This window comes from Loxodonta africana, chromosome 14 (assembly GCF_030014295.1).
Source record: "Loxodonta africana isolate mLoxAfr1 chromosome 14, mLoxAfr1.hap2, whole genome shotgun sequence".
Classification (NCBI taxonomy): domain Eukaryota; kingdom Metazoa; phylum Chordata; class Mammalia; order Proboscidea; family Elephantidae; genus Loxodonta; species Loxodonta africana.
In genome coordinates, this window is record NC_087355.1 from 60,253,440 (window position 1) to 60,325,528 (window position 72,089).

The following is a 72,089-nucleotide window of genomic DNA, read 5'->3' on the forward strand; positions in this document are numbered from 1 at the left end:
GAAACAACACCTCAGAATGCAGGATAGAATTCTGCAAGACCAACAACTTCTTCACTGCAAATACTTTTTTCAGCTTAAATGGTGACTATACATGTGGACCTCCCCTGATAGAATACACAGGAATCAAATTGATGACATCTGTGGAAAGAGGCAATGGAGAAGCTCAACATCATCAGTCAGAACAAGGCTAAGGGCCAACTGCAGAACAGACCATCAATTGTTCATAAGCTAGTTCAAGTTGAAACTTGAACTTAGAACAAGTCCATAAGAGCCAAAATATGACTTCAAGTATATCCCACCTGAATTTAGAGACCATCTCAGGAATATGTTTGACATATTGAACACTAATGACTGTAGATCAGATGAGTTGTGGAATGACATCAAGGGCCTCATATGTGAAGAAAGCAAGACATCATTAAAAAACAGGAAAGAAAGGAAAGACCAAAAGGTAAGTCCAAAGAGACTCTGAAACTTGCTCTTGAATGTTGAGTAACTAAAGCAAAAAGAAGAAATGAAGTAAAAGAGCTGAACGGGTGATTTCAAAGTGTGGCTCAAGAAGACAAAGTAAAGTATTATAATCACATGTGCAAAGACCTGGAGTTAGAAAATCAAAAGGGAAGAACATGCTCAGCATTTCTCGAGCTGAAAGAACTGAAGAAAAAATTCAAGCCTAGAATTGCAATACTGAAGGATCCTATGGGCAAGATACCGAACGTCACAGGAAGCATCATAAGAAGATGGAAGGAATACACAGTCACTGTACCAAAAAGAGTTGGTAGACATTAAACCATTTCAAGAGGTAGCATATGATCAAGAAGTGATGGTTCTGAAGGAAGAAGTCCAAGCTGCACTGAAGACATTGATGAAAAACGAGGTTCCTGGAATTGGTATAATATCAACTGAGATGTTTCAACAAAGGTATGCAGTGCTGAAAGTGCTCACTTGTCTTTGCCTAGAAATTGGAAGACAGCTACCTGCAAATGGACTGGAAAAGATTCATATTTATGCCTATTCCAAAGAAAGGTGATCCAATTGAATGCAGAAATTATCAAACAATATCATTAATATCCCATGCTAGTTTAATTATGCTGAAGATCATTTAAAAGCATTTGCAACACTGCATCGACAGGGAACTGCCAGAAATTCCATCCAGATCCAGAAGAAGACATGGAATGAGGAATATCATTGCTGATGTCATGTGGATCCTGGCTCAAAGAAGAGAATACCAGAAAAATGTTTACCTGTTTTTTATTGACTATACAAAGGCATTTGACTGTGTGGATCATAACAAATTATGAAAAACATTGTAATTCCAGAACACTTAATTGTGCTCATAAGGAACCTGTACATAGATCAAGAGGCAGTTGTTCAAACAGAACAAAGGGATAATGAGTGGTTTAAAGTCAGGAAAAATGTGCATCAAGGTTGTATCCTTTCACCATACTTATTTGATCTGTATGCCGAGCAAAAAATCCGATAATCTGGACTATATAAAGAGGGACATGGCATCAGGATTGGAAGAAGACTCATTAACAACTTGCATCGCAACATTGCTTGCTGAAAGTGAAGAGGACTTGAAGCACTTACTAATGAAGATCAAAGACCGCAGCCTTCAGTATGGATTATACCTCAACATAAAGAAAACAAAAATCCTCACAACTGGACCAATGAGCAACATCATGATAAACGGAGAAAAGACTGAAGTTGTCAAGGATTTCATTTTACTTGGATTCATAATCAACACCCATGGAAGCAGCAGTCAAGAAATCAAAGGATGCATTGCATTGGGCAAATTTTCTGCAAAAGATTTCTTTAAAGTGTTAAAAAGCAAAGATGTCACCTTGAATACTAAGGTTTGCCTGAATCAAGCCATGGAGTTCTCAATGGCCTCATATGGACATGAAAACTAGGAAATGAATAAGGAAGACTGAAGAATTGAGGCCTTTGAATTATGATATTGGCTGATAATATTGAATACACCATGGACTGCCAAAAGAACAAACAAATCTGTCTTGGAAGAAGTACAGTCAAAACGCTCCTTAGAAGCAAGGATGGCAAGACTTCATCTCACATATTTGGGACATGTTATCAGGGGAGATCAGTCCCTGGAGAAGGAGCTCATGCTTGGTAAAGTAGAGGGTCAGTGAAAAAGAGGAAGACCTTCAATGAGATGGATTGACCCAGTGGCCACAACAACGGGCTCAAGTACAACAATGATTGTGAGGATGGCGCAGGACCAGGCAGCTTTTTTTCCATTGTATACTGGGTCACAATGAGTTGGAACCAACTTGACAGCACTTAGCAACAACAACAATGTCTCCTGAGGGCCAAAATTGTCCCTGGATGAAAACCACGGTCTATGGCCTTATCAGTTATTGTGAGAACTTTGATTTCTTCTGGAAATGAAACAGTAAATCCTTAGGGGTTTTGGGCAGCAGAACAGCAGAATCTTACTAACGTTTTAAAATGATCAGTCTAGCTGCAGTGTTGATGAGAGAAAAGACTACAGTAAGCAGATTAGTGTTTAGGTAAGGAATAATGTTGACTTGTATCAGCACGATAGTAAGGGCAGTGGGGAGAAGCGTTCACATGTTAAGCGTACGTTGAAGGTGATGTGAACAGGAGGTACGGATTCAGTGTGAGGTGTGAGAGAAACAAGTCAAAGATGCCTCTAAGTCTTTTGGAGTTGAGATGGAAAGTGTGTAGGTGGAATACATTTGAAATAGAATATATTCGAACATATTAAATTTTTTGAGATGTCTATTAGACATTTAAATAGATAATGTTAGAAAGATAGTTAGGCATACAAGACTGAAATTCAGTGGCAAGGTCTGGGCTAGAGATAAAAATTTGAGAGTAATCAGCATGAATTAATTAATTAGTTAATTAAGGCATTATTTAAAGTAATGAGACTGGATTAACTTCCCAAGAGAGTGAATATAGATGATAAAGAGAAGCAAGCTAAGGAGCCAGCTCTAGTCTAGTTTGAGGGCGGCTGGAATAGGATAGTACAGTAGAGACAGGATCCTGGGTGGAGTATGAGTACAATAGATAAAATTTTAGGAAATATTAAGTTCTATAGAGATCAGGCTAATGATAGTGCTTGGTCCTCAGGACCACCCTGTGATATAAGCAGAGCGATTACTATTATGTGTATTTTATAGGAGAAAAACTGAAATTGAGGGATTTACTTAGTTGAATCTCACAGGGATTAAGTAGCAGAAGTGGGATCAGAAACTACATTTCCACACTTCCACCCTGGTTCTCCAAGTAATTGCCTTGTGAGGTTTGTTCAGCCCTACCTTGCTGACATCCTTAGAAACCTTTCATTCCGCCATTCTAGCCTGAGGACTACATCAAAGCTGTGCAGGTAGACTTCATAGCAATAATAGCCACATGACATTTTACTCTCTAATGAGAGAAGGTAAAGACTAACATGAAATTCTCTTAAGTTAACTAGTCTATTTTCCTTTCAGGGCAAGTTTTATTGTCTTAGCAAGCATGAATATCCCAATTTTCTTGACTATTTCTTCCTACCATTGAATATCCCTTAGACTTAAAAACTTTCTTGATACTCAAATTAAATATTTTCTTGATTGTAATTTATTTTGGTCTTTATGAATAGTATCATTTCCAGGTTCTAATAATTTTTACCTGCATAAGTGCCTAGATACTGGACTAAGAGTTGGAAAACTTCAATCAGAATAAAAAATAATGTTTTATACCAGTGTTCAAGTTCTTTTTGCATGCTACAGTATGACTGATTTTAAAAAGGAAAAACCTAAAAATCAGAGCTATTGTGTCATGTTTTGGTTGAGTAAAGATATTCTTAAATTTGATAGCGGCTATTTGTTGTTGTTAGCAAAACAAAATGCTTTCTGATCCTGTGCCATCCCTATAACAGGTTGCTGAACAGACTGTTGTGATCCATAGGGCTAGTTACAATTCACTTAAACAATTACATCTGCCTCTGTGCTAAGAAATGGATATCATACAAACTGGAAATTCCAGCACCTTATCAATGTTCGTGGCCATGAAATTAGGAACTCAATCACACCAATCTTTTGTACCACATTCCATCCTTTCTCAATCTTTTTGATTTGGATTCAAATCTCTCACATCTGGTTTTTCCTCACCAAGTACTGAACCAGTGGCACCCAAACCTGGTTGCACTCAAGACCTATTCCTTCAGATTATATGAGGTTGGGGCCCAGAAGCCTACATACTTAACAAATTCAGGGTGTCAGCTCCAGGGGAAGGCTTTCTCTCTCTGTCAGCTCTGGAGGCATGTCCTTGTCATCAGTCTTCCTTTAGTCTGGTAGCTTCACCCTGAATTTGGACTTGTAGCCTACTAGATAGTGAGAGAATAAATTTCTCCTTTTTAAAGCCATCCACTTGTGGCATTTCTGTTACAGCAGCACTAGGTGACCAAGACAGATACAATTTGTTTCCGTCTCAAAGAAAAGACGACCCTAAACAGTACTTTATTGCTCTGTAAGGTATTAACTAGTTTTTGCATAGATTGGCAAATTCATTTCAGCATTCCTGAGAATTATATTGGTGCATCACGGAAACCCTGGTGGCATAGTGGTTAAGAGCTATGGCTGCTAACCAAAAAGGTCGGCAGTTCAAATCCACCAGACGCTCCTTGGAAACCATATGGGGCACCTCTACTCTGTCTTATAGGGTCGCTATGAGTCGGAATCAACTCAATGGCAATGGGCTTGGTTTTTGGTTTGGGAGCATCACAGCACAGAAACCTCAGGTCCAAGGACATGCTCCGCTCCCCTGTGGCTTTCTTTGTGGTATGAGGTTCCCAACTCTCTACGTCCTTCCCTTTCCTTTTTATTTTTTGAGAGATAAAAGGTAGTGCAGGCTACACCCGAGGGAAACTCCATTTACATTAGATCAAGAATGAGACCTCCATAAGGGTGTTACAATCCCACCCTAATCCTCTTTAATGTAAATTACAATTACAAAATGTAAGACAACCACACAATGCTGAAATTGTGAAGCAGCCAAATTGATACACACATTTTTTGGGGGGACATAATTCAATCCATGACAGTATCTTTACCAGAAAAGTATTAATTTGCATTTTTATGGGCAAGAATCATGCGTTACTATCAGTTTTCTGCCATTCACTTCTGCTTCTGCAGAGCTGCACAATGACTTTGTCAATAGAAGGACTATCAAAGGAGAACACCCCCATGGACCCAGATAATTCCTGTAGAATCCACTAGACAATGTCCAGAATTTCACTGAAAAGACACCCAGCAATTTCTTTTGCTCATTTCCTGTTTTAACAGTTTTTTTCTAACCACCCTTTCAGACAATGACAGATGTTGTTTGTACTCAACTCACTTTTAGCATCTGTTCCAATATGTCACCTGGGACCACTCTTTATGTCTAAGGTAAAATTGATGGGAATTTCCTAACTTGTCTATGATTACCATATGATTTTTAGCTTTTAAAAATGTTACCAATTTTCTGTAAACACTTGTTTCTATTAAATTCATTCCTCATATCCTTAAGAGTGTTCTATAATTACAAACTATCCTATAGGTTACATACAGCATCTTCCTGGATTTCTGCAAATGTCCCCAATATTTCTGAGTGGCACATAACTTCAAATTAAACATCAACATTGCTCATCCTTAAAAGGTAGTTTGACAGTTCACCAGTAGGCTACCTTCACTGGCTACTTACACTACATTAACTTCTGGCTTACACTACCTTTATTCCTCCACTTGCCTCCTTACTCTTCCTTCTTTCTTCTTCCTCTAGGGTTGATTTTTAAATGCTGTTTTTTTTTTTTTTTTTTAAATCTACCTTTGTATAGTCAAAACCATCAATATGCTTAGTGGACAAAAGAGGCTACCATTTAATTTTAAAGAAGGAGAGTGTTTCTCATAGTTTTTTCTTCCATCCATTTAATAGCACCCCATGGATATCTGGGAACTTTTCATGTGATCTTTGGTCAGGTTTCTTAAATAATATTCCTTTCTATACCTAAAATTTTATTCCTTTATATACCACTACTCATCTGTCAATTTGTTGTACTGTGGTGGCTTGCATATTGCTGTGATACTGGAAGCTATGCCACAGGTATTTCAAATACCAACAAGGTCACTCATGGTGGGCAGGTTTCAGCAGAGCTTCCAGACTAAGCCAGACTAGGAAGAAGGACCTGGCAGTCTACTTCTAAAAAAGTGGCCAGCTAAAACTTTATGAATAGCAGTGGAACACTGACTGATATGGTGCCTGAAGATGCGACCCTTGGTTTGAAAGGCACTAAAATGGGACTGGGGAAGAGCAAGTAGAATCTACCTTAATGATGTGAATGGAGTAAAGCTTTCAGGGCTTACATTTGCTGATATGACACAAATCAAAATGAGAACAGCTGAGAACATCCATTAACAATCAGAACATGAAATGCATCAAGTATGAATCTAGGAAAATTGAAAGTCTTCAAAAATAAAATAGAATGCATAAAGATCGACATCCTAGGCATTAGTGAGCTGAAATGGACTGGTATTAGCCATTTTGAATTGAACTGTCATATGGTCTGCTAGACCAGGCATGACAACTTGAAGAAGCATTCCTCATCAAAAACAACATTTGAAGATCTATCCTGAAGTATAATGTTGTCAGTGAAAGGATAATATCCATACACCTACAAGGAAGACCAGTCAACACAACTATTACTCAAATTTACATACCAACCGCTCTTGACAAAGATGAAGAAACTGAAGATTTTTACCAACTTCTGCAGTCTGAAACTGACCACACATGGAATCAAGATGCATTGATAATTACTGGTGATTAGAATGCAAAAGTTGGAAACAAAGAAAAAGGATCATCAGTTGGCAAATATGGCCTTGGTGAAAGAAATAACGAGAGATTGAATGATAGAATTTTGCAAGACCAATGACTTCTTCATTGCAAATACCTTTTTTCTACAATGGAAATGACAACTATTCACATGGACTTTGCCTAATGGAATACGCAGAAATCAAATTGACTAATGTCCACAAAGATACGACGGAGCAGCTCAATATTATCAGTCAGAACAAGGCCAAGGGCTGACTATAGAACAGACCATCAATTGCTTATATGTAAATTCAAGCTGAAGGTGAAGAAAATGAAAACAAGTTCATGAGAGCTAAGTAAAACCTTGAGTATATCCAATCTGAATTTAGAGACCAACTCAAGAATATATTTAACACATTGAACACTAACGAACAAAGACCAGATGAGCTATGGAATGTCATCAAGGGCATCATACATGAAAAGCAAAAGGCCATTAAAAAGACAGGAAAGAAAAAAAAAAAAAAAAGACCAAAATAGATCTCAGAAGAGATTCTGAAACTTGCTTTTGAATGTAGAGTAGCTAAAGTGAGAGGACGAGATGATGAAGTAAAAGACCTAAACGGAAGATCTCAAAGGCCATCTCAAGAAAACAAAGTATTATAATGAAATGTGCCAAGGCCTGGAGTTAGAAAACCAGAAGGAAAGAACACACTTGGCATTTTTCAAGCTGAAAAAACTGAAGGAAAAATTCAAGCTTTGAGTTACAATATTGGAGAATTCTAGGGGCAAATGGTTGAATGATGTAGGAAGCATCAAAAGAAGATGGAAGGACTATACAGAGTCACTGTACCTGAAAGAATTGGTTGATGTTCAACCATTTCGAGAGGTAGCATATGATCAAGAAACGATGGTATTGAAGAAAAAAGTCCAAGCTGCACTGAAAGCACTGTTGAAAAACAAGTCTCCAAGAATTGACAGAATGCCACTTGAGATGTTTCAACAAACAGATGCAGTCCTGGAGGTGCTCACTCCTCTATGCCAAGAACTATGGAAGACAACTATTTGGCCAACCGACTGGAAGAGATCCATGTTTGTGCCCATTTCAGAGAAAGGTGATCCAACAGGAAGTGGAAATAATCAAACAATATCACTAATATCACACACAAGAAAAATTTTGCTGAAGATAATGCAAAATGTTTGCAACAGTACATCAACAGAAAATCGCCAGAAATTCAGGCTGGATTCAGACGAGGATGTGGAACCAGGGATATCATTGCTGATGTCAGATGGACAGAATAACAGAAAAATGTTTACCTGTGTTTTATAGACTATGCATAGGCATTTGACTGTGGATCATAACAAATTATGGATACCATTGCAAAGAATAGGAATTTCAGAACACTTAATTATGTTCATGAGGAACCTATACACAGACCAAGAGGTGGTCATGTGAATAGAACAAAAATAAACTGCATGGTTTAAAATCAGGAAAGGTGTGAATCAGGGTTGTGTCCTTTCACCATACTTATTCAATCTGTATGTTGACAAAATAACCCAAGAAGCTGAACTATATGAAGAAGAACACAGCATCAGGATTGGAGGAAGACTCGCTAACAACCTGTGACATACAGATGACTCAATCTTGCTGGCTGAAAGCAAAGAGGACTTGAAGCACTTACTAATGAAGATCAAAGACTGCAGTCTTCAGTATAGGTTATAGCTCAACATAAAGAAAACACGATTTCTCACAACCGGCCCAATCAGTAACATCAGGATAAATGGAGAAAATATTGAATTTGTTGAGGATTTCATTTTACTTGGATCCATAATCAATGCCCATAGAAGCAGCAGTCAAGAAATAAAAAGATACGTTTCATTGGGAAAATCTGCTAGAAAAGATCTCTTTAAAGTGTTCCAAAGCAAAGATGTCAATTTAAGAACTAAGGTGTGCCTGACTCAAACCATGGTATTTTCAATTGCTTCATATGTATGCGAAAGCCAAAGGTCAGGAAGACTGAAGAACTTATGCATTTGAATTATCGTGTTGGCGAAGATTGTCGAACATACCATAGACTTGCAGAAGAACAAACAAATCTGTCTTAGAAGAAATACAGCCAGAATGCTACTTTAGAGGCAAGGATGGTGGGACTTCCTCTCATGTACATTGGACATATTCTCAGGAGGGATGAGTCCCTGGAGAAGGACATCATGGTTGGTAGAAAAAAGAGGAAGAACTGCAAGAGATGGATTGACACAGTGGCTGCAAAAATGGGCTCAAGCATTGCAGCAATTGTGAGGATGGAGCAGGACTTGACAGTTTCATTCTGTTGTATATAGTGTTGCTATGAGTTGGAACCAACTCGATGGCACCTAACAACAGTAACATATACCTTAGCATCCCTAAGAGTCAAAATAGACTGAATGGCTGTGAGTTTTATATATCCATATATAAAGAAACCCTGGTGGTGTAGTGGTGAAGTCCTACAGCTGCTAACCAAAGGGTTGGCAGTTCGAATCTTCCAGGTGTTCCTTGAAAACTCTATGGGGCAGTTCTATTCTGTCCTATAGGGTCGCTATGAGTTGGAATCAACTTGACAGCACTGGGTTTGGTTTTTGGTTTTATGTGTGTGTGTATATATATACATATATATACTTACCTTAGATATTTGATCTGTCTGCTGCTACAATCCTGACTTTCAAGATATAAAATCCAAACCTCCCTAAAAGTTAGCAATGTATTTCTATATAAGGGAAGTGATTGGGGTCTTAGGAACAAGTCTGTCTTGGAAAGAAGATCAAGCAGGTGGTCTAGTCTGGGCAGTTGGTCCTTTTGGAAACCATACTCAATTCTATACTAAACTACAAAGATGGTTATTCCTTAAGATCCAAGTAAAAAGCATCATGGCTTTAGTTTTAGATCAAAACCAAAAAAACCAACCGGCTGCCATTGGGTCAATTCCGACGAAAGTTCTGGGGTAGAACTTCCCATAGGATTTACAAGGCTGTAAATCTTTATGGAAGCAGACTGATACATCTTTCTTCCACAGAGAAGCTGGTAGGTTCCAACCTTTTGATTAGCAGCCAAGTGCTTTAACCACTGCGCCACAAGGGCTTCTCAGACACAATATAACTTCCCTTAAAAGTGAATACAGGAGATCCTTGCTGTGCTTCGTAATCCAGAATTTCAAAAATGATTCTGCAAGCAGAAACTGTGCAAAGCAATCTCAGTAATCAGTGGGGGGACGGGGGGAGACCATGATTTTTCCATGACCTTTAAAGGTATTTCTTACATTAAACCTCTCTTACTGTCAGTTATAAGGAGCCCTGGTGGTGCAATGATTAAAATGCTCTGATGCAAACCAAAAGCTGGGTGGCTCAATGTCATCAGCCTTTCTGTGGTAGAAAGATGTGACAGTCTGCTTTTGTAAAGATTACAGCTTGGAAACCCTATGGGGGCAGTTCTACACTGTCCTATAGGGTCTCTCGCTATGATTTACAATTGACTCCACGGCAGTGGCTTTGGTTTTTGGTTTTGGGGTATCTTGTGTCTAGAAGCCCTGGTGGCAAAGTGAGTAAGGTACTCAGTTGCTAACCAAAAGGTCAGTTGTTCGAACGGACCAGCCTCTCCGCTAGAGAAAAATATGGCAGTCTGCTTCTGTGAAGATTACAGCCTTGGAGATCCTATGGGTCAGTTTGACTCATAAGATTACAGTCAAAATGTTGGACTGGCATGCAGTCATCTGAAAACTTAAGTAGATCTGGAAGATCCACATTTAGGTGGGTCACTGTCATGGCTGGTAAGTTGGTGCTGGCTGTTGACAAGAGGTCTCAGTTCCTCACTACACTGGCCTCTCCATAAGGCTGCTTGAATCTCCTCACAACGTGGTGACTGTCTTCTCTCAGAGCAAGTGCTTTAAGAGAGAGCAAAGAGGAAGCATCAATATCTTCTATGACTTACCCATGAAACTCATACACCATCGATTCTTGCAATATTCTACTGGCTAGCCAGGTCAACCTATTCAATGTGGGTGACTATCCAAGGGTGAGAGTCATTTGTGGACATCTGAGATGCTGGCTACTGCAGATACCCGGCCTAATCTGGGTGAATAGGGAGTGATTGAGGAAGATAGGGGTCACTGTGAGTCAAAACCAACTTGATGGTACCTAACAACAGGGAAAAAAAATTTAGTGTTGGAAATAAGATTCAGATCATAGAAAATAAAAAATGTTAGAAGAAATAATGAATTTTATGGCTTTAGTTATTTTAATAAATTATTTGGTTTGATTATGTAGACAACTTTACTGACTCTGGAATATAGGCACTGAAATGATCAAAAAACCTTTGCTTAGAAACTGCATGGTTGACCGAAAGCTGCATATAGAAATTTTATGTTTTCTAAATCAATGTGCCAGGTAACTATAAAGTTATCAGTATTAAAGTGTTCAGGAAAATTGGTAACACCATGTTTACTTGCTGGCCTCATATAAGACTGAATCTAAATCTATTCTTTTTTTTTTTTCCTATTTTTTAATAAATGAGTTCCTCTCCTTTCTCTTTACATTCTCTCCACCATATTTTGCTTTTTGTCCTTTATTTTCCCTTTTATTTTGAGCCCAGATCCAACACTTGAAAAAATTGTTTGTTTTTTTTTTTAAGAAAAAGACAAGGGTGCTTATTATCACCATTGCCATTGAAATCTGGACAAGAGTTTCTAGCCAGCACAATAAAAAGAAGATATAAAATAAATAAGCATTTGGAAGAAAGAAATAAAGCTATTATTTGTCACAAATGATATGATTATGTGCATAGAAAATGAAAAAAATTGTAGAATTACTGAGTACAGCAAGACTGAATTCCATCTAAAAGATCGATGTACAAAAAGCAATTACATTTATAAAAACCAGGAATAAAAAGGAGATGAAACTTTAAAAATATGCCATTTACAATAGCATCAGAAGCATAAAGTACCTAAGAAAAAAATCCATTGTGAGAACTCTACACACACACACAAATGATAAAACAAAATTTAGAGAAACAAAATGATCCAAGTTTTACATGGATTGGAAAACAATATTTGAAAGAAATAATTTCTCCTTAAACTGTCAATGTCAATCCAATGTAATATCAATTAAATCTCAAAAGATCAAAAAAAATTTTTTTGGAACTTGACAAGCTGCATCCAAAAAATATATGATAATGTAAAAGCCAAGAAGCACCTAGGTTATCTTGATGGGGAACAAAATGGGAGGACATGCTGTAGCTAGTATCAAGATTTATCGTAGATCCACTGCAATTAAGACAGTGTGGCATTGGCATAAGACAAAAAAATTACACCTCCAGATTGAAGAAGTTTGCAGAGAACAGACTCATGCTTATATGAACACCTGAGGTTCAACAAGTGTGGTGCTATAGAGCAGGGTGATCTTTTAATAATGGTTTTAAATTATTATATATATTTTTTAAAATAAAGGAACCACACCTTAGTAACCCTATTTCACACAGTATATAAAAATTAATCCCAGGTAGATTGTTAATTTTTGTGAAAAGAAAAACAATAAAGCCTTTAGGGAAAAAAAAAAATTCTCATGTTCTATTGCAAATAACAGAAATGCAACTCAATGATCATAAGAAAAAGAGCCTTTATTGGCTAATGTAACTGGGAGGTCAGGATCGTGGACTTCAAATGTCATAAACACCACGTTTCTCTCCATCACATTGTCGTGTTAGCTCATGCATGACTTCATTTTATGTATAGGTTCTCTCCTTCAGTTGGACACGATGGCCACCAGCAGCACTAGACACATAGCCTCCAACATAAGCAACTCCATTGAGGAGGGATGGTCTTTTCAGGCAACAACAGCATGGCTTCAAACAACGTGGCAAATACAGAGCAACAGCCACTAAGGGCAGGGCCATGATTCCTTCAGTCTAGACCATGATAGGGTGGGAGACAAAAGGGAAGACATGTGACTGACACTTCCACAAGGACTATATAAAATGTGTCCTATTTTTGACAAGAAGGAATGCTGATCATTCGAGTTTAAAAAGAAAATGAAATAATGAATTCTGGGTCCAAAACTTATAAAATATAATAATAATGTAACACCATCAAGTCAGTCAATGAAATATTTAATGTGGGTTTTTTATAGTACCTACATATTGTTCATTTTGTGGAATGTATTAAGATAGATATCCAAGCAATTATGGTCTACTCTGCCAAGAATGACAAATTGAAGAGGAATGGTATCTCGTTCATAGTTAAAAAGAATACATTAAGATCTATGCTGAAGTACAACGCTGTCAGTGATAATATCCATATACCTACAAGGAAGACCAGTTAATATGACTATTATTTAAGTTTATGCACCAACCACTAAGGCCAAAGATGAAGAAATTGAAGATTTTTACCAACTTCTGCACTCTGAAACTGGTCAAACAAGCGTCAATGTGCATTTGTGATTACTGGTGACTGGAATATGAAAGTTGGAAATAAAGAAGAAGGATCATTAGTTAGAAAATATGCCTTGGTGAGAGAAACGATGTCTGAGATCACATGATTGAATTTTCCAAGACCAACTACTTCTTCATTGCAAATATCTTTTTTCAAAGCAAGTGGTGACTATACGTACACAGGCCTTAACAGATGGAACACACAGGAATCAAATCAACTACATATGTGGAAAGAGACAATGGAAAAGCTCGACATCATCAGTCAGAACAAGGCCAGGGACCGGCTGCAGAACAGACCATCAATTGCTCAAGTTCAAGTTGAAGATGAAGAAAATTAGAGCAAGTCCACAAGAGCCAAAATACAGCCTTGAGTATATCCCCCCTGAATTTAGAGACCATCTCAAGAATAGATTTGACTCATTGAACACTATTGACCGAAGACCAGATGAGTTGTTGAATGACATCAAGGATATCAAATATGAAGAAAGCAAAAGGTCATTAGATAAACAAGAAAGAAAGAAAAGACCAAAATGGATGTCAGAAGAGACTTGGAAATTTGCTCTTGAACATAGAGTAGTTAAAGTGAATGGAAGAAATGAGTAATTAAAAGAGCTGAACAGAAGATTTCAAAGGGCTTCACAAGAAAACAAAGTATTATAATGAAATATGCAAAGATCTGAAGTTAGAAAATCAAAAGAGAAGAACACACTTGGTATTTCTCAAGCTGAAGGAACTGAAGGAAAAATCCAAGCCTCAAGTCCCAACATTTAAAGAATCTATGAGCAAAATATTGACTGACACAGGAAGTATCAAAAGAAGATAGAAGGAATACACAGAGTCACTGTACCAAAAAAAAATTAGTCTACATTCAACCATTTCAGAAAGTAGCATATGATCAAGTACCAATGGTATTGAAGGAGGAAGTCAAAGCTGCACTGAAAACACTGGTGAAAAACAAAGCTCCAGGAATTGATGGAATACCAATTCAGATGTTTCAACAAATGAATGTAGCCTCGGAGTTGCTCGTTTGTGTATGTCAAGAAATTTGGAAGACAGCTACTTGGCTAACCGACTAAAAGAGATCCATATTTGTGCACATACCAAAGGAAGATGATCCAACATAATGCATAAATTATCAAACAATATCATTAATATCACACACAATTAAAATTTTGCTGAAGATCATTCAAAATTGTCTGCAGCAGTACATCGATAGGAAACTTCCAGAAACTCAAGTTGAATTCTTAAGAGGATGTGGAACTAGGGGTATCATTGGTCATGTCAGATGGATCTTGGCTGAAAGCAGAGAATACCAGAAATATGTTTACCTGTGTTTTATTGGGTATGCAAAGGCATTCAACTATGTGGATCACAAAAAATTATGTATAACATTGCAAAGAATGGGAATTCTAGAACACTTAATTATTCTCATGAAGAACTTGTACATAGACCAAAAAGTGGTCATTTTGACAGAACAAGGGGATACTGCATGGCTTAAAGTCAGGAAAGGTGCGTGGCAGAATTATATCCTTTCACCATATTTTTTCAATCTGTGGGGGCCCTGGTGGTGCAGCGGGCAAGAACTAGGCTGCTAACCAAAAGGTCGATAGTTAGAACCCCCCAGCTGTTCCTTAGAAATCCAATAGGACAGTTCTATTCTGTTCTATATGGTCACTATGAGTCAGAATTGACTTGACAACAACGGGTTTGGGGTTTGGTATTCAATCCATATGCTGAGCAAAAAATCCAAGAAATTGGATGTCTTAGTTATCTAGTGTTGCTGTACTAGAAATGATGAAAGTGGATGGCTTTAACAAAGAGAAATTTATTCCCTCTTATTCTAGGAGGCCAGAAGTCCAAATTCAGGGTGTAAGCTCCAGGGGAAGGCTTTGTTTCTCTGCAGGCTTTGTAGGAAAGTCTTTGTTATCAATCTTTCCTTGGTCTAGGAGCTTCTTAAAGCAGGAACCCTGGGTCCAAGGACTTGCTCTGCTCCTGGCTCTGCTTTCTTGGTGGTATGAGGTTGCTCTATCTCTGCTCACTTCTCTCTTTTATATCTCAAAAGAGATTGACTTAAGACAAAATCTAATCTTGTAGATTGAATCCTGCCTCTTTAACATAGCTGTCCCTAATCCCATCTCATCAACATCATAGAGATAGGATTTACCATATGGGGAGATCACATCAGATGCCAAAATGATGGATAATCACACAATACTGGGAATCATGGCCTATCCAAGTCGACACATATTTTTGGGGACACAATTCAATTCATAGCACTGAACTATATGAGGAACATAGCAGCAGGATTGGAGGCTCATTAACAACCTGTGATATGCAGATGATACAACCTTGCTTGCTGATAGTGAAGAGGACTTGAAGCACTTACTGAAGAAGATCAAAGACTACAACCTTCAGTATGGGTTACACCTTCAGTATGAGTTACACCAGTATTAGTTCCTCACAAGTGGACCAATAAGCAACATCATTATAAACTGAGATAATTTGGAAGCTGTGAAGGATTTCATTTTACTTGGATCCACAATCAATGCCCATGGAAGAAGCAGTTAAGAAATCAAGTGATGTATTGCATTAGGAAAATCTACTACAAAAGACCTCTTCAAAGTGTTCAAAAGCAAAGATGTAACTTTAAGGACTAAGATGCCCCTGACCCAAGCCATGGTATTTTCAACCACTTCGTATGCGTGTGAAAGCTGGAAAATGAGTAAGGCAGACAGAAGAATCGATGCCTTTAAATTACGGTGTTGGTGAAGAATATTGAATACACCACGGACTGCCAGAAGAACGAACAAATCTGTCTTGGCGGAAGTACAGCCAGAATTCTCCTTACAAGTAAGGATGATGAAACTTTCTTTCACATACCTTGGACATGTTATCAGGAGGGACCAGTCCCTGGAGAAGGACATCATGCTTGGTAAAGTAGCAGGTCAGTGAAAACAGAGGAAGACCCTCAATGAGATGGATTGACACAGTAACTGGAACAATGGGCTCAAGCACAACGACCTTTGTGGATGGTGGTGCAGGACTGGGCAGTGTTTTGTTCTGTTGTACATGCGGTTGCTATGAGTCAGAACCAAATTGATGGAACCTAACAGCAACATATTTTTCTGTCAGTACAATGCGATGTTTTGTGTACTAAACATCCAATACCTGCCTTGCTTTTTATATACATTTTACCTGCTCTTTACAACAACCACAGATGAGTCTATTGTTATTCTTAATTGCAGAGGAGGAAAAACTCACGTACAGCTGAAAGTGGTAAAAAGTGATTAAAAGCCCAGGTTTTTCTTGCCTTCAAAGACTGTTGCTTTTCCATGTGCCAAGTTGCATCTCAATAGAAGATTTTCCAGCTCAAATAATAGTGTTTGGAATAGTTTCTTGTGGAATAAATGTGGACACAAATTTGAAAAAGAATTAAACCTCATATATAGTTTTTAATTCAAAGGTGGACAATTTTTACATAGCAAGTTTAGAGTTAGATCGCACAGAAATTAGCAGTGACAAAGGGTAAAGACAAAAATATTAAAAACAGCATACATTGTGTTCTCTGTGACTAACACAATATTATTTACAGGTTTGGTTGCTGTGGAGATGCTCTCGTATGTTCATCTTCATCCAGAAACCCAGTAGAGATTTTCTAGCAGTATAAATAAAATCCAAGTTAAAATGGTATTTAAAGATATTACTTAATTTTCATGAATACAAGGAACATTCGATTATATATAATTCTATTACCTCACATTATTGGAGTAGTAAATTAGAAGAAATATTAAAATTTGTAGCTTTCAGAGATTAGATTTGGACAAAAGGATTATTTTTTTCCCCTGATACATTCTTGTCATTGCATACTCCTAAACTGATAGCCTTTATTCTGATAAAACTGAGAGATTTCTAAGCTTTCACAGGCTAAGAACACAGACAGATGTAAACAGGAACTTTTTAGTTTAATTTTTTTGGTACAAATTCTATACATAAAGACATTATCAGGAAGGTAAGATCTCAGAAAGGCAGTCAATACAGAAAAAAAAATAGCAAAAACATTAAGTTAAAATGAGGTATGGTTAAAATATTGGTGTTCTTGCTATATGCAATGTTCAATCTTTTGGAGTAGCAGCATTTTCATGCATGATGCTAAACTGTCATTCTTACAGTGACCCAGTTCCCATTTCCATCCCTTACAGGTGTATGGTATAGAAATGTCTTATTGAGAATTGAACTCCTATAGTATTTAAATCCAAGCATGCTGTCATCGTTACTCTTCTTCCTTCCCCCTCTTACAATCTTCTTACCCAGGAATTGGTTTTGAGAGCTGGATCATTTAAATACACCATTCACATCCAATTGGATGATTGATTGACAATTGTTTTCTTTTTCTGGGTTCTTAGAATAATCCAGGCACAGTGTTAGTTTGACAGGTGGTATAGGATTTTTTTATTTCCTTTTTTCTAATTAATTAGAATTAAATAATTAATTAGCTGCCATTACCATTGTCTAGATGTTTGCAGCTGTTTCTCCTTATTTTGAGTCATGCCACATCAGCAAATGGAGGTCCCAAAAGCTTGACTCCATCCACACCATCAAGGTCTCCTGTACTTTGAGGAGGCAGCTCTTCTCCAGTTGTCTTTTGAGTGCCTTCCAACCTGAGGGGCTCGTCTTCCGGCACTGTATCAAACAATGTTCCACTGCAATTCATAAGGTTTTCACTGGCTAAATCTTTTCAGAAGTAGACTGCCGGGTCCTTCTACCCAGTCTGTGTTAGTCTGGAAGCTCAGCTGAAACCTGCCTGCCATGGATAAGCCTGCTGATATTTGAATAATATTGGCATAGCTTCAAGCATCACGGCAACACGCAAGGCCCACAGTAGGACAAACTGACAGACATTTGAGGGACTGAAAAAGAATCGATGCCTTTGAATTGTGGTGTTGGAGAGTAATATTGAATATACCATGGACTACCAGAAGAACGAACAAATCTGTCTTAGAAGAAGTACCAGCAGAATGCTCCTTAGAAGTAAGGATGGCTAGACTATGTCTCACATACTTTGGACATGTTGAGGGATCAGTCCCTGGAGAAGGACATCCTGCTTGGTAAAGTACAGGGTCAGCTCAATGAGATGGATTAACACAGTGGCTGCAACAATGGGCTTAAGAATAATAACGATTGTGAGGATGGCACAGGACCGGACAGTGTTTCATTCTCTTGTACATAGGGTCACTACGAGTCAGAATTGACTCGATGGCACCTAACAACAACAACAACCGTTGCCAGAGCTTAGAATTTCTTTGTCCCAGATGTTGTCAGTACCTGGAAATTTTAAAATAATCACTGTTTGTAGAAATTAATGCTTCACAATCTAGTAAATGATTTTCTAGTGACCCATTTCAAATGGTTATGATGGATGGTTTAATTACTGAAGGTGTAAAACTTGTTTAAATAAAAAGTAAACAAAAAATTAATGAATAGTAATGACAAGAAAAATGGATTCTATTTGTGTGGCATTTTGGAGTTGCCATCTTACCTAAGAAATTGAAACCTAACCTTTGACACAATAACATGCAAAGAAGCTGCTTAAGAATGACAGTTCTGGGTGGGACTCATCTTTCAGATAAACCAGCGCTTCCTGCAAGAATGACGTGAAAGTCCAATCGTTATGCACGGCTGATGAAATTACAAAACCCCAATACTGCTCGAAGGAAAGTAGATGTTGATCTTTATTGGTTTTGATCAGAGGTTGTAATGATGTTGAGTAGGCAACACGATAAGAGTATCCTCTTAAATGATCTGTATTTATACACGTAACTATTTTGTGAATTCTCTTTAGAAGATAAATCTCTTCTTATACAACCTAAGAAATAGCTAGTGCCATATATAATTATACTGAAATAAGACACAAACCAAGTAAGCCAGACAGAGAAAACAATCCATCTGGAATCAAATAATGAAATGCAGTGTGGTTGTAGAAACTGATTAAAAATTTAAATGGGCATTTTATTTTTAATAATTAAAATGTAGTTCTGAAGAAAGTTTTAGACAACTCCCATATTGCATTGAAACTGTAACTTTCCCATCTTTGAATTTTAAAAGGCTATAATATTAAACCTTATATCTTGGTCACTTTAAGTGTTAAGTGAAAAGTGACTTGAAACTTTCAATGAATCATGTATATCTACTTTCTGTGACTTAATTCCTTCTGTCTTTGGAATAGTAACAATACATATTTTGATATAAGATATTGTTAAGACAAAAACAAATTAACATATTTTTCAAATTACTTCAGTATCTCTAAGAGTTAAAGATAATTACAAACACACTGGGTGAAATGTTTTATTTTTTGATAGACTTTATCCCAGTTTTTGATTTATGGCAAAACTGAGGAGATAGTACAGAGGTTTCCCACATACCCCCCCCACCACATTAAGTTTCCTTATTGTTAGTATCTTACAATGATATTGATGTATTACTATTAACTAAAATCCATAGTTTCTTTAGATTTCCTTAGCTTTCTTGTTCTAGGATTCCATACAGGATATCCTATTATATTTAGTTGTCATGTTTCTTTAGTCTCCTCTTGGTTGTGAGAGTTTCTCACACATTTCCTTGTCTTTGAGTTTTGAGGAGTACTGATTAGGTATATCGTAGGACGCTCCTCTGTTGGAATTTGTCTGATGTTTTTTGCTACATTTCGTCTGATGTATTTTGATGATGAATTTGATCATGATTTGACTGGCGTTATGGATTTTGGGGAAAAACATAACAGAAATAAAGTTTCATTTTCATCATATTATATCAAGGATGATAACCCACACCCAGGATGCCACATTTTCCCCAGGCCCAGGGCAGACTGAAGAGAGCCTAAGTCCCACCCTCTCCCGAACTCAGAGCTGGGAGCACGTTATCAGGGAAAGCTGCAATGCGCGGACTCCGGGGAGGAACTAGGTCTACGTGCCCAGCCACACACAGAGAATGCAGGCAGTGATGTGGACTTGCATGTCTGAGTCTAATTTGGCTGTAGTTTTTCTTCAAGCAGGTGTAGGTGAAGACTGATCTTGTCTTCTGTCAAATCCTTGTCAGTACAGCCGGAATGCTCCTTAGAAGCTGGGGTGGCGAGACTTTGTCTCAGGCACTTTGGACGTGTTATCAGCAGGGGCCGATAAATAAACCTGACAAACATTGCTATTAACAGTTTTGCCAGTAGTGGATACAACTTACTTGCCTTAGTTCAAAAACCACTCTCAATTATGCTGATAAAAAATTTAACTGTCATCTTAACTTGCCAGTTATAATGATAATCGAAATCATATACCATAAATTAAAGAAATAAGACCAAGTAATCCTCTTAGCCAACATGTTTATTCAGCCCATCTCTTCCACTGTCCTTTTTACACTGTTCTTACAACTTGCTACAACGTTAGTCGCAATGTGTGCAGTTCTTGCTAACAACTTGTGAGGTGCACTTTGATCTATTATTCTCTTCCATTCTACTCTCTCCTCTCCATTCCATCCTTTTTTTTTTTTAAGCAAAATAGTGATTATGAATCAACAAGTTTATTTCATGCCTCATTAATGGTTTTTTATCTGAAGTTCAAGAAACAACAGACCATGTATGCTAATATATTTCAAGTTGTTTCTAGGTGAAAATTTTCCACATCTGGGAGTAAGAACCATTTAATTACTTCCTTAAGGGAAAATCATCTTGGCACTAAAATGATAACACAGAGTTACACCTTTAATATACAGATATCAAAAATTGTTATAATATTTGTTTGATAAAAATTACTTATATTTGATTCTACTATGTGCAATCGTCTTATTTTATAACACACTCTTTGAGCCACAAATTTACCAGTCTGCCAGATTTGAAGGAAAGTGGCAAAAGACTGTTATTTATACTATCCCTGACAATCCTGATATAGGCTGGACAAATTATGCCACAACGATTTTTTGTTTCTAGATCATAGCTTACCCCGTTCCTATAACTACCAGTTTATTCACCTTTTCTCTGCATATTTACAATATCGTTGAAACAATGTTATATGAAATGAAATGAAAAAGCCTTGTTCTGTGCTCTGAAAAAGAGTTCTAGAAAATACATGTCATTAAGGGGTATAAATGATTTTACTAATTGGAGTATGAAATATACCTGCTGAAAATTCTCTGACGATTTCTTTGTAAGATAATATGATAGATGCTAAATGGACAGATAGAATCTATTTGTCCCTGCATTGAGGATTTTGAATTGAATAAATTTTTTTTAGGTCATTTCTTTAGTGTATTTTATTAGCCTGTGTAAAAAAAAAGTACAGAATATTTATTTTAAAAGGAGAATAAAAGTAATAAGTTAACGAATTTGACAAATGCCTACTTGTATTCATTACCATGTTTTAATTCATTATTACAGAGTATTCTATCTTTAAAGTTAAAAAGCCAATGTCTCTGTTATACATACAGATTTTTGCAATGAGTAGAGTCACTTCCCTTTGAAATCTTAACCGTTAATACGAGGAAAGAAGATGTGACTACAGCTAAAAGCAGAAGAATGGTTTTTCTACATGGCTTGTGGTCCAAATGATGCTATTTTGTGTAAAGTCTTTCTCTTCTCATCTATCCCCTCCTTTCTTCCCTCCCTTCCTCCCACCTTCCTTCCTTTTTTTTTTTTTTACTTTACAAGCAGCCTGTTGAAATAAATTTCCTACAAAGTATAGTTTCCATAGCAACTGTAACTGTCTTTTATTTTCCCATGCACCATTTAGAATTAGTTGACAATAATAATTATAGGCCACTGTAAGATAAAACATTTGCTGTACAGCAAAGACATGTATAAAGACAGGGTTTCAAGAAAATTGTCCTGGTTTAGAGGAACCAAAATTACTTTTTAAGGAAGATTTGATTTTCTTACTCAGGGAGATAATTGAAAATTTTTCTACACACCCAGTGTGAAGTATTGAGGTGATTTTTTTGTTTAAATCAAGGAAAACTTTTCCTGCCATAATATTAAAATTACATTTGTTACTATAGATTTCTTTTTTCTGAGTGTATGTGTTTGTAGGAAACCCTGGTAGCATAGTGATTAAGAGCTATGGCCGCTAACCAAAATGTCAGCAGTTCAAATCCACCAGGCACTCCTTGGAAACCGTATGGGGTAGTTCTAGTCTGTCCTATAGGGTCGCTATGAGTCGGAATCGACTTGACAGCAAAGGGTTTGGGTTTTTTTTAAAATGTGTTTGTGTGCATGCGTATGCATGCACAGAACTTGTCAAATTGCATTTTGTTCAATTATTCTTTTTTGGGAAAAATAAAAATATATGCGTGTAAAGTGTGGGTATTTAGCAACAGAAAAATGTAGAAAATACACACGTACCATTATCTTTTATTTACCCAGCTTCTAAGGAAGGCGAAGTATGGTTTCATATAATTGGAAGAATTGTTACTCAACTGCAAAACTTGCAAAGGTGATCGGAAAGTTAATTTATTTTTTCCTGTTACTTCAGATTTGTTTGCATTGTGTTGTTGAAAGCACAATACCTCAGTGGTCTTACAAAAGTTAATATGTAAACATAAAAGCATTTTTCAGCATCATTAGATTAATAATAATAATAAAAAAGCCAAATCCACTGCTGTTGAGTTGATTCCAACTCATAGCAACCCTATAGGACAGAGTAGAACTGCCCCATAGGGTTTCCAAGGAGTGGCTGGTAAATTCGAACTATCTTTTGGTTAGCAGCCAGAGCTCTTAATCACAGTGCCCATTAAAATAGTATTGCACTGTGATTTTACTAGCTCAGAAATGAAGAAAATGGGATTTAGATTGTTTTGAAATTTCCCCCTGAAATACCATTTTATTCATGCCATTTCTTTGCTTAAGAATAAAAGTAAATAGCATGGCAACGACAATTCTGTATACCTTGACTAATTATGGTTTGCTTCGGTTCATGATATTGATGAAAGTATTTCCCAGGGTATGAAATTATTCCCTGAGGATATCACTGGCAGACTAGAATGATCTTTATAACTCTTTTAGGATGTTAAGGTATAGTAGGAGGAGATAACGTGCTTTGATGGGATGATATGAGTACTGGAGGAGGGAGCGGATGACTACTAGCTCAGTCCTGAGACCAACTGGAGCAATCAGAGCTCTGTTTCATCCCACTAATGCCCTCTTCTAAATTTCTTCTCAGGAAGAGAGGTGCCTGGGTTACATGGAGGAGCTGCTCTTGAACCTACATGGAGAAGTAGACTTTTGTAGTTCAAGGGCTGGACTGTAGTGGCCATGGAAAGGCATTGCTCAGATCCTGCTAAGGGCAGCATGATTAATAGCCTGAGCTGTTGCCCTTCTGGTTCTACTACCGTTGATGCTGGAGTTATGCTTCCAAAGGGCCATTCCCAGACAGTGACTGCACCCAATGTCTGGCAGATGTGGAACTCCTTAATGGGTGATGTTTGCTCAAGGACTTTCCATTGGCCTGGTTGAATTTTCTTAGAAATGGGTTGTAGTCAGATATTCTTCCTGTCGAATTCTCCTCTCTTCTCCTTTTCCTTCACAGTGTAAGATCTGCATCATTGTCTGAAGGTTCTCCCCACCTTCTCTGGCTTCCTCTGCTTTAGTCTTCACATGACTTTTTCCCCGATAAATTTCTAGTAATCTAATCCCATCTTGTCACCTGCTTCTCAGAGGACTTGAATTAACATAAATTACTAAACAGTAATTTAGTATTAGATCTGCTAATTATACGATGTTTACCGGACATACAAGAGTACATGTTGAGTAGGAAGTTAGATACACAAATCTGAAGATGTAGGTGAGGGGAGAGATTTAGTCTAGAGGTAGATATTTGGAAATTAACCAAGTATCCATAGTGTTTAAGTCATGAAACTGGATGAGTTAACCAATGGAACTGCATAGATAGAGAGGGAAAGAGACCTGAGTATTTAGCCCTGACTGAGCAGCAGAGTAGGATGAAAATCGGGAAGGTTTGATGGGCTGGAAGCCAAATGAAGAAAGTATTTCAAGGAGAGGTCTATAATTAACCTTGCAAAATGGTACTGATGGATCAAGTAATATGAAGTCAGAAAACCAACAACTGGATATAGAAACTGGGTGGCCATTGCTGACTTTGAGAAGAACTATCTTGGAGGAAATGTGGGGTCACTGTGAGTCAGAATCTACTTGACAGTGACACGATTGGTTTGTTTTTTTTGTAGGAGTAAAAGGCTCCCTTGAGTGGATTCAAGGCAGAATGAGCAAAAAGGCAGTGAATATAGAAATGGAGACAGAGAGGACAGAAAATCTCTAATTGATTCTATTTTTGAAAAAAAAAAAAAAAAAAGTGGGATTAAAGGGAGGTGTTTTTTCTAGAGAGAGCGAATTACCTGGCAACATTTAGAGTTCATTCGGGCAGGTTTCCTGCATGAATGTAAAGTGAGAGCAAGCAGCATGCATTGTTTTTTGTTTGTTTTTTTCTGTATTCACGATCCGCTCCAAAGGGGCAGTTACAAGTAAGCACAGGATTGTATTTAATAAGGTTGGGGATTTTACCTGTTAAATATCAGGAAGGAAGAGAGGGTCAACGAAGTGGAGGAGAATGCAAGACAGTGATTATAATATAATAGAAAGGAAGTAGGAACTAGAGGATGGTGAGTAATCCGATTATCTCATTACCCCTAAAATTGTACATGTAAGCAATTACCAATGGGCTTTATGAGTAAAGTTCTGCCCTATCTGACATTTTTCTTCCATGTATTATTTTTGCTTGGAGAAAGGTTTGGAGGTGGAGATATTTTGAAAAGGAAATCACAAATAGAAACACTAGAATCCATCATTTGCCAACTGATACCTTCTTGGGTCTGAATTGAAGGATTGATAAGATAAAGATATTAATGCTAGTATTTCCACAGAACCAGGCTTTTCATGCTAACAAAACGTATCAGTGGAATTATTTGTCAAAGTATTGAGTTTACCTGATAACGTTTTGTTTAGACAACTTGGGCCAGCATATGCAAAAGTTAGTTACAAGGTTTTAGGGAAAAGAGTAAGAATTCCATATTGACACACAGAACTGAGATATCTGCCTCAGTTAACTTCTTTGTGCACCTGATACATTATACTGCATTGCAATAAAATGATAAATACAACAGTTCATTGCACATAAGGACAAACAAAACAATAAAACATGAATATTATGTCACTTCTATTAGCTATACTGCAACAACTTCTTAAAATTTCTTTTAGATATTCCAGCATTACCTCTGTGCCCTCAAATGGCTTTTTTTCCCCCTTAATTGGTGTTCTCTAAGTAGTTTAAACATAGTCATTCCATTATTTTCTATTAGAAAAAATTAAATATTATTTGATAGAAATGATTCTTAGATTTTAAAAAATGTCAACTGCTTTAAAAATGATGGACTAGAAAATGAACAGAGTGCCTGCCTTGTTTTGTTACTTAAATTTGGTTTACATATATGTGCACTGGTTGAATGAGTACACTGATATTTTATACAGCAGTGAAGTTGACCAAGCAATTATATTTAAAAATTTCTTTTGAAATGTCCATATTTTGACAAAATTTATATATCTAACATAGCACATTTGTGGAGAATATTTTTAAAATCTTTTATGATAGGAAAATATATATATTTAAAAATTTTTTCACTTTAAAAATCTTCCAACTATTAATTGTTCTAAAGATATATGTATATATTTGTCTAATTTCTGACTATAAGGGTTGTTAACCACAACAATTCGTTAAAAGCACCATTCCACTTATAAGAATAAGCTGGTCTTTTTCTTAAGGGGTATTAAACTTCTCTATTCACAAGAAGTTGGCTTGTGAATTCCTTTGCTTGGGTCGTGTTGGAGTAATTCAATATGTACTAAAGCTTTCAGGAGTATCAATTTCAAGGTCAGGCAGATTGTAGGTCAGTCCTGGTTCTGCCACCTATTGGCTGTGTGAATTGGGACAAGTTACTTCATCTTTTAATGCCTCAGTTTTTCATGTCTCACTCCCACCCTCACTCTCCCCAACCTCGCACACACACCTAACTAGAATATTAGCTATAAGAGGGCTTCATCCTCTTAGACAAAGATTCTCTTGTGCTCAACACATAAAAGTGTGCTGAATAATTATTTGTTGAATGAACAAATATATAAAACACATCTTTATAAGAGTATAAGGATATTAATTATATAAGTTAGGGATATTTGAGGACAGAGTGGAATAATGCATGAAGAGTACAGAGCACAGTGCTGGATCAGAGAACATAACTGTTCTTATTGGGAAAGTTCTAGAGAAGCCAGGGTAAGTTTGCCCTCTGTGTCTAACCTCTAGTTCCTCTTCAGGATGTGGGTAGGATTTATACTGGGACTAGTGACTCTGCCATGCTCTAGCACTTATGAGTATGTGTTAGATGGAAAATATTTATTTAATGACAACTCATATCTCCTAAATCTTTCATAATATTTAGAACTGGAAACAAGCCAAGAGGCTTTAAGTACCTTAGCATAAAGTTTAAAACTCATGCTGTCAATAAAAATGTTTCCAGAGCTGAAGCATGTGTATCGTAAAACAGGGGGTGGTACATATGGAGTATCATTGACTTTAAGGAGCATTTAAAACATTTCTACATATCAAATTGGGATACATTTTGCAAGCAATGGCATCTTACAATTAATTGGTACCTTTCTTTCTTGGAAATTCGTAATAGGGTGTCTTGGGGTACAGTTGATGAAATATGGTATAGTCATGTATTAAAGCAGTGTTTCTCAATGTTTATTTCTCTATCATTCTCCCAAGGAATCTTTTTAAACATTTTTCCTAACTGACCACCCCATGAAATTTTAATAACACAGATACATCACATATCTGTTTATGCATTCTATGTGTATCTGTGCTTTATACATAAAAAGTTTCCCCCTCCCACCCCCAAAACCAATTTTTGTCCTTGTTGGAGCAGTATTGCCCTCATTGAGAATACATGCATTAAGGTGATACATTCCTTTTAATATTTTGTTTCTAAAATCTCCTTACTAGAATATTGGGCATGATAAAGTAGTTCCTAGCTTTATAGCTTTTGGCTTTAAATTATGTAACAGAATGTCTAGGATTTCTACTATTATTATGAAGGAATGTCAAAATGCCGTCCAAATGCCTACAAAGCTAGAACATTTGCTATTTACCCCCAACAGCCAGAAAGCTGTCCATAATATTTTTTGTTGCTGTTAAAAAGATCTTCAAGTTCATCTAGTGATGTCAATCAACCTAACATTCTCATAATGGAATAAGGCTATGAAATACTTTCAGTATATAAACTTAGAATGTTCACTATTTTATATTTACATATTCATGATGTTAAAGACAAACTCTATAGTATATCCATAAACAGACATTTTAAAGATCATCTGATTTTCATGGAGTACTGAGAAATATGATGCATATAACGCACTCAGTAGGGAGAATGTTGTTGTTAGGAGCAGTCCAGTGAATTTTGACTCATAGTGACCCCATGTGACAGAGTAGAACTGTGCCATAAGGTTTTCTAGGTTGTGATCTTATGGAAGCAGATCACCTGATTTTTCTCCCGTGGAGCTGCTGGGTAGATTTGAACCACCAACCTTGCCGTTAGCAGCTGAGCACTTAAACATTTTGCCACCAGGGCTTCTTGTGGAGAGAATGAAGATGTGTAATTCTTCAAAGGCTGTGTGCAGCTCTTATCTACCGTAGTCTTGGCAGTTTGGGGCTTTCCACCTCTAGTAGGATGTAGGGATTCAGTCTATTTGTGACCAGTGATCGGCACAGATGGAAGACAGGGACAAAATCTATGATCATTAAATCTGGGTTTAACTTGTACGAAGCTAATTGGTATGTTCAACAATGTTAACTGATAATATAAGGACTGATTTATTTATGTGAGGAATATCTTTAAATAGCAAAGTTGTTCAGCGTGTTCTTAAATGTTCACTCATCTTTACTCTGGACTCTGCAGTTTAATTTCCTTTTTTAAAATAATTAACAGTGAAAAAACTTTTAGAATAAGCGATGCATAAAAGCTTTCACTTTTCTGGATAGAGCAGAACTGCCCCACAGGGTTTACAAGGAGTGGCTGGTGGATTCAAACTTCTGACCTTATGGTTAAACAGCTGAGGTCTTAACCACTGTGCCACCAGGGCTCCTTGGTTGTATTAATAGATTATTTTTGAGAATCAAATGTGAAAGTAGATTCAATTCAATTCATCCTGAGGAAATTTGTTCGCAGTTATTATGGGGGGTGTGAAATACTCTAGTACATTAAGCAACATATCAGCAAAAATTAAGACAGATAGGGCTCAAAAAAGACTCATCAACTTATAGAGATATCATATCAGGGCTTTATCAATGGAGTTAATTTTTCATAAGCATTTATAAATAATTGAAAGTGAATTCAAAACCAGAAATCATCTCCTCCACTGCTCCTAGTACTTGCTCTTTCTCTACCCTTTAATCGAAGCATCTCCATGATACTTCGTGCATAAACATCTCTTAAGTTAACACTGATATATGAGTCAGTGGCTATATTCTTGGTAAGCTTCTTTAGCGCTTCACGCTGTCTAACTGCCGCTTCCTTGAGCTTCAAGGTGAAGTAGCAAGCAGAGAAGCGGTCATTAATAATAGCAATAGGCAAGGCCAAGACAAGGATTCCTGATAATATACACATAAAGGCCACGATTTTGCCCGTGGTAGTGTCTGGTCTAATGTCCCCATACCCCACGGTAGTCATGGATGTTGTGGCCCACCACCATGCACAAGGGACACTTGTGAAGGTTGTGTCAGGAATGCTTTGCTCAGCAAAATACTCCACAGTTGAAAATATAGAAATTCCCACAGACAGAAATAGGAGCAGTAGGCCGACCTCTTCATAACACTGGGTGATTGTCATTCCAAGTGAGCGTAAACCTGTAAGAGAACAACTGCTGTTAGTCATTGGCAGTCCTCCTCTCTCCTTCCCTCCCTCATCCATCTCTCCCTGCAGAAACATGAATTGCACACTTACTATGTCCCCAGCACTGGGCGAGATTCTGAGGGTACAAGACATTTAAGTCATAATTCCTGTCTTTCAGAAGCTCAAAGTCTAGTTGATGGGGCCAGATGGAGGATAAGCAGAAAGACAGAGTCATTCATTTGCTTAAGTATTTATTAAGTGCCTAATATTACACATATACACACACAGAGAGAATGTGTGTGAAGAAGAACGTGCCTTCAGGACCGGAGGAAGGCTAAGTAATCACCTGCGATGTGCAGATAACACAACCTTGCTTGCCACACTTGAAGGGGACTTGAAGCACTTACTGATGAAGATCAAAGACCACAGCCTTCAATATGGATTATACCTCAACATAAAGAAAACAAAAATCCTCACTACTGGAACAATAAGTAACATCATGATAAATGGAGAAAAGATTGAAGTTAAGAATTTCATTTTACTTGGATTCACAATCAGTGCCCATGGAAACAGCAGTCAAGCAATCAAATGACACATTGCACTGGGCAAATCTGCTGCAAAAGGCCTTTTTAAAGTGTTAAAAAGCAAAGATGTCACTTTAAGGACTAAGGTGAGCCTGACTCAAGCCATGGTGTTTTCAATTGCCTCAAATGCATGCGAATGCTGGACAATTAATAAGGGAGATGGAAGAATTGATGCCTTTGAATTATGCTGTTGGTGAAGAATATTGAATATACCATGCGGTCTGCGAGAACAAACAAAGCTGTCTCAGAAGTGCAGCCAGAGTGCTCCTTAGAAGCAAGGATGGTGAGACTTTGTCTCACCTACTTTGGACATGTTATGGAGGAAGCAATCCCCGGAAGACATTATGCTCAGTAAAGTAGAGGGTCAGCAAAAAAGCGGAAGACCCTCAACGAGATGGACTGACACAGTGGCTGCAACAATGGGCTCAAGCATAACAACGATTGTGAAGATGGCGCAGTGTTTAGTTCTTTTGTACATGGGGTCGTTATGAGTTGGAACTGACCAGACAGCACTTAACAACAGCAACATATATATGTACATATATAGTATGTACAAAGAGGTGACGGATGAGACTTAGAAGAAGGCAGAGGGCAAGTTATAGGAATTTTGACTTGAGCCTAAACAATGGGAGACCTTTGCGGCGCTGAACTTGTAGGGCTCTTTGCGTCAGACCTGCATTTCATTATGACACTCCAACAATTCTTTCTAATGTCTTCTTCTGTTTCACACATCTGTTTCTCTTACCCTTCTGACAAAGTTTAACACATTTGGTAGCCTCGTTATCTGAAACCCAGAGGGCGTAAAGGATGCACATGATGGGAATGAAGTACAAGCAAATTAGATATTGGGGACATGGTGACATGAGAGCATCCTACGTACATTCAAAGGTTGTCCTCAGAGATGTGTCAAGAGGGGGGATTGCTGAGCTCCCACAACACCACTGAAGTTCTAATCCTTAATGTGAAAGCCTAGGAAAACATCTTCCTAGGTACAGAGAATTTCTGCTTTCCTGTGAGGAGATAAGCCTGAATACAGAATATTCCTCCGTTACAAAGAGGTACAGGGGAGTGGAGCCACCTAGGGAACTCACTCACTTCTGAGGCATTGCTGGATTTCCCTTGCTAGTTCTGAGGATTCATTGAGCTCATGGAAGACAGACCCAATGAAACCCAATCCCATCTGTAAAAGGATGAAGCCAGCCTCCTAAGGAGATTAAGGGGAGCCCGTTATAGGACTAGGAAGGATTTGAAAGAATGGTAAGATATTCTCTGTGATGCAAGAGAGATGCTTCTAAAAGCTTACCTAGGTTTTGAAGTCACGTTAACATGATGTAACACTGGTATTTTCTCAGAAGTCCAAAGTAAGGCCTCTTAGGATCAGTCTTTACTTTTATTCATCCACTAGAGACTATTTGAAATGCATTAAAATACTAGTTGTGCTCTCATTTTGAATTTTGCTCTTCAGAATTGGGATATTCTTGAATTATTAGCCATCTATTTTGAAAGATTAATAAATATTAATTTTGAGGTTTAACCTCAAAAGAATACATTTTAGAATACCTTTTAGAAAACAGGCTTTGATGTGCCTATATTGAATTGAATTTCTTAAATAAAGTGACAATATATGAGAAGAATTATAGCATTTGTCAGGGAGGACTGTTTTCATTTCATAATGAAATATTCTAAGCAATTTTGTAAAGAAACACAAAATCCATGATCTGAATTTCTAGCATATTATAGATCACCCTGAAAACACACACATGAAATCAATGTAATTATCATGCCATTTTACAGATGAACAGACTGAGACACAGAGAGGTAGTATATCAGTACAAAGCTATGGAACTAGGATTTAAACCTAGCTGCTGGGCCCGCTATTATCCTCCTAACTGCAATTCTATAACAGCTCTCACACTTTTTTTTTATTATAATTAATACACAGGGGAATATGTCATCTATGTCTCTATTTGCTGAATGTTATGCTTAAGGTGAAATTGTCAAATATTTATGCAATTGAGCGTTCATATCCTTTCAATAAATTAAGGCTTTATGAATACTTTCCTTATATTTGCTTTAGAACTGAGAAAACCTTTGAAAAGAGGTGACATTGTGGAAATTACTATTATTTTCTTTTTGCTTTCTTTTGGGAAAAAATGTAGTCTTTACGGGGTGTTTTTAAATTGAATTCTGTGAAAAGTTTATAAATACTCAAAGAAAGCATCCCATTATATGTGTCAGAAAACAAAGAGTGTTACTTCTCAAAGTTGTTGGAAACCCCATTATCAAATCCCTGCTCTGTGAGACTAGCTAGGAAAATACACTACCAAAATTCTGTTAGGGTAAGTCCTCATTACCTCAGAGGCTGGGGGAAGCATGACTGAGGTTAATCTCTCCCTACATTTATATGGAGAGAAAACTAGCATTAATTCCTTTTAAGTTGCCAGTAAGGCATGTATCCAGGGAGAGAAGACGGGGAAACAGGAGTCTCCAGTCAACTTATTTGTATTACCATTTATTTGCATTAATATGTATTGTATTAATATGCCATCCTAGTGTGTTCCATCACTTAAAACAATATCACTTAAGAGATGGTTAAAATGTATGCTCCTGGGCCCAACCCTAATTACTAGACCCAGCTCTCTGGGGTTGGAACTCAGAATCTACATTTTACCAAGCTTGACGGGGAATTGTTATTTTCATTAAGGTCTGCCCTAAGGCAACACATCTGCACTGCAGAATGTCCAACAGCGGCAGGGCCAGTCACTGGCAACCACTGTCTTTGGTGAAGTAAGGGTCATCTTTAATGGGTCTGTATGATTTCCCCTGAAATTGACTATGATTTGTATGTATAATTGTGTGGGTGTGTGTGTGTTGTGTGGAGATTTTTCTGGGGAAAGAATTCATTAGCTTTTCAAAGGCTCTATGACATACAAAGAAGCTAAGGAATTCCTGTCACCATTTCACTCTCATGCATTCCAGCCCATCTCACTCTCATGCATTCCAGATTAGGTACAGGAAAATTCCTCAGACACTAGATAAGCATTTAATTAGTGTCTTCTGCTTTCTTCCAAAGCAAAATATTTCTACCGTGTCTTCAAAAATTATGGGGGAGGCCGTTAATGCCTGCTCATCTCTTTCTGCATAGCCAGGAAAGCCTCTGGAAGACTGGCTTTACCTTTTGCAAAAGGAATGTGTGTGGGAACACTTCCTTGGACACAGATAAGAAACTATGCCCTTAGATGTCATACATAATTTATGTGTATCTTTTCATGAATTGTTTGTGCATGTTTTATCTAGAACCTTCTGGAGACCAAAACCAAAAACCATTGCCATTGAGTCGATTCCAACTCATAGCTACCCTATAGGATGGAGTAGAACCGCCCCATAGGGTTTCTAAGGAGCACCTGGTAGATTTGAACTGCTGACCTCTTGGTTAGCAGCTGTAGCTCTTAACTACTACACCACCAGGGTTTCCTTTCTGGTGACAGAATGTCTTTAATTTCTGTACATCTTTCAGGCACTGGATTCCGATAAATTCAGGGTAACCAATGGCCAAATTGTTTCTGAATGTCTTAGGGAGATAAAGAACATGAGACGCAACTTTTCCTCTATACCTGTGATAACACCTTCAAGATTTTGTTTCCCAGCACCTTCATTTTGAATGTAAATTCAGAGTTGCTTCCCTAGTGCACTAATGCTTATAAACAATGGCAATTTACAAAGCACCAATGACATCTGAATACCTGTGGAATGTCTGCCAAGCTTTAGCATACGCAGAGCCCTGAGCAGCCTCAGAACCTGGACGATGCGCCCCACATTTTCCAGCTCCTGGGTGGTCTGGCTCCCACTCAGGCTCTCCACTAAGAGAGTGATGTAGAAGGGCAAGATGGCGAGGAGGTCTATGATGTTGGGCACTTTTCTCAGGAAGTGGCACCTGTCCCGCACACACAGGAAGCGCAGGACAAACTCCCCGGTGAACCAGCTAATGCACACATACTCCAGGATTTCCAGTAATTGCAGGTCCAGCCAGCTTAGTTCAGCTGACATCAGCGCCATGTTGATGATGGACACCACCACAAAGATGATGGAGATGACCCCAAAGATTCGGGCAGCTGTGGAAGACCCAGGTTTTTCTAGGATGTTCCAGAGCCTCTGGCGGACAGTAGGGCAAGGTCCCTGTGAGAAGTCCTGTTCACTCTCATGTTGACTCTCCTGGTCTTCTGCATCCTTCTTGAAGTCTAAAGTTTCACTCAGCTCCTTTCTCCTGAAGTATCTTTCAGAGAAGACAATTTGGTGATTAATCTAACTTTTCAAAATTTTAGAATACAGAAACAGAATAGAATTAAACTTAGTTGTGAAAGTTACGGAGTTTTCTTCCAGCAAAATGCATAAATAGTCCAGTCATATTTTATCCAGGCTATCTCCTGTTCACAGTATTCAACATTATTATCTTAAAAAAAGAAAACCATGACACTCTCTACCGAGAATTTAGACATAGCAAAAGTCTTTTGGATTACTGCATTAGTCGTTTTCTTGTAACAAGAACAGATGTTTGAGGTATGGGACTTTTTTTTTTTTTATGTAAAGAAAAGCTATTCATGAAGAAATGATAGTAACAGCAAGATAATAGCAAAGTCACCATGAAGGTCACATAAACTTTCACAGTGAAGGGACCAACTTTCTGCCTGCCATATTTAAAGCAGTTCTCCATCCAAGTTGTTCAAAGTTAGCAGCCCAGTGTTGATAAATGATGAATTCTCCACCCCCAAATCTGTATCCCTATACAAGCATCTTTTGGAGCACTGCTTTACTGACTCATTCATTCAATTACCAAGTATTTATTTCCGGCCTGACATCCCTCGCTTTATCTGTCAATTTGGTATGCGCCAACTCGAAAAAAGGGGAAAAAGTTCACTCAAATGTTGTTTTTGACGCTTTCCAACTCCCTCATCCCCTCTTCCAGCCCAGAAGTGGCCACCCCTATTCATAGGCCTGGGTTCAGAGAAAAGAACTCTAGTGGCGCTGTGGTTAAGCGTTCTGCTGCTAACAGAAAGGCCAGCGGTTGGAACCCATCAGCGGCTCCGCAGGAGAAAGATGTGGCCCTCTGCTTCCGTGAAGATCACAACTTTGGAAACCCTATGGGGCAGCTCTACTCTGTCCTATGGGGTTGCTAGGAATCGGGATCCACTCAAAGTCAACGAGTACAGTGCCGTAGGGGTTCAGGGAGGCAGTTAAAAACCTCAAAGCTTTACCTCCGCTGCCCTCCCTCTACTACGCTCATCTCTCCGCCCCGCCCCGCCCCGCCCGGCGCGCCTCACCGGTACCTGTCCCTGCAGCAGGAGTCGATGCTCAGCTCGTCGATGCCCCAGTACTGGATCTCCTGGAGGAAGGAGATGGCGCACAGCTGCTCCATGACGTGCAAGCGGCCGGTGCGGTAGTAGTGCAGGACGTAGCGGAACGCCTGCGAGCTGCGGTCGAAGAAGTACTCGTTGTCCACGGGGTTGGCGTCGTCGCAGAAGTCTAGGGGGCTGGGCACGGCGGCCAGGGCTCCCGGGCGGCGGTAGGAGGCCACCACCACCGCCAGCTTGCCCAGGCGCGTGTGCGGGAAGCAGGACAGCGCCTGCTGCGACAGCACGAAGCGGCTGCCGCCCACGTTGACCGTGAAGCAGTCCCCTAGCGCCAGGGGTTCCCCTTCGCCTTCGCTGCAGAAGACGCTCGACTCCAGCGAGGTCAGGGAGCCGCTGTCTAGCGGCGAGTCCAGCAGCGCCTGGCGGCGGGGAGGCAGCTCCATCCCGGTGGCGGCTGCCTGAGGGCACCACAAAGTTGGGAGTGCTCCGGAAGCCTGGGTCCCGTGAGGGCGGTGGCGCGGCCCCTGGTGGCGGCCGGGGTTTCCCGAGATCTGAGCTTGCGGGCTGCTTCCCACTCGCGCACCCCTCCTTTCTCCACCCCGTGCGCTCGGGTTCCCCTCGGTCCTAGGGATCTGCGAGCGCAGGGTGGCCGAGCGCGGGGGTGGGCGCAGAGGAGATGGTCAGGTATGGTCCCAGCTGGTGACAACCCCAGGGCACAGTGCCGGTCGCCGCGGCCCTCCTCAGGCGTCCGCCCCTCCTAACTTTGCAATTAAGATCCCAGCCCGGGTAGTCTATGGATTGATTGCTGAGCTATTGTGGGAAAGGGGAGAAGGAGTCGAGACTGGAGGAGGAGGGCAAGATGACTCAGAGTGAAATGCAAGGAAGGGGGATGGCAAGACTCCCACCCGCCGGGGCCCCAAACGAAAAGTTTTGAAAGCAGAAGAGGTGTTAACCCGGTCTGAGCCCCTTCCAACCTGAGGCTATGTATTTCGTTTTTTCCTGCGGCGACTTGATAGACCTCCCCGGGCGTGTTCGCTGGGGGGCATGCGCGCGTGGGGGAGGGTGCTCTGGGCGAGGGGGTGCATCCTTTGCTCCAATTCACTCTCTTTCTAGTCTGTCACTCGCGCTCCATTTTCTCCTCCACCCTCCCTCAGGTTTTGACCCCCTGGCCAAGATTGAGAGTAATTAACGATGGCCTTTTTTTTAGTTGAAGTCCAAGGGGGTCACTAAGAATTCGCGGTCACCACTGCCAGCCCCCACCGCGTTGGGTGCCCAACACGCTAAGGCACTTTGTGACCTTCCCTTTAGCCATTTCTGTGTCTACAAGTTTCCCGGGGAGCTTGCGCCCTGGGCGCGTCCCCCGACACACAGCAGAGCTCTCATTTTAGGAAAAGGGAAGGCAACAAGGCAAGGATAGAACAGGCGTGGGCTGGGGCAGGGGTTTAAATAGGAACGCCGTCTCGGGAAAGGAGGCAGCCGAGCGCCTGAGCCCAAGTGAGGCTGGAAATGTACCCACCGGGTCCCTTGGAGCGGCGCCCCCGCCCACCTGTTGGACACGGGGGCGGGTGTTAAGTTGGGCAGGGCGACTCACCTGGAGCTCCTGGCACATCTGGGCTGCGCTCAGCCGCCGCCGTCGGTTACATAGCTTTCCTTTGATCCTCCTGGTTCCGGCCTGGCCCACAGTACTTGGAGATGTCTGAGGAGGCGCTTGTTGCGGTGCCTCCCCTGCAGCCAGCTCCCGGGTCCTCGGCTCAGGCTGAGCGTGGCCGCCCCCGCCTGCACTCGCACGGAGCCACCCGCCCAGCGGATCCCAGCAACAGCAGTGGGGCGTGGCAGGAGCAGAGGGAAGTGAGGCCGGGGGAGGAAGTGAGGCGCTTGGCGACACTGAATATTATATTCATCCTGAAGACACTTCAAAAATTACAGTGTTTGGTGCCTGTTTCCCTGAATCTGCATTCTCGCAAATGCTCGAGAAGAAAGTTTTCCAGTTGGAGAAGTCTGGTAAACTCCAGGCCAGGAAAGTTATATTGTTTGTGTAGCCTCCGTTGGAGACTTTGACATTATTTCTGGCAAGCATCTTGGAATCCTGCATTTTTCAAAATCCTGCAAGATAGAATGAACTACTCCTCTCCGTTGTTTTCTTTAGGAAGTCCGAAAAGTATATATAAAGAGGATAGCAGGCAGCTCCATACTGAAGCAAGAATTTTTTCATAGACTGTCAGAAAACTTGGCTGCTAAGAGCTGGCTTTGACAACTGGTTATGGGACTTCCAGCTGTTCATTTACCTTATGGAACACAATAACTTGCTCAGCAAGATTTCAGAAGTAATAAAAACACCCAATATTTATTGGGTGTTTATGCCAGAACATTTTGTAGCCACTTTACTCATGAAATACTTTATCATAGCGACAGTATTATCAGCATTCATTATAGCCATTTTACAAAGGGGAAACTGAGGCTTAGAGAAGTTAATTGATTTGCTTAGGGTCACAGAATCCAAATTCAAGCCGAGGATATTAGATGTCAGAAGCTGCACTCAGAAACATAATGCTTAGGACATATAATTTTCATGTGATTGAAAATTTTGATTACATTTATTTTTATTTTTGCAAGTTTCTAAAAAAAGGAAACCCTTTTGAGGAGGTGTTCCCCTTAGCTTTCAGCAAATATTTAGGGAACAGGTACCAGACATGCATCTAGGTACTTTAGATACATTCATGAAGAAAATGGACAAAATTCCTGTCTTCATGAAGCTTCCATTTACCCTGTAACAATAAAAGGGCAACTTGAGTGAAAATTTTTTAAGTATAAAATTCATAGTTAAGGTTCTTTTGACAGCTATCCATTTGGTTAACTTTTGCCTCTAAAAAGGACTTTTCCTACAGGAAATATGGAGAGGTTAAAATTATCCCAGTAAATAGTTCATTGTTATGTTTACTCTCATTAGTTTTTTTAAGGCAACGTAACCAACTAGTACATAGTCAACCAGTTACAACCAGTCCCCTTACATAACCAACCAGTTCCCATGGAGTTGATTTTGACTCATGAGGACTCCACGTGTGCAAGAGTAGAGCTATGCTGCATAGAATTTTCAGTGGCTGATATTTTTCAGAAGTAGATTGCAGGCCTTTCTTCTGAGGACCCTCAAGGTGGACTCAAATATCCAAACTTTCAGTTAGCAGCCAAGCAAGTTAACCATTTGTACCTCCTGGGGACTCTTTACTTGGGGAGAGGGGGGAGAGGATTGGGGAACTCTCCCAACATCTCAGTTGTAGATTATATGGGAGTTGAAAATTGCATTTCACAGGCATGCTAAATCTATTCATGCCTTACTGTAAATAACTTTAATCAAAGTATTAGCAATAATGGTCTACCCTAGCTTTACCTGCTGTGATAAGGAAGGAGGAAACTGTCACAGAGTGAAATGGCAGCCCTAAGTGTGGAGGGCTATCTTGGACAGGTAATCACAAGTGAGCTAAAGGTGACCGAGGTTTGCGGGTCTCTTCTACCACCATCAGACCCTTGAACCTCAGTTGTAATGAGTGGTGTCCTATAAATATACTTATAAAATAACCATCCTTTAAGGGTCAGGCCCTGTAACAAGCCTCTGAATTCTCACAATGATCCCATGAAGTAAGGATCACCATTCTCAGCTACAGATTTGAACTTGGAGGCTTGAAGGCACCAAGTAAGTAGCTTTCTCACTTACATGGCAAGTATATGAAGGAGTACATGAAGGGATTCAAACTGGAATCTTTCTGATTTCAGCTCTTAACCCCTAAACCTGCTGCCGTCGAGTCAGTTCCAGAGGAGAACTGCCCTATAGTGTTTCCAAGGCTGCAGTCTTCACAGAAGCAGACTGCCACATCTTCCTCCCTCCGAATAGCTGATGGGTTCAAACCACTGACCTTTCAGTTAGCAGCCAAGCCCTGCACCACCAGGGCTCCTTTTTTCTTTTAACCACTAAGAGCCCACATTTTCAACTGTTGATTTCAATTGTGGTTAAAGCAGGAGGAGCCCTGGTGGCACAACCGTTAAGTTCCTGGCTGCTAATTAAAAGGTTGTCAGTTGGAACCCGTCCAGTGGCTCTGCAGGAAAAAGACCTGGCAATCTGCTTCTGTAAAGATCGTAGCCGAGAAAACCCTGTGGGCAGTTCTACTGTCACATGGGGTTGCTACGAGTCAGAATTGATGGCACCCAACAACAACAAAAACAATCAGCTAGAGACATGATGACTAGTCAACGAGGAGAATATAAACAGAAATGGCCCATTAAAAAACATAGAGTTCCTTGGGTCTTAAAAATTCCTGGCGTGTTTTCTGCCCTGTTCCCCTAAATGTATAGTTTCTGCTTCCTCCTTGATTGATCAGGTTTGAGTCAGAGAGCCCAATGAAGAGGGCATAAGAGATAAGATGGAAAATGACTCCATTCAAAAGATACCTCTCTTGGCCCCTGATTCTGGTCTGAGGTACACCCCAAAGTCTGTCAAGAAGTGAAAACAGAATTACTTGTAAGGGCTTGGGGGTGGTGGGGTCATGCTTTCCAATTCATTCCTACATAGCCTGGGAAGAATGTGGTTTGTCCTATAGGAGGTGGTGCAGTACTGCAATGTGAAAACTCAGCAATCTAATGACTTGGGGTCCATTTCCCTAGTCATCAGATGTTATGTTCCAGTGCTTTTCAATTAAGTCTTGCTATGAAACCGTCTACCAGATTTTGGCTTCTATCAAGTCTTCCACCTTTGAATATTGAATCTCCAGCTACACCCCGTGCTTTTAATTCTTCCAATTTTTATTAGTATTTCTAAATTTACTCATGAACAGTGTTCAAGTGTTCATGCCTAACGGTCACATTCCTATTAATAAGAATCTGGAATATTTCAGTTATGTTTTTGAATGATCAGTGAGAATGTATTTATATTCTGTTTATCTGTTATACTTGAATAATGTATTATGATGTTTTGGTAAGTTCATTAACTTTTATCTTTTATACAGATATTTTAAAATCAGTATAAAGAAATAGTTATAACTCATTCAAATATTTTTTAGGAAAACGTAAATTCATTATTAATTTATATCCAAAGTACTGCAACTTTACTTTTATTTTTGGTAATTAAATAGGAGAGATATAGTGAGTAAATAATTTTGAATAAAAAGCTTTATAGAATCCAACTTGAGTAAACTGTACCGTTTCATTTTCAACCCTCTCACTGTAAACACATGTATTTATGCTAAACTCTCTTTAAATATTTTTTAATCATTCATTAGCAATATGGACCTTATTTCGTGTAAGATATGCATGTCTTTGGCAGTATGTTTGATTCCTCAGAGATTGACAACCATATGAGCCAGCTGTAATGATGTTTAAAAAAGCCTTTGTACATGGACAAAATGACTTCATCCTCTTTCCCTTAAATGCTTTGGGGTATGTTTAAAGGTAAAATAAAATCTGGCACACTAAAGATAATTCTATCTATTCATCTTTCATGTGCCTTCTAGGTTCTTGGAATAAATTCTCCCAACTGTAAAACAGCCCACTCTAATGCAGAATTTAGCTGAATGTGGGCTTGTTCTGGATTCCTTCCAAGGGGGAGGTAATTATCTTTGGAAGTACCAAGAATTCATTTTCATAGCCTAGTCTTCTACAGAGCTCATGAGGCAGGTCGGTGATGGTTATGGTGAGGATACCAGCAATTATAATTACGGCTACCTTGGCTTACTCAATTCCTACTTTGTCTTTTGTTAGTTGTGTGATTTTAGCAAGTTTCCTAAGCCCTCTAAGTCTCCTTTTCCACACTTGTGAAATAAGGATAAAATTGTACTCAATTGTATGTTGTTTTAAGAATTAAATGAGGCAATCCATGTAAAATGTTTAGTGCAATGCCATTATTGCTGTTGTTATGTTTCAAGAATTTTTTTTTTAACTGAGCACTTACTATGTGCTAGGTACCATGTTAAAGGATTTACAAAAATTATCTCATCTAATCTTCATATAACCCTATAAAGGGAAGGTAATATTATTATTACTTTACAAATGATGAGAAACCAAGACCAGAGTATTTAATTAATTTCCTCAGTGTTATAGAGAAAGTAAATATAGAACTTGAACACATTTGTTTGATTCAAAGCCTTTATTCTTTGAAGGACATTAATATGAAAATAACATTATGATGAGAACTCCCTATAATAAATGCTCATCTCTTTGAAAATAATTTTAAAAGGAGAAAATTCCTATGGTAGTCTCTAAATAATTAAGATATTAAGCATTGTGTCCAACATATTGTCTGTGACTTTAAATTTTTTGTTATTTTGGATCTTACTTCTAACCATCATAAAGAGGATAGCTGATTGGATTGGTCATTAAACGATTGTCACTATACCCTATGTCGAATTTTTCCTGAATTAGCAAGACAAAGTGTAGAGTTGGGCACTTACTATTCACTGGATTAACTCCTATAATTACATGAAAAATAAACTTTCATGAACAAGAGTTAGAAGCAGTGAAACAAAAGCAGAGCAAAGGCTCTAGTCATCATGTTCCCTAAGCTGATAAGTGAACCCAATATTGAATTTGTAAACTCCAATTAAATCCTTTTTACCTAGCTACATCAAATTCCATTATGCTGATAGGATGAGTCATACAGAAACATTAAAGACTGTGCTTCTCATTGAGTATATGCCATTTATTAATATTAGAAATGAAATTGCATTTAGACTTATCCTTTATTCTGTTTAGTGCTTTCTTTCATTATCAAGGTACTCAGTAAACTTGAACTTCACCCTGTAATTGCAAAAGAGATAATCTTTGTACTTCATATGTATTATAAGTTTTTTTTTTTTTTAGTATTGTTTCCTTTATTTTCCCAGAATCAGTTCAGAATTGGAAAGTTCTCAATCAATACATATTTTTAGAAATTTACTATTGCAAGCTGATGGGGAGGATTATTATTATATACAGTTAGAAAAAATATACGAAATTGACTTAAGAGCAACAGGTTTTTATTCACACACACACACACACGCATATACATATATATAGGAGTCCCGGTGGTGCAGTGGTTAAGCACTAGGCTGATAACTGAAAGCTTGGTTTGAACTCACCAGCTACTCCTCAGGAGAAAGATGTGGCAGTCTGTGCCTGTAAAGATATACAGCCTTGAAAACCCTGTGGGGCAGTTCTACTCTGTCCTATAGGGTCTCTATGAGTTGGGATTGACTCGATGACAGCATGGGTTTTGTTTTTTGGTTTTAAACACACATACATATCAACTCGATGGCACTGGGGATTTTTTTTTTTTGTTTTACATATATACGTATAAATGTATGTATACATATGTACACATACATGTCCCTGAGTGGTACGAAATGTTAATATACTAGGCTGCTAACTGAAAAGTTGGAGGATTGAGTGTACCCAGAAGCACCTTGGAAGAAATGTCTGGAGATAGAACTCTGAAAAACCAGCCATTGAAAACCCTAGGGAACGCAGTTCTACTTTGACACACATGGAGTTGACATGAGTCGAAGGTGACTCAGTGGCAACTAGTATTGTGTGCTCGTCTATGTGTATACACAACCATATTCTGCCTGTACATGCTTATAAAACTAGCGGGATATTGCAGTTTACAATCAGTCATCAGAGGCTCACTTTGCCATTACCCTGTGCACGAAAAGTGAAAAATCAGAAGCAATATAAAGGAAATAGTAGAGATAAATAAGGGAAAAACATTTTTTTCTTTATAAACTGGTTCTTAGATATAGAGGATAAACAACAACAAAACCCAAACCCATTGTCACTGAGTTAATTCCGACTGATAGCAGCCCTATTAAAAAAAAAAAAAAAAAAAAAAAAAGCCCTATAGGACACACTAAAACTGCCCCATAGGGTTTCCAAGGGGTGGCTGGTGAATTCAAGCTGCTGAGCTTTTGTTTAGCAGCTGAGCTCTTAAACACTTTACCACCAGGGCTCTTGTATAGTATAGTTTCTTTTGAAAAGCATCCTCATGGCATTTTGAATAATCTAATTAAAGAAAAAAAGTATTTCAAGTAAATTTTTAGGACATGTTTTCTGAGATTTATGCATAAGTACTTTTGTTAACTGAACTGAGAAGCTGTACAGAATACCTATTACTCTAATCTTAGTGAAGCACTGAGAATGACGTTAATTTAAATGGATATTTTATATATTAAATGAATTATACACAAATGGGATAACTCCTATATAGCTCTACCTCCAAAATCAATGCTTTTTACCCTTCATTGTATGTTCCACTCTCTTACAATTTCTTCCACTGGTTCAAAAGAAATAGAAATATAAATTTGTAGCCAGTACACATGAAAAAAAAAAATTTTTTTTTTTTTCCACACATTAATCTTGTTGTTTTGAAGAATGAGCCCTGGATTAGTGCTATCTATTCTCGAGTATATTTTCTTTACACAGTGCAATTATATTGTTGGGAACTGAAGATACAAATTTGGCATTTTTGCAATATGAAGAATAGCAGTGAGCCATATGGCTTCTCCTTTATACCATTACATCTGATTGACAGCTCAGTTATAGACCCAACCTCACAGTTCTCCCACAAACAGATTTCCCGGAAATTTAAACCAAATGGGAATCCAGAGGGAAGCAAAAATAAATAAATAAAAATTTGTCCTAGGCCTATTTTTTTGTTTGATTTCTATGAGCTCAAATATATCCATTTTAGTAACTGGGAAAGTTTTATTTTTATGGCTGCAGCAAGATATATCCAGATCTGTACTGCTTTTTTTATTTTTTTGTACTGTTTGTAAAAATGGCGAGGTGATACTGTCTGACCTCCTCTCATTTCATGAGGGGGAAGGAGGATCAAGATCAACAGCCCAAGACCGATTCCTTGAGACAGGGGGATCAGACATACCTCCTCTCTCTGCCATCTTTACCAATTCCCACACCAACCATCCGTCCCATGGCACTCTCTACTTCTTTGCTGGGTTCAGTAACTCATTGCAATGGCCACACAGAACTCAAAGGCCATACTTATGATTATGGGGTTTATTAAGGAAGTAACAGGTTACAATACAGGCTCAGGAACACTTGAGGATACAGTTCTTCCAACAGGACAGCCTCTTCCCAGCTGTATTGTAAGGCACACCTCTCCCTGGCCCTTAGTCTCTCTGTGCAAAGGCACTCAGCTTTCTTGCTCCATGTTAAAAGATTTACAAATCTTTTACACATCTGGGAAGCCCACTGTGCTGTCTCTTGCGTGTCTCTCCTGTAGGTCTCTCCTTCTTTGATGGTGGTAGGCTCTTTTCTTCCCCACCTTTACGGTGGCTCATTTCAAGCCCAGCAGGATGGCAAAATTGACCAATCCCTTTGGTGGGCCACAATTACTATAGCTACACAGTCCCACCCAATTACTTGGGTGGGAGTTAAAAGACAATGGCTAGAGAGGCCACAAAAAAGTACTTCATCCTACTGCATTGTTCATGATTTTTTATGGAAATGTATCTTATTTAAATAATGTGTAAAAGAATAGGAATAAAAAATAGGGATAAAAAAGAATTTAGAAAATCAGTAATGTCGTGTAAGGCTCAATATTTATGATGACTCTAGGCCATATATGTATTACTATTGACTGCTTGATTTATGAAAAATCTAGTACAGATAATTATTGACTGAATAAATGGAACTTTTGAGGAGTACAAGCAGTTTTATGGGTGAGTATGTGCTTTTAGAACAAGGAAGACCAAAGAATTGATGCATTTTAATTATGGTGTTGGCGAAGAATACTGAATATACCACCTACTGCCAGAAGAAAGAACAAATCTGTCTTGGAAGAAGTACAGCCAGAATGCTCCTTAGAAGCGAGGGTGGCAAGACTTCATCTTACGTGACTTGGACATGCTGTCAGGAGGGACCTGGAGAAGGACATTGTCATGGTTAAGGTTGTGTGTCAACTTATCTGGGCCATAGTGCTCAGTGGTTTGGCAGTTATGATGAAGCTTGCAAGCCGTGTAATGATATAATCACCTCCATGATGAGATCTGTTATGAGGAGCCAATCAGATGAAAGGGAATTTTCTTGGGGATGTGGGCTGCATCAAATATATGTGGATTTCTGACAAGACTTTTGGGCTTTTGCTCACTCTGAATCCTACAGATGGCTCCTGTTCTACTATCCGCCAGTTTTTAGGACTTCAGCTGGCAGCATATATGGCGATTTTGGGATACATTATCCTCCACATCCTGAGAGTAAGCAGCCTGCCAGCTTATCTCCCCATATTGGGATTTGTCAGCTTCCACAGCCTGTGACCTAGCAGCCTGCCAGTTTACATGCCAACCTTGGGTTCATCAGCCCATACAACTTCATGAGTCAGGAGAAGCCTCCACCCTGACCCATGGAATTGGGTCTTTCCAGCCTCTACAACTGAGTGAGCCACTTCCTTGATATAAATCTCTCTCTTGGTATATATATATATACACACACACACACACACACATACATACACACACTTCACTGGTTTTGCTTCTCTAGAGAACCCAGCCTAAGACAGACATCATGCTTTTTAAAGTAGAGGGTCAGTGAAAAAGAGATAAACCCTCAACAAGATGGATTGATGCAGTGGCTGCAACAATGGGCAGTATTTTGATTCAACTTTTAAAAAAATTAAGCCATAAATATACTAAAATTATGTTTCCTCATTGGATTTTGGTTAATAAATAGGAACATATAATTTTTTTTAAATTTTTATTGCGCTTTAAGTGAAAGTTTACAAATCGAGTCACAAAAACTTATATACACCTTGCTACATACTCCCAATTGCTCTACCCTTAATGAGACAGCCCACTCCCTCCCTCCACTCTCTCTTTTCATGTACATTTCACCAGCCTCTAACCCACCCTACCCTCTCATCTCCCCTCCAGGCAGGAGATGCCAACATAGTCTCAAGTGTTCACCTGATCCAAGAAACTCACTTCTCACCAGCATCCCTCTCAAACCCACTGTCCAGTCCAATCCCTGTCTGAAGAGTTGGCTTCGGGAATGGCTCCTGTCCTGGGCCAACAGAAGGTCTGGGGGCCATGACCACTGGAGTCCTTCTAGTCTCAGTCAGACCATTAAGTCTGGTCCTAAGAGAATTTGGGGTCTGCATCCCACTGCTCTCCTGCTCCCTCAGGGGTTCTCTGTTGTGTTCCCTGTCAGGGCAGTCATCGGTTGTAGCCAGGCACCATCTAGTTCTTCTGGTCTCAGGATGTTGTAGTCTCTGGTTCATGTAGCCCTTTCTGTCTTCTGGGCTTGTAATTACCTTGTGTCCTTGATGTTCTTCATTCTCCTTTGATCCAGGTGGGTTGAGACCAATTGATGCATCCGAGATGGCCACTTGCTAGTGTTTAAGACCCCAGATGCCACTCCCCAAAGTGGGATGCAGAATGTTTTCTTAATAGATTTTATTATGCCAATTGACTTAAATGTCCCCTGAAACTGTGGTCCCCAGACCCCTGCCCCTACTAGTCTGGACTTCAAAGCATTCAGGTTATTCAGGAAACTGCTTTGCTTTTGGTTTAGTCCAGTTGTGCTGACCTCACCAATATTGTATGTTGTCTTTCCCTTCACCTAAAGTAGTTCTCATCTACTATCTAATTAGAGAATACCCCTCCCTCCCTCCCCCCTCTCGTAACCATCAAAGAATATTTTCTTCTCTGTTTAAACTATTTCTTGAGTTCTTATAGTAGTGGTCTTATACAATATTTGTTCTTTTGCAACTGACTAATTTCACTCAGCATAATGCCTTCCAGATTCCTCCATGTAATGAAACCTTTCACAGATTCATCACTGTTCTTTATTGATGTGTGGTATTCCATTGTATGAATATGCCATAGTTTATTTATCAATTCATCTGTTGATGGGCACCTTGGTTGTTTCCATCTTTTTGCTATTGTAAACAGTGCTGCAATGAACATGGGTGTGCATATATCTGTTCGTGTAAAGGCTATTATCTCTCTAGGATATATTCCAAGGAGTGGGATTGCTGGATCATATGGTAGTTCTATTTCTAGCTTTTTAAGGAAGCTCCAGGTCGATTCCCAAAGTGGTTGTACCATTTTACATTCCCACCAGCAGTGTATAAGTGTTCCAATCTCTCCATAGCCTCTCCAAGATTTATTCTGTTGTGTTTTGGATTAATGCCAGCCTTGTTGGAGTGAGATGAAATCTCTTCATAGTTTTGATTTGTATCTTGTTTTTTTTAATGGCTAATGATCCTGAGCATTTCCTCATCTATCTATTAGCTACCTGAATGTCTTCTTCAGTGAAGTGTCTGTTCATATCTTTTGCCCATTTTTTTAATTGGGTTATTTATCTTTTTGTAGTTGAGTTTTTGCAGTATCATGTAGATTTTAGAGATCAGGCGCTGATTGGAAATGTCATCACTAAAAGCTTTTTCCCAATCTGTAGGTAATCTTTTCACTCTTTTGGTGAAGTCTTTGGATGAGCATAGGTGTTTGATTTTTAGGAGCTCCCAGTTATCTAGTTTTTCTTCTGCATTGTTAGTAATGTTTTGTATTGTTTATGCCATGTACTAGGGCTCCTAACATTTCCCTATTTTTTCTTCCATGATCTTTATCGTTTTAGATTTTCTGTTTAGGTCTTTGATCCATTTTGAGCTCTTTTTTTGCATGGAGTGAGGTATGGGTCATGTTTCATTTTCTTGCAGATGGATATCCAGTTATGCCAGCACCATTTGTTAAAAAGACTGTCTTTTCCCCATTTAACTGTTTTGGGGCCTTTGTCAAATATCAACTGCTCATATGTGGATGAATTTATGTCTGGATTCTCAATTCTGTTCCATTGGTCTATGCATCTGTTGTTGCACCAGTACCAGGCTGTTTTGACTACTGTGGCAGTATAATATGTTCTAAAATCAGGTAGAATAAGACCTCCCACTTTGCTCTCCTTTTTCAGTAATGCTTTACTTATCTGGGGCCTCTTTTCCTTCCATATGAAGTTGGTGATTTGTTTCTCCATCTCATTAAAGAAGGTCATTGGAATTTGGATCAGAATTGCATTAAATCTATAGGTCGCTTTTGGTAGAATAGACATCTTTATAATGTTAAGTCTTCCTATCGATGAGCAAGGTATGTTTTTCCACTTATGTAGGTCTCTTCTGGTTTCTTGCAGAAGTGTTTTGTAGTTTTTTTGTATAAGTCTTTTACATCTCTGGTAAGATTTATTTCTAAGTATTTTATCTTCTTGGGGGCTACTGTAAATGGTATTTATTTGGTTTCCTCTTCATTGTTCTTTTTGTTGGTGTAGAGGAATCCACCTGATTTTTGTATGTTTATCTTGTATCCCGATACTCTGCTGAACTCTTCTATTAGTTTCAGTAGTTTTCTTGAGGATTCCTTAGGGTTTTCTGTGTATAAGATCATGTCATCTACAAATAGAGATACTTTTACTTCTTCCTTGCCAATCTGGATGCCATTTATTTCTTTATGTAGCCTAATTGCTCTGGCTAAGACCTCCAGCACAATGTTGAATAAGAGTGGTGATAAAGGGCATCCTTGTCAGGTTCTCGATCTCAAGGGAAATGCTTTCAGGCTCTCTCCATTTAGGATGATGTTGGCTATTGGCTTTGTATAAATGCCCTTTATTAGGAACATATAATTAAAAAAAAAAAATTAGTGTAAGTTTAAAAAAGGACTCCATGTTTGAAAACAGTTAACTTTTGACTTACTTTGCTTTTATTCTATTACTGGTATTGCCAGGAAAGGTGTGCGTCAGGGTCATATCCTTTCACCATACTTATTCAATCTGTATACTGAGCAAATAATTTGAGAAGCTGGATTCTATGAAGAACAAGGCATCAAGATTAGAGGAACACTCATTAACAACCTGTGTTATGCAGATGACAAAACCTTGCTTGCTGAAAGTGAAGAGGACTTGAAGAACTTACTGATGAACATCAAAGGCCACAGCCTTCAGTATGAATTATACCTCAACAACTGGACCAATAAGCAGAATCACGATAAACAGAGAAAAGATTTTTGAGCTGTCAAGAAATTCATTTTACTCGGATCCACAATCAATATGCATGGAAGCAGCAGTCAAGAAATCAAAAGACACATTTCATTGAGCAAATCTGCTGCAAGAGACCTCTTTAAAGTGTTGGAAAGCAAAGAAGTCACCTTGAAGGCTAAGGTGTACCTGACCCAAGCCATGGTTTTTCAATCGCCTCATATGCATGTGGAAGCTGGGCAATGAATAAAGAAGACCGAAGAAGAATTGACGCCTTTGAATTGTGGTGTTGGAAAAGAATATTGAATATATCATGGACTGCTAAAAAAACGAACAAGCCTGCCTTGGAAGAAGTCCAACCAGAATGCTCCTTAGAAGCAAGATTGGCGAGACTGTGTCTCACATACTTTGGACATGTTGTCAGGAGGAATCAGCTCCTGGAGAAGGACATCATGCTTGGGAAAGTAGGGGGTCAGGGAAAAAGAGGAAGACCCTCAATGAGATAGATTGACACAGTGGTTGCAACAATGGACTCAAGCATAACAATGATTGTGAGGATGGCACAAGACAGGGCAGTGTTTCCACTTCTATTGTACATAGAGTCACTATGAGTTGGAAATGACTCAACGGTACTTAACAACAACAACAAGCATTGCCAGCTCACTACAACGTCTTTGTAAAGTATTTAATGAATGACTAAATGTAAATGCATAGGTAAGTTTGCACATAGAGATGCTAGGGTAAGATCATGATAGAAGATCACGTGACCTCTTTCTATGTTGTGAGCACATGGGCAGTCAGGGCCAAGTTCACTTGTGAAATTTTGATCAACTTTCGCCTCGCATTTGAATCAATATTTGTCTCTGGGCAGTAAGAGTCAAAAAGTAAGTGAGCTTCACTGTAATGACTTGATGAAGACCGCTTTCTTATAGAATAAACACTGGATAAGGGACCCTACTAAAATATTTTTTCAAGGTTCCAGGTTTTCAAATTATGGCTGTGATAGAAGGTGATTGATTCGTGTTCTGAGACAGCAGTCTTGGGTGTGCTTTACACTCTTAAAAATTATTGAAGACCTAAAACAGTTTCATTTACACGGGTTATATCTATTGATATTTACCACATTAAAATTAATACAAAATTTTAAAGTATTTGTTTCTTAAATCATTTAAAAATAAAAAACCCAATACATGTTGATAAACGAACATCTTTTTGAAAATAAACACATTTCCCAAAACAAAAAAATAGTGAGAATGTCATTGTATTTTAATTTTTCATGTATCTTTCATATATGGTTTAAGAGAAGACTCACACTGTTGCAATTTGATGTTTTGGTTAAAGTTTATAAAGAAAATCTGGTGTCACACAGAAGCTCAGTTGGAAAAGAGAAAATATTTTAGTAGGTTTTACATATAATTACGTATATTCTTCTTTGATACTACATCAGATCTGGACAGATTAGTTGCAATACGGAATCTGAAATTGTTTCAGTTAAGTTTTCATACTCACGTTAAAACCTATAGGTCTCTCTTGCCCTTGGTAAGAACTTTTTATCCATGCATGATTTTGTTATGTTGTGCATTGGACATTTGAAACATATTGGTTCCTGGGTAATTCAGATCTTCCAAAATGTTACACATTTCATTAAACTGCATTAAAAAATTACTTTTTTTTTTTTTTTTTAAACATCATCACCAATCTCAGAAGAAAGAAAAAAATTTACTGTTTGGTGAAAAATAATTGACTTATTTATTTTTCTGTTTTGATTAGGTAAATTTTTTTTATTGTGCTTTAGATGAAGGTTTCAGAGCAAATTAGTTTCTCATTGAACAATTAATACACATATTGTTTTTTGACATCGGTGGCCAACCCTGCAATGTATCAACACTCTACCCTTCTCCACCTTGAGTTCCCCATTTCCATATGTCCAGCATTCTTGTCCCCTCCTGCCTTGTCTTTTCCCCGAGCTGGAGCGCCCATTTAGTCTTGTACACATGGTTGAGCTATGTGTATTATTGTTTGTTTTATGGGTCTGTCTAATCTTTGGCTGAAGGGTAACCTCAGGAGTGACTTCATTACTGAGCTAAATGATTTTCTGCGGCCTTACTCTTGGGGTTTCTACAGTCACTGTCAGGCCAGTAAGTGTGGTCTTTTTTTGTGAGTTAGCATTTTGTTCTACATTTTTCTCCAGCTCTGTCTGGGACCGTCTATTTTGATCCCTGTCAGAGCAATCAGTGGTAGTAGCCGAGCACCACCTAGTTTTGCTGAACTCAGTTTGGTGGAGGCTGCGTACTTGTGGTCCATTAGTTCTTTGGACTAATCTTTCTCTTATGTCTTTGCTTTTCTTCATTCTTCCTTGTTCTAGACCGACTGGGACCAGTGGAGTATCTTAGATGGCTGCTCACAAGCTTTTAAGACCCCAGATGCTACCCACCAAAGAAGGATGTAGAACATTTTCCTTATAAACTATGTTATGCCAATTGAGCTAGATGTTCCCGGAGACCATGGTCCCCAGAGCCCACAGCCCAGTAATTTCGTCCCTCAGGGAGTTTGGATGTGTCTGTGAAATTTCTATGACTTTGCCTTCATCAAATTGTGCTGACTTTCCCAATATTATGTACTCTTACCCTTCACCAGAGTTACCACTTACCTATTGTCTAGTTAGTCTTTCCTCCCCGACCCCTTCTTTCTTTTATAACCATCAAAGTTGTTTCTTTCTGTGTATAAACCTTTTTGTGAGTTTTTATAATAGTGGTCTCATATTAGTATTAGGTCTCAAATAGTATTCGAGTAATTTTGTAATTGACTTATTGCACTCAGCATAATGTCCTCCAGACTCATCCATGTTGTCAGATGTTTTGCAGATTTATCTTTGTTCTTTTAAAATGTTGAGAAATCAATCTTGTGGTGGCAAAAATAAGTTCTCCAAAATTTTAATTTTTGCTTGGAAGTTGAAATTTTATCATTAACAATAGATATTGTAAGATTTCTTTGACAACAACCAAACCAAAAAACCCACTGCTGTTGAGTCAATTCTGTCTTATAGTGGACTGTGTAGGACAGAGTAGAGCTTCCACATAGAGTTTCCAAGGAGCACCTGATGGATTTGAACTGCTGACCTTTTGGTTAGCAGCTGTAGCTCTTAAGCAGTATGCCACCAGGCTTGACAGTGACAGGCTCCATTTATCCACTTTTAAGAAATTTTTCATAAACATATGAATAGCCATAGTTTGTCATTCATTTTTTTTCCAAGCAAAATTTGTGATCCATAAAAAAAAATGGCTAGTTCAGCTTACAACTCAAAGCCATCACACAAATGCTTTCCCTTGTGACAACCGAGGTACTGAGGTATGCTACAGAAGAGCTTTGCATGCACTGTGTGATAGCATCCTAAGAATCTGAGGTGCTTGGCATGACTGAAAGGGGCAACACAAGTCTGAAGCATACTCCATTTTGTATAAAGCTTCTACTTTTAAAATTTTCCACTCCTGTAAAACTTTAATATCCTCTTAAGCAAAGATAAAAGAAGCAAGAATGTGGTTAAGACATATAGCAAGGTAAAGGAAGCAAGAATGTAGTCAGGGCATATGATAAGAGGTTCCAGGAAATGGACCCAAGGGTGAGGGATCTCATGATTCTCCTAAAAACTATTTTTGAAAGAATTTTTGTGCATGGCATGTTCTAGGTAGAGATCAGCAGATATAAAAATATACTTGCTTGTACCTCTGTATAAAAGAGGTTCCTTTCCCCAACCCCAGCGGAGCCCATTGTGGTTTTACTTTGTGCTTCCGCATTTGCAAATTTTATCTCCCACAATAAAACTCTTTGCTTTACTTTCAACACTTAGCTGTTTTTCACTTTGACAGTACTTCCCATTTAGTAAAATAAAAGTTAAAAAATATACTCAGCTTATGAGATTAATAAAATTAATAATATTTTAATAAAATTAATAATTGTAAACTTATTCTTACAAAGGACATTGTTAAATAAAACTGGCTTTTTTTTCTCTGCAAGTGTGTGAAGAAGACAGTGACAATACTGCTTGGTGCACTGCTTTGTGATGTGCTAAAATGCCAGCAGTTTTCCCCATTGCTTTTTACCAACAGTGCAAACATACACAGAGTGAAAAAGGGAAATAATATCTTGGTTTTGTGAAAATATTTTTTATTCAAGGACCAAAAATTTCTTGACAACCCCAGGGGTCTATAGAGCACACTTTTGGAACTATTGCTCTAAAGGAATATATATATTCTGACAAATTAAGCACACAATTTATAATGTTTATGTTATCTAGTAACTAAAAAGAGAAGTGTAGGGCTTTTATGTTTCATTTGCAAGGTTTCATCAAGAAATTTCCTGCACTAAATATGCATAGTATACAGAGAAATATACACACAACCAAAATATAGATTTTATACACACACATATAGAAATGTGAACATATGGATGTACAAATACTTTCAGATGTACAGAAAAAATGTAGTTTATTTTAGCTCTAATTGATCAGCTATTTCCTTTACACTGGGTATAAGGTAAATCTACCTTTTTAACTCAATCAGGAAAACTTAATCCAATGCAATAATTTAAAAATATTCCCTTTAGGTAATGAATAGTCTTTTTGGATAAAAATGTCCAGTCTCTTATATTTTTGGCCCCTTCTATGACTCTTTCCAGTTGAGCAGGTGTAGTCCAGGCAGGGAGGAGATGAGGTTCTCCTGTCTAGTCTAAGTGACACCTATTAGATCATCACTGGCTAGTTGGAAGTTTTCCTGAACTAAACACTGCTGGGTGTATACATGAGAGTGAGGGACTAGAGTCCACCATCAGCTCATTTGCTTCTAACCTCTAAGCTCCTTCTCATTTTGACCCTTTCCCTTTGGCCCCAGGGTTTAACTGGTTTATAGGGGCTCTCAGCATCTCTGTATTTCCTCAGCAGTGCATGGGACCACTTCTGGGTCCCTAATACACCACACAAATACCATGAGGAACCGGGATTACTATTTTAGACTTAACCATCTACAGACTTCTGTTGAAAGTGGCTGGGTATGGGAGACCTCCTAGGGCTTATAACTTGTCTCTAGCACATATGGTGAAGTATGAACCCTCCTATTCTTGGGCTCCCCAATATCTCCTGGAAGTTTCTAAATGCCCCTCCTAGACTTTTTGAGGTTTGTCATAATATGCGTATGTGTTTATTGGAGATACAAGAGCCCTGCAGCAGATCGATTTGATGTTTCTATTCCCACCACTTCCCCACTCCTCAATTTTTTCTTTATAGTCATTCTTTTTTTTTTTTTTCCTGCCTCTAAGTTGATGGTTCTCAGTCAATGTTAGTACTGCCTCCTTGAAGAGACATTTAGAAATGTGATGTCGGAGGTGGTAGTGTGGGAAGTTGTGTTTAGCTGTCACAACGAGTGGACAATGTTATTGTCAATCACTACCCAGGAAACAGAGACGATAAATATCCTTTAATGCATGAGCAATAAAGAATCAGCATTCCCCAAATGCCAGTGGCACCCTCATGAAAAACACTGCTCTAGGATACGAATTTCTCAGATTCTAGGGAAGGAAGCGTCACAGCTTAGCCATGGTCTATAACAGAGCCAACTCTAATTATCTAAGCCTTCCCACAACCCTCCAGATGGATACCTTGGGCTGACTGTGAAAAAATCGTGAACCAGAAAGGAAAAATTCTAACACCATTTTATGAAAGATACACATTTGTGACTATTTTTATACCACCGTTGCTTACAGCACATTAAGCAGAACACATTAAGCAGAACAGCTAAATGTATAAATACATATGCACACATGTTTCAAATGTAGAGTACCGTAGCATTGTTTTATTGTCATAGCTGTCTAGAAGGTGCAGAGCTGGTCTCACTAAGGTGGAGGCGCTCATGGGTGGACCTTGGCACACATTATGGAGACGGCTTGTCACAGGTACTCCACAGTTGAACTCCAAGGCTTCCTGAAGGGTCCATAAAAAGCTGACATTATTTTCTTTAGTATCTTTGATCACCTTTCCCAAGGACAGAATGCCATGACTAACCGCCTTGCTTGCTTTTAGCTATACACTTTACCTGCAAAAGTGCAAACAAATCTGACTGCTCCCAAAACAAAGTCTTTGCTGTGCTCTTTGATCCGCTTCGTCAATAGTATTTTTCCCTTGTTTATTAACTCAGTGTATCAACTGACTCCCTTACATGTGAGAAAACAATCTTCAAGCAAAAATAACTACAGTGTAAATAGTAAACTAAAAAACTTTGTTATTTTTTCATACTGTTTATTCAGAATGTTTCAATCCTTGCTGTTTTTTTTAATAAACACATACACTAAATGAATAGCTGTCATACAAAATTCCTGGAATTCTATTAGAAAACCTTGAACTTTGAACTCAGAATTGTCTATAACTTATTCACATTATTTTGATTCTTTATTAAGTCATTGCACAGATTGAAAGCATTCAAGCTGAATACTTTTCATGAGAATGAGATATATTTGCAAAGATAGGCCTTTCTTGTAGCTGGTATACAGTTTAACTGTATTTAATTTGTCATGTATTTTTTCCTCCAAATATACTCATTAATGGGCATATGTTATGTCTGATGAGAGCAACACATTTTAATTGATTTTTCTTGCACAGAAAATGAAAAGACTTACGTGGTAGTTATTTCTCGAGCTGTGAATTAATTTGGCATGATTCAGAGTCAGTGGAAGCTTTGGGGATGTTTTAATTCAGGAAGATGACAATGCTGTGTGAGCTATCACACAAGTTACAAAAAACGTAGCGGTACTCAGTACACTGTGCACACCCTCCATGTGTTCACTTGCCTCACAGCATGTCTGAGGTGAATTAGCTGTTTGACTGACATCAATATTCTGAGAGAAAACCATGTCATCTTTTAGAATTTTTATATATTATTGACCTTCTCTTTCTGGTGCTTTTGTAAAATGTCAAAATGAAAATGAAATAGCCTTTGCCAGAGATAGATTTATTCATGAAGCTTCTAAGAGATAGCATCATTGTTTGTTTTGAGTTAGAGATATATTTTTTTGTCTTTTATTTTCATTATTGACAATTTCAGTTACTAACTGGTGTTCATTTTCTTTTCAATGTTATATTGAATTAGCAGGTTTTGGATGGATAGTGCATTTTGTGTTTGAAATATACTGACAACCATGTGGAGTGACTGATTTTTGGTACACTCTGCAAGTGTAATATACAGTTAAAATTTTTCATTGGCAATACAGAACTGGGTACTCTTGGTAAATCTTGCTTTCTGGTTCATTGTTCCATAGTCTACAATGAAGGATAGATTAGAAATTTGAATCTGAACAGTCTTAAAAAAGCCAACTGAAATGGTAATGATTATCTAGCAAGGTTTTTGAGTACTCACTGGAGGACATCTACCAAGCTAAATAAACTCTCAGGTCAGGCTAGTGTGATTAGGTTTCTGAGAAACAGTATTTGCAGAGAATTGAAGTATAAATCTGTGAAGCAGATGAGACAAGATCTTTTCCCCAAACCCAAAAACCAAACCCACTGCCATCAAGTCGGTTCCAACTCATAGCGATCCTATAGGACAGAGTAGAACTGCCCCATAGGGTTTCCGAGGAGCGCTTGGTGATTTGAACTGCCGACCTTTTAGTTAGCAGGCAAACTCTTAACCACTATATCACCAGGGTTTCCATTTCCCCTAAAGACAGGTAAGAAGGAAAAGGCAGGACAGTCAGCCCTGTAAATTGAAATATCCAACATCTTTTAGTGGTAAAAGCTTGGTATATTCATGGGGATTGGGATATTTTAAGATTAAGGGAGATAACGTGAAATATTTTAAAAGTCATAAAAACTGAGTTACTATTTACCTTTCCTGAGCGTAGAAAAAACACAAAGAAGGTGCTAATATTCAGTGATTGCTATTTGTCTGAGAAGAAAAGAGAAAGAAGCAGTAAATTCTCAATAGTCATTTCTTTCTGGAGCACATGGCAGACACAAAAGCCAGTCATTTTCCTTGATTTCAGACACTATTGCCGAGTCTGTCTTTCTTTAAAATTGATTCTTAGACACTTAGATTACTGCACACCTGGCACACTCGACCACTGTTCCTTCTAAGCAACTTATGAATCTTATTTATTGCTTGAAACTGTGCTTAAGCACACCTTCAACAGTGTTTGCTCTGTTTTTTTTTTTTTTTTTTTTGCTTTGGCTTTTGCTGGCCCAGCTCAAGCTCACCAGAGATCTCAGATGTCTGGGTATCCTGACCTCAAACATCCTTCTAGGTAGCAGAAACAGTTTGCACTTCGCTGCTAACCAAAATCTACTTCCATAAGGTTACAGCCGTTGAAAACCCTGTGGAATGCTGTTCTACGCTGACATACATGGGGTCGCCATAAATTGGACTACGCTTGACCACAATGGGTTTGATTTTTGGGTTTAGGTTTGAAAGGTAGATCAGAGCTTTCTAACTTCTAATTTTAGGAGGAATAAACCAAAACCAAACCTGTTGTGGTCGATTCTGACTCACAGCAACCCTATAAGACAGAGTAAAACCGCCCCATATGGTTTCCGAGGAGTGGCGGGTAGATTCAAACTGCTGTCCTTTTGGTTAGCAGCCTAGCTCTTAACCACTATGTCACGACCAGGGCTCCGTAGGAGGAATAGACCAGTTTATTATTGATAAGGGCCATTCTCAGTGAGTCTTTGGAGTGTGTTTGGCAAGGCTAATCCTTCCTACTTGTTTTTTGAAAGTCAAGGGTATGAGGTGGATGTAGTTTTGAATGAGCCATTCCTGGTAACATTTCCCAAGTCTTCTGGAACACTTTCAGGCTGTTAAGAGGTGTTTTGTGGAAGACTGGTTCTTTGATCAAATGTGTTTGGGTTAAACAAAATTAAAAGAGCTTTGTTTTTCTTCAAAACATTTTTCAAATCCATTCACTCCTCCACATCCTCACTGTTATTCTAGTTTGAGATGTCAACTCTTGGTGTCACTTAAATGCTTTCCTGCTTCCATCCTTGATTTCTACCAACTTCCTATAGCTTCCCCCATGACATTTAAATAATTTAAATCACCTTATGCTGGTCCCCTACTTAAAAGCCTTCAATCACTGCATGTAGAATGAAAGTTAAATTCCTTTCTATGGAGTTGAAAGATTCTGCTTGTCTCACTGACCTCTCCTTCCACTCATTCCTGGTCACATGGCTGGACATTCTGATCTTCTTCTGCTTGTCTTCTGTGTCTTATTTAACATCAGTTATAAGGTGAGGGAGTGGTAGGGAAGACATGGGTGTTTTTAATACCTTATGCTCCTCAACTCTCTGTAACACAGCAGTGTAATCTCTAGGAGGGTGGGTCTTGTCCATTATTGTTCACCACTATATTCTCAGAGCCTAACACAAGGTCTGCCACATTACTGGCACTCAGTAAATATTTACAGAATGTATAGATAATGACTTGGAAACTTTAACATGCTACTGTGTAATGTAGTCTTTCTCAAACTCAGGTTTGGAAATACTTGTTTGTATACGTACCTGAGCGACTTCCCATGCCAGAGCAGAGACCATTACCTTCCTATAAACAGACTGGTTGTGAGAGTTGATACTGTTCTCTCCTAAGATGTGTCACCCCTTCTGGGCTATGCTTCTTTTCCTCTAGTGTGGATAATCTTTAGGAGCCTTTAAACATAGAATTATGCATTAATTATAACAGAGTATAAACATAGGATTGCTCGTCAATTATAGAAGTGTATATGCTGAAGCTCAATGCCATTGATTATCCCTCCAATGCTTATCTGAGAAAAATATTTATGGGGCCTTGCCTGAAAAATATTCAGTCCATTATTTTCCTAGTTACTCTAAATTGTATTTTTCAATTTAGTCAGGCCATCATCAAGTACATCACTGGGATCATGACAAATTTGTCTAGTGTAGAGTTATTTTTTTTTTTACTAAGTTATATTTTGGTGTAACTTCACTGGTCTATGTCGATTAGCCTTATAAGAAAGAACCTTAAGCAGCTCAGCTCTTTTTGTGTTTACTATAAAGATGTTGTTAAGAATGACATCCATTTCATTTCACAGTGTTCTCTCTATGAGAAACCCCAGTGTGAAATTCTCTTTACTCTCAGATAGAGGAATAATTGCTATTGATTTGTTTTTGTCTTATGGGCTTTGGTGTATAGAGAATTTAATCACATGGATTTTAAAAAGAAAATGTTACAATAAGTATTTATAAAGTGTTTACTAAGAACCAGTTATGCTAAAAAGTACTTTATATAGATTATCCCATTTAATTCTCACATTCCCCTATGAAGTAGGTATTGTTATTATTCCTAGTTTACAGATAAAGAAACTGAGGCAGAGAGAGGATAATTACCCACAGTCACTTCACTAGAAAACATTGGAACCAAGTTATGAACATTGGCAGCCTAACTTCAGTAGATTGCCGCCCACCTAGATCTAGCTTATTTTCCTAAGCTTTGTCTTTCTTTTGCCTTATTTGGAATCAGTTTAAGCAATCTTAAATCCTTTTGGGAAAATGTGGAGTGTAATGAAAAAGTAAGACACTGAGCTGCTTTTTTTTTTAAAATGAGAATTATGTCATATACAAATAAATCTATAGGTAGGAAACCAAGTATTAAAGACTACAACCGCATTATAACCCATTGCTGTCGAGTTGATTCCGACTCATAGCGACCATGTAGAACAGAGTAGAACTGCCCCACAGAGATTCCAAGGAGTGCCTGGTGGATTTGAACTGCTGACATCTTGGTTAGCAGCCGTAGCACTTAACCACTACACCACCATGCTTTCCAAACTGAATTATAGTAAGCTGTTTATCAGCTAATGTGCTTTTCTAAGTTTTCTCATTTATAAAATGAGAATAATAATAATGCCCACTTTGATGGGTTGCTATGAGTTTTATAAAGAATACTGTAAAATAAAGTGCTTAGCACATTGCCTGGTACACAACAGAGACTCAGTAAATGCTAGATGTGATTATTGTTAACAGCTCTCTCTCTCACTAGATCATGAGTTCACTGAGCTCAGGGATTATTGTTTCACTCATCTTTGAATTTGCATATAATACTTTATCTATGTATAAACTAAAAATAATCCTGAGAAGAATAAATCATTGAACTGTTGTTCTCCACTTACAACTTAGTGTGACTTGGTTTATCTACCAGTCAGTTGAGTTTTTCAGATATGGAAGCAGGTGGGGGATGTCATTTTGGAATGTGGGGACATTTTCCTGTGAGGATAAACCTATCTGACGATGCTATCATTAGAGAAAAGAGTGTCAGGAGCACAGAAAGAAATTCAGAAAGGTTCATCAGGAGAGCTTCAAGGACAAATTTAACCTGTTTCACAATTTTAGCTATGATTAGCCTTAGGAAAGAATTTGAGTGCTAACCCAGGGAAACAGGAAAAAGGAACTATCTAAGTAGGCCATTTTTATATTTTATTATTGTTTGATGACAGGAATTCCACAGAATAAGATAGTTTGGTAAATAGGCCCAGTATGTTTTTATGTTTTTTAGAGCTGAGGTCTATTTGAACAAACCCATTGCTGTCGAATTGATTCCCACTCATAGTGACCATATAGGACAGAGTAGAACTGCCTCATAAGGTTTCCAAGGCTGTAATCTTTCCTGAAGCAGATTGCCACATCTTTCTCCTGCAGAGTGGCTGGTGAGTTCGTATCAGTGACCTTTTGGTTAGCAGTTGAGCGCTTAACCACTGTACTATCAGGGCTCCTTTCTATTTGAATAGACTACACAGTGTGCCTCAGGAGGATAGGCATTAATTAGTAAGCTATTAGGATTAAGTTACTCCTAATTTGGGTCTTATAATTGAAAGGTGCTAGAAGACTACAGAATGGTGTTGACAGCACTCTGGGACAGGGGGAAATTTGAAGCAGCTCTTCTATATCTCATTTCTCAGTGATATCAGGCAAGGTTTGTTTCAGTTGAATAAATTAACTGCATGATTTTAACTTCCTGTCTCCCTTTAAAAATGACTATTAAATGTGGGATAGGAATGAGTGAAAGTTCTCTTCCAAGTTTAGTTTTGAATGATGCACCCAACTGTGGTATGTAAGAGTATTAATTATTTTCAAAAATTGCAGTCAGGTAAGTACTGATGTTTTCTTCAATTTAACATTATGATCAAAAAAAGAAAACACTTCTTGAATTTAATTGACTTTTTTTCCCCAAAGGAAAAAGAAATAATTAAATCCAAATACATGTTAAAAAAAAAAATCATACATATAGCTATAATTCCTGCCGTACAGTAAAATAGAAGGTAAGTCCTACTTCTGGAACAGAGAAGTTCTGCTAAATCACTTCCCACTGAAACAATCATAAATGAAAAAAGTTATTAAAAAAATAAAACAATATAACACATCTGGAAATTTTCCTAAAAGTTTAAACATTTGTTCAAGAAAATGCAATAAATCTTCCTAAGAGCAGTGAGAGTCTGTGGCCCTTGAGCCTCAACATGCTCCCTTCTTCCCAGTTCAGCATGATGGAAGCTCCACTCTAGGGAGGCATGAGCAAGAAGATGGGGCTCCCTGTCCCTTCAGCTCCCATTCAAGGGCTATGGTATCTCTCCATGAAGGTCAAGCCATCTGCATTTCTTATCACCTCTAGATCCGGGCTGCAAAGGCCAAATTCCAGGTGAGTGTAGCTGAGAGTCAGGGAGCTCCTTTGTTCTATTCAGTCCCCAGTCTTAGAGTGAAGGCTCTGCCCCAGGTACTGTGTAAGTAGCCTGAGAATTGGGGCTTCAATTGCCTTCACCCCAGCTCCATTGTTGGGTGGAGGTTCCATGCTGGGAGATACAAGCCTAGAAATACAAAATCTACCACCCTGTCCAGTGCCCTGCTTGTTAAGCTGATGTGTCACTCAGAGTGAAGCAGGCCACAGTCCCCTCCTCCTTCTCTAGGGCAGTGGATCAGAGAGACAGGCCACAGGAACAGAGAAGTCCAAAGCTCTTCCTAAAGGAACTGACTTTAATTGAAACAGAGTGTGGGGAAGTTTAAGCTTAAGAGGACTCTAGAAAACAATGAAAATTTTGGTGGTGAGTAGTAATTAAGGGGAAAGCTGGTAGCTCCCATGCAATCCACAAGCTAAACCACAGGCTAGCTAGTTTACCAAAGAGAATCAGAGAAGGAGAAATTGGAACCCTCAGACAATGCTGGAGGGAATATAAAACGGTATAACCACTTTGAAAAACATCTGACAGTTTTTCAAAAGGTTAACATAGAGTAACCATTTGACTCAGCATTTCCACTCCTAGGTGTATGCAAAGATGAAAGAAAACTTAAGTCCAAAAACTTGTACACGAATGTTTGTGGCAGTCAAAATGTGGATATAATCCAAATGACTGTCGAATGATAGGTGAATAAATAAAAGGTGACTTATCTATATAATAGAATGTTACTTAGCAATAAAAGGAATGAGGTACGACATGCCATAACATGGACGACACTTGAAACCATTGTGATTTCGCCATTGAATTGCCTTTGCATCTTCGTAGAAAATCATCTTTTATGTGGGGGTCTATTTCTGGATAGTCTCTTCTCTTTCGTTGATCAATTTGTCTATCTTTACACTAATGTTATTCACCACATGTCTGTCAGTTTGTCATACTGTGGTGGCTTGGGTATTGCTGTGATACTGGAAGATTTGCCACCAGTATTTCAAATATCAGCAGGGTCACACTTGGTGGACAGGTTTTAGCGGAGCTTTCAGACTAAGACAAACTAGGAAGAAGGGCCTGGCAGTCTGCTTCTGAAAAAAATTGGCCAGTGATAACCTTATGAATAGCAGTGGAACATTGTCTGATATAGTGCCAGAAGATGAGCCCTTCAGGTTGGGTGAGGGTGACACAGGACGGGTCAGTGTTTCGTTCTGTTGTATGTAAGGTCACTATGAGTAGGAACTGACTTGATGGCACCTAACAACAAAACAACAACAACACACTAATGCTATACTGTCTTGATTGCTGCTATGTCTTGAAATCAGGTGGTGTCATTCCTCCAATTTATTTTTCCCTTATCAAAGTTGTTTTAGACTATGCGAGGTCCTTTGCATCTCTACATGAATTTTACAATTAGCTTGCCAATTTTTACAGAAAATTTGCTGAGTTTTATTTGGATTGTGATAAATCTAATTTGAGGAGAATTGATACCTTAGCAATACTGAGTCTTCCAATCCATAAACACTGTATTTCTTCATGTATTTGTCTTTGTTAATTTCTCTCAAGAATGTTCTCTAGTTTTTAGTGTACAAGTATTCATATCTTGTGTCATATTTTTTTATGTATCCCTAAGTATTTTATATTTTTATGCCATTGTAAACGGAATTTTTTTAACTTAAAATTCTGAATTAAAACTATAATTGATTTTATATACTGATTTTATGTCCTGTAACCATGCAAAATTTAATTATTAGTTATGGTGGTTTTTTTTTTAATTGATTTTATAAGATAGCCTATATAGATTATCATGTCTTCTGTGAATAAAAAACTTTTTCTTCCTTTCCAATCTGCATGTCTTTTGTTCATTTTATTACTTCGTTGTGCTGGCTAGATAAAATGTTGCGTAGAAATGGAAAGAGCAGACGTCCTTGCTTTGTTTCTGATCTTGGAGAGAAAGCATTCAGTCTTTCATCATTAAGTATGATGGTAGCTATAAGTTTTTTGTGATGTTCTTTACCAAGTTGAGGGTGTGTAAAAATGGCATGGGGGCAGTGTCTGACCTCCAGCCCCACAAAGGGGAAGGAAAACCAAGATGAACAGCACAAGGCTGACTCCCATGAGGCAGAGGCCAGACAAGCCTCTTCTCTCTGCCGCCTTTACCAATTCTGACTGTCCCTCCCACAGTACTCTCTAGTGGGTTCAATAATTCATTGTAATGGCCACTCAGAACTCACAGACCATACTCACAGTTATGGGGCTTATTAGGAAAGTAACAATTATAACTTAAGTTCGGGAACACTCAGGATACAGTTCTTCCACCAGGACAGCCTCTCCCAACTGTGCTCACAGGCGTGCCTCTTGCTGGCCCTAGGCCTCTCCCCAAAGGCACTCAGCTTTCTCTGTCCATGGGCCAGGAAGCCCACTGTGCCATCTCTCTGCTGCTGGGTCTTTGCCGCCACTACTTCTTACTGTCTTCAGGGTTACAGTCTGCTCTCTCTCTCTCTCCTTCTCTTTTAAGGTGAAACTGACGAATCCCCCTGATAGACCACAATTACCACAATTCCACAGTCCCACCGTATCACCTGGGTGGGAGTTATAAGACCACGGCTAGAAAGGCCACTCTCGAAAGTAATTAATCTGCTGCAAAGTTTTCTTTTTTTTTTTCTGTTGGTTGACAGTTATTATTTTTTAATAAGGAATGGGTGCTGGGTTTTGTCAAATGCTTTTTATGCATTTATTGATATGATCATATGATTTTTTTTTAGTCTGTTAATACGGTAAATTATATTTATTTTTGAATAGCAAACCAACTTTGCATTCCTGAACTAAACCCCACTTGGTCATGACATATTACCATTTTTATAGTTTTGGATTTCATTTACTTCCCTATACTCCTAGCTTTCTGTTTTTCTTTCCTTCTTTTTTAATTCAGGGCTACCATCAGGTTCTGTCTGGGTTCTCCTTCCCTGTGCCACAGCCTGGAGATGATCTAAAGGCAATAAACGAGGCAATTTTAGGGCTCACCTAATTTGTTTCCCATCTGTCAGGGATCATTGTCCCTTATTGCCTAATATACAATAACTTGAGTGGTGGTGTTTTATCTATTTTGGCAGATTTTCAGTAGTTTTGGGTAGCCCTCATAATTCCATCTCAATTAGAAGGAAGAATAAGGTGACAGAGACAATTTGAAGTGTAGAAATCTGCTTGTTACTGTTTCTTGAAATCAGAAAATCTTGAAACATAGCATTATTTATAATAGCCAAAATGCAGAGGTAACCCAAATGACTGTCAAGTGATGATCGTTTTATTTCTTTTGGAGATTTTTTTTTCAGAGCATCACAGATAATATCAAACAAAAATGCCTATTTTCTCAAGGAAAGCAAGCAAACAAACAGTAGGCAGGAAAAAGCAGATGAGGAGCGGAGTGAGAAAGATGGGGAGAGGTTGGATCCAGCCTGAGGGACTTATCTTCCCACACCGTTTCAGACAATGCTCTGCTGCTATTCGTAAGTTTTTCACTGGCCGAATTTTTCAGAAGTGGACCATCAGGTCCTTCTTCCCAGCCTGTCTTATTCTGGAAGCTGCACTGAAACCTGTCCACCGTGGGTGAACCTGCTGCTGTTTGAAACACTGGTAGTACAAATTTTAGCATCACAGCAACACACAAGGCACCACAGTGCCACAAACTGAGAATTTATGGTATATCTATATCTATCTATATTGAATTGCTTGACATCTTTTCTACGAACAGGATCTTGGATCTTTGTCTTCTCCAGATTGACATCTCAAAGGACATTCACTTACAGAGGACAGATCAACATTCAGTTGCTCAAAGTGAACCTGAATATTGGAGGGTAGAAGTCAGTTCTTCATTTCGTGGGTAATGGGCATATCATAAGAGTGGGCTTTGAACATTATGGATGGTTTCGCATTAACAGCTGGCTCTCATGAACCCACCGATGTCATTCCGGTGCATGTGACTGGACATGACATTTATATATCTGCATGGCCAGCTGTCAACTTGACCTCAGAGACTTCATCTTCTACAGTGAGATTAATTATAAAAGGTCTATGCTTCATATACACGTAGGTGATTTCATCATAAAATCTAATGTTTATTCAAATATCTGACTTGCGAAACGTGCTGGAGGGATTCTTTAAGCATCATTGATAATCGCATGCTAAGCTAAAGCTTGAGATGGTCCTAGTTCTCTGGTCATTGGCAATTATTTACTCTCTGGTCTACAAGATACTTGCACAGGAGTTAAAATAACAGTTGCCACTTAGTCCATTTCGACTCATGGCGACCCCATGTGTGTCAGAGTAGAACTGTGCTCCATAAGGTTTTCAGTGGCTGATTTTTCAGAAGCAGAGAGCCAGGCCTTTCTTTCAAGGTGCCTTTGAGTGAACTTGAACCTCCAACCTTTTGGTAGAAGCCAATCGTGTTAACCATTTGCAACAGCCAGGGGCTCTGACACAAGAGTGTTGTTGTTGTTGTGTGTTATTGAGTCGATTCTAACTCACAGTGACCCTATTGGACAGAGTAGAACTGCCGCATAGGGTTTCATAGGCTGTAATCTTTACAGAGCAGATCTCCAGGTCTTTCTCCCATAGAGTTACTGGGGGGTTCCAACCTCCATCCATTTTGTTAGCAACCAAGCACTTGACCATTTTGACACCAGGGCTCCTGAGATAGAAAAACTGATGGTAACAATAGGTTCCTTTGAAAAAATAACTAAGTAGGGTAAGCATTGTTGATATAATGAGTAAGCAGCAGTCATTTTCTATCGCAGGTGTAAGAGTTCCATAAAACTTCGATCTTTGGCAAGACCTGATTATTTAGATATTCTACCACCTTAGTTTTTCCCCAGATATTTCTGATTATTTTGCCTAGGTGTTTCTGTTTGACTCACAATTTTTTATGCTTGTCAACTCCCTAGAGTTAGCCACAATGAACAGATTGGTATAATTCCTTCTAAAGCTGGCTCTCCAGGTAAGTAATAGCACATTCACAGACACACACTTTTTTTTTTAGATAGATGCACTCATGATTTACACACTGGTGTTCTACTTGTTTTTTTTCTCTAATGTAATAGGTGCGTAGTATTGCACTGTTTCAATATATGCTTTTATTAATTAGGACTCCTTTACTGCAGGTTGCAAAAGCACATTTTGAGCTAAGTTGAGCAAAAAATATGAATACATTATAACAAAATAATATATCTCACATAATCAAGGTCAGGGGAACAGAGCTACGGTCTCTGGGGCCAAGAGCTTGAGCAATATCACACTCATGGCTTCTGTCTGTGCATTTGCTTTATATTTTCATCTGCCAAAGGTTTCACAGAGCAGAAAGCGTGCAAAATAATAGATCGTTATCATTTTATCCGCACAGGCACTAACACTTTGCCCTCAGTCACAATTTTAAATTCCCATGGAGAGTACTACTTGAGTCAAGTGGGTCAACCCCTAGTCCAATCGACTTCGGTGACGGATGGTAGAATAAAGCAGCTGCCAAGATTGTGCTGCTATTTACAGGTAGGTAGGAGTAAAGGACAGTTCCTGGCATATAGAAGGACAGGCAGACAACTCAGTGAGAATCAAACATAAATAACATTTATTTGTCCAATTCACATTTTTCAGGCCCTTAGGTCTAAATCTAAATGGATTTAGGCATTTAGGTTTAAGTATTTTATTGTGTTACAATAAATATCCTTGTAAATATAAACTTGCACATTTATACATCAATTTTCAAGATAAATTTGAGAAGTTGAAATACTAAGTCAAATGGAATGCATATTTGACAATCTTACCATCACAAAGTTTCAACCAATTTAGATTTCTGTAAGTAGTGAGTTGAGTGTGAAGGAAAAGTTTCCCTGCAAACTCACAAATATTCACCATATCGATGTTTTTCAGTCTTATTTAACAGGCAACCTTAACAACTGTATTAATTGGTTATCTTGATAAAGGTAGAAAGTATCTTGTTTGAATAAAATCATATTAGCTATAAAACATTCTGAAGTTTGAGTACTGCAGTGTTGAAATAAGTTTGTCAATATGAAAGTGTTTAAAACCAGCCCCTCCATCTCCTTAGTTCTCTTGTTCCCAGGCCCTGGTAGACTCAACTGAGACTGAATTTCCAAGGAAAACTGTAACTAAGTCTTAATTTGGAAGTTACACATTAAGCACACAGTCAGTCCCTCTTTTTCCACTCTCCTGCTTTCTTGACTTTCTTATAGTATTTGTGTGGATGTCTATGGACTTTCCCAGGAGATTGGGGTCTCTATGTTGGCCACTGTATCCAGCTATCTGTCAGGCAATTGCTTTTTCTCTAAACCAGAGTTTCCCTGTACATAAAATCATAGACTACAACTAGATAATCACTAAATTTTTCTTTAACATTCTGCAAAAACATGTTGTGTAATTCATTACAAATGAAAAATTTGGACATGTATGTATTCATAATTATAAAATAACAAATTTACATAATGTGATGCCTAATTGAAATTTTCTCTTTAACAAACCTACAGATTTCCTTTCAAAGATGGCATTGTTTACGGAATGGAATGGTGTGTGAGCCCCATCTAGTGAATGATTAATGAATACTCAAAAGTCTATAGCATGTGACCATTTCTTCAGCTTCTGCTGAATCTTGTCATCTTGTTTCCAGTCTTGGAGAATTTACTTAATTCAGATCTAGCCAATGTTGAGAGAGGGATTTTTTTTTGTGGGTTAGTTGGGGAAGTATTTTTACACTCTTTTTTTTTTTTTTTTGTAGAATAAGCTCTTTTTATAACTGGAGGAATATGGAGAGTTGTAATCCGTTTCCCAACTCCCCAAAAGTTTTTTTATTGTTACCAAACATATAAATGCACATAATTTACATAGTCATATAATTTTATAAGATTAGATACAGAAAACAGAAATCCCCTGATACCCTTTTGTTTCCCTAAAAGCAAATACACTCACCAAATTTTAGTTGATTATTTTAATACTTCATGTCTTAAATAACATTTGTTTATATATTATAAAATTCCTTGATTTTTTTCAGCTTTAAGCATTACTTATTGACTTCCCACTAAAGAAGACGAGTTATCTCTCATTCCTTCCAGAGAATATATCGTATATACTGAGACACTGTATGCTAAGACATAAAAACTTGAATAACATTTCTGCTCAACTTTTTCCCCCTTGGAGCTCTCATGTTTATTCAGTTGCTTAATTTTTTTAATGTTTTTATCACTAATTCAGCCTCAAATTTGTTGTCCATTAAACTCATAGCATGCAAACATATCAGTTGTTCTATTTATTTCATCTTTCTGAAGAAGCCTTTCCCAGGGCCTTCTGGTTTGCTCCAACCTGGCTTGGTTTCCCTGCCTTTCCTGCTTGGGAAACAACTGTTATCCTGGATCTGCCCTAACCATTGTCCTGAGGAGCTCTCTCACTTTTCCCCAATGTTGGGTTGCCTGTTTACCTTATCACATGTTTCTCTGTCTTGGCCTGCTCATGTTTTGGTGAGATTTATCCTTCAGGAGCTTAAAGACAGTGTGCATGGGGATACATTTTTAAAACTTTATGTGGTGGATATGGAGGCCCTGGGTAGAGTGAACGGCTAAGATTAGTGGTTCGCATCCACCTAGAGGTGCCTCTGAAGAAAGGCCTGGTGATCTACTTGTGAAAGATCACAGTCGCTGAAAACCCTGCGGAGAACAGTTCCACCCTGAAATACATTAGGTTGCCATGAACCAAAATGGACTGGATGGCAACTGGTTTGACGTTTTGGTTTGGTGGTGGGTGTAGTGAATTTTCACTCAGCATCAATCCAAACTTCTTTTAGTGTTTTGAGTTGATTAGAAATTGATTATTTCCAGGCTGGATAGCGAAAAACTTCATTTCCTAGACTTTTTCACTATAAGGCTCTAGAAGTATAATGGGTTGTACCAACAAGACATAGATGTGAGTGAAGAAGATGCCAAGCTTTCCTGGCAAACACCACTATAAACAGGTATTTTATCACGGAGGTTCCTTGAGTATATATCAAGCAGCCACCACACTCAGGAAGCCTCCATGATATATATATGTAAAATTTAGGCGACCAACTGTGATCTGAAAATCAGTGAATGCTGAAAGGGGAAGTTTTGGGGAAGGGGTTGTGATGCTGAGTCATGAACTAACTATGGGAGATGACAGAAAGTTCATTTACTCCCTGTCTTACCTACTCTCTGTTAGGGATTTAAGCACTTTGGAAAGAAGTTGCTTTTTTTTTTTAATTGCCACAAGGGCGCAGTTCGGTAAATTAATCCCTTAAAGTATTTAAGTACTGAAGCTATAAAAATTTACTGAAGGAGTAATTTATTAAATAGTACTCAGGTGATTTTGAAAGTTAATGTAGCTTCTTAGAAAAATAGCTAGGCAGGAAGGAGAAGCTATTGCAAAGAAACTGCATTTAGGTAGAAAAGTGGGAAAATTAACGTCATTATCTGTTTAAGTCTGGTCACAAAAGTATTTTCACTTTAAACGTACAGATAAGGACCTTAAGTATCTGGGAAAAAATTAGGTAGGGCAAACGTTGTGGCCATAGTGGAGAAAGATTATTACCCTTCATCCATCTACTCAAACATTTGGTAAATATACAGCGAGTACTTTGTGCTGGCCACTGTGCCGGATACTGAGGATGTAACAATGAACTGCACTGCCAAAGAGCTGGTAGGTCACAACAAAACAACAAGCACGTTCCAAACAATTTCCAAAATTAAGAGAATTTTCTATGGCAAAATAATTTATTTATGGTATGCTTTGGAGAAGATTTCATTATAAAAACTTAATTTGTGATGAATAGTTCCTGGGTTCAAGACTGAATTCATTCTCCAAATTATCAAACCAATAGGTAAAATATAATTTAGAATAAAATATTCTTAGAAGGTTATCTAAACTGAGTGTTAATAAATATGGAAGTCAGTTTTTACTTTGATTTGTTTATAACAATGTCAGTTATAAGTTACAAAGACTTCTGCAGTTTTCTGTCTGTGGCATCTCATTTTTTTTTTTTTTTAATAAGATTCCATTCTTATCACTTTATACCACTATTTTCATTGACTTCGATGGGGATTACAAAAAAGTGAATGGCCGGTAATTTGCCCTAAGGCGGGCAGCTTTGTGGTAGTGTGGGATAGAGCATATCTCTGTGAACACCTTAGATCTGCTGAGCGCAACAGATCTAGGGCACTTCTTGAGCCTGTCTCTGCATAAGTGCCCTTGATTCAGTGGGATGTAAGCTCACTGCTGCAGACATGGTACAAAGAAAGAAGGGTGGATGAAAGTAGATTTTTCAGGAAGGTCCAGCATTAGGTCTGGGTGGTTGAAGGATTCACAGTTACTTTTTTTTTTCCCTATTAATTTATTTTATTTGTTGTCATTGTTGAGAATATACACAGCAAACACCTACACCAATTCAAGTTTCCACATGTACGATCCCGTGGCATTGATTACTTGCTTCAAGTTGTGCAACCATCTCATCTTTTTTTTCTGAGCTCCATTAACATAAACTCACTGCCCCTGAAGTTCCTATCTGTTTTTTTAGTTGCTGTTGTCACTATGAGTTGAAATTGACTCGTCAGCAATGGGTTTGGTTTTTTGGCTTGGTTGTCAGTTTGATCCCATATAGATAAATCTCCAAAGAACGTAATGCTTAAGGCAGGCGTTCTTAACTAGTTAAGCTAAACTATTGTTCTAAGAAGGTTTCATGGGATATTTTTGGTTTATGGTTTAAAGATTATTTTAGGGTAATAGTTTTTGGGTTCATCTAGCCTCCTTGGCTCCAGAAAGTCTGGGGTCCATGAGATTTTAAATTTCTGTTCTGCATTTTCCTCTTTTTGATCAGCATTCTTCTATAGAATCTTAGATCAAAATGTTCAGTAATAGTAGCTGGGCACCATCCAGTGCTGGTCTCATGGCAAAGGAGGCAGTTGTTTATGGAGGCAATTAGTTACACATACCATTTTCTCCTCCTACTCCTGACTCTTCTTCCTCTGTTGCTCCAGGTGAATAGAGATCAGCTGTTGTGCCTAGGATGGCCACTTGCAAGCTTTTAGGCCTCCAGGCTATGAAATGAACCAGGAGGTGGAACCAAAGTACTAAACACCTTATTAAGCCAATTAACTGGGGTAGCCCATAAAATCATGGCCCTAAACCTCCAAGCCAAGGAACCAAATTCCATGAGGTGTTTGGTTGTACATAAACATCCTCAGCAGTTACTCTTTTTTTTTTTTGGCC

General features: G+C 38.5%; 1 protein-coding gene across 1 annotated transcript; it reads right to left on the bottom strand.

Moving 5' to 3' along the window:
- Positions 1 to 24,612: 24,612 nt before the first annotated feature.
- Positions 24,613 to 36,970, bottom strand: KCNV1 (potassium voltage-gated channel modifier subfamily V member 1). Its single transcript, XM_010588464.3, has 4 exons — positions 36,715 to 36,970; positions 35,100 to 35,755; positions 33,519 to 34,048; positions 24,613 to 29,205 (listed from the first exon to the last, which is right to left on the bottom strand). Exons 1-4 carry the CDS (start codon positions 36,730 to 36,732, stop codon positions 28,694 to 28,696), a joined length of 1,716 nt encoding a protein of 571 aa, XP_010586766.2. The 5' UTR covers positions 36,733 to 36,970; the 3' UTR covers positions 24,613 to 28,693.
- Between the last annotated feature and the right edge of the window lie 35,119 nt (positions 36,971 to 72,089).

What these genes read in the sequence shown, in the direction of transcription:
- KCNV1 (XM_010588464.3), bottom strand. An exon ending in GACTCCTGCTGCAGGGACAG is followed by an intron (nt 34,049 to 35,099) that starts GTACCGGTGAGG and finishes CTTCTCTGAAAG; the next exon opens with ATACTTCAGGAGAAAGGAGC. An exon ending in GCTTGGCAGACATTCCACAG is followed by an intron (nt 29,206 to 33,518) that starts GTATTCAGATGT and finishes GTTCTCTTACAG; the next exon opens with GTTTACGCTCACTTGGAATG.